The following is a 70,911-nucleotide window of genomic DNA, read 5'->3' on the forward strand; positions in this document are numbered from 1 at the left end:
AGCACTGTCGATTGGATCAAAATCAGTTGTGTTAAATGCAAGAGGGAGAAAGGACAGAAACATCATAGATCTCTCGCATCACACCCAGTTTGACTCCCCCAGCATTTGCCAGGTTTGTTCTTCTCCTTAGGAGTATGAAGACAACTTTAAGCTGTTTTATAAGGGGAGGGGAGTCCCTGTGGATATCTTACTTGCATTGAAGGTAGAGCTTTTGCTCAGTGACAGGTGGGGAGTGGTGGTGGGTGCCGGTAAATGTGGTTCGTTTCTCATTTAATGCGACCCTACTTAATCTGCACTTCCCAAAATGACATGCAAGGTGAAACAGCTATCCTTCAAATGTGGTACTTCTCTGAATTTTGCGATGCAGTTCTCGGACCAAATCGTACCTAGAAAAATGCATCCGTTAGGAGAAAGTGTGCCTGAAAAATGCATGAAACTAACATGCAAGAATGCATTATGTTCAGGACAATGCCTGCAAAGAGTGTGCACATTAGTCAATATTGTACACAGAAATGTGTACAGTGGGAGAAATTTGCGCAAAAATGCTGATGTGCTTTCAAGAGGACTTTAAATATATAAAAAAAGCTCTAACCTGATGTGGAAATGGGAAAATTGGTGCAGAAATGTAGCGGATTGGAAGGCATCTAAAGGGGAAGGGCTGTGGCTCTGGAAAGCTGTGGCCAGTCTTAAACTGAGAGGAAATGAAATTGACAGAGTTGTCCATCTCTAGCAGTAGAGCCTAGCTAAGTGATGGAACTCGCCCCCAGAGGAGGCACAGATGGCCACCAACTTGGAGGGCTTTAAAGGAGGATTAGGCGCAGAGTGGTAAGCAGCAGTAATGCAGCCAAAAGCTCTGCTCACGGTCGGAGTTCGATTCCAACGGAAGGAGGAAGTCGAATCTACGGTAAAAGGGGTCGAGGTCCACTCAGCCTTCCATCCATCCGTGGCCGGTAAAATGAGTACCTGGCATATGCTGGGGGGTAAAGAAAGGCCAGGGAAGGAACTGGCAATCCCACCCCATATATACGGTCTTCCTAGCAAACGGTCGCAAGACGTCACCCTAAGAGTCGGAAACGACTCGCACTATAAGTGCGGGGACACCTTTACCTTTACCTTTAGGCAAATTCATGGAGGAGAAGGCTGTTAGTGGCTACCAGCCACGATGGTTATGCTCTGCCTCCACAATCAGAGGCTATATGCTTCTTAATACCTGCTCCTGGGAACCACGGGAGGGTTCATTCAGAACCTTCTTGCAGGCTTCCTGCTGGGGCATCTGGTTGGCCACTGTGAGAACAGGATGCTGGACTAGATGGGCCACTGGCCTGATCCAGCAAGGCTTTTCTTATGTTCTTAGACCAGATGCAAAAGGTCCCGAGTTTAGCTTCTGGAGCCAGTGTGGAGTAGTAGTGAGAGTGTCGGACTTGGACCTGGGTGTCCAGGGTTCAAATCCCCACTCAGCCATGAAGCTCATTGGGTGACCTTGGCCCAGTCACTATCTTTCAGCCTAACCTACCACACAGGGTTGTTGTGTGATGATAATATGGGCAAAGGGGGAGAACCATATTTGTATGCCGCCTTGAGCTCCTTGGAGGAATGAATGTGGCATAGTAGTTAAGGTGTTGTACTATGACCTGGGAGACCAGGGTTTGAATCTCCACATAGCCATTAAGCTCACTGGATGACCTTCCAGCCTCAGAGGAAGGCAATGGTGAACCACCTCTGAATACTGCTTCCCATGGAAACCCTATTCATAGGGTTGCCATAAGTTGGAATCGACTTGAAGGCAGTCCATCATCATCATTGAGCTCCTTGGAGGAAAGGTGGGATATAAATGTAATAATAAATACAATAAAATAAGTTTTCAATTTTAAAATGGATCTTGGCTAGCAGAAATGGGAAAGAGCCTCTAACTGTCCAAGAGTTGACCAGTGGCCTGATTCATGTTCAGATAATACATTATCAAATACTAGAAGCAAAGCTCAAAGTGGAGTGTTAAAGCTCCTGTCGATATCACCAGGAACTGGGCATGCCATCTCCCCTTATCGGATCACCTTCCCTCCGAATGGGTTGCTTGGATAACGCTTCTGAACATTTTCCAGCTCTGTCTCTCTCTTGCATCCAACTACCTCCTGCTCTCCCTGAGCCGCCATTTATGCGGCACAATGTGGTGCATGATCAGGAACTTGGAAGGGGAAAGGCTGCAAGCCCCCCCCCCTCCGGATCCTCACACGCTCATCATCAAAAGGTATCCGAGGGGGGGGTGGCGGCACAGAATTGACTGCACCTGATTAAATAGGCTCTTGTTTTTCCAAAGTGTATGCCTCCATTAATTTTTGGCATGTTGAAAAAGAGCAACAAGACTGTTGCTTTTGCAAGGGGAGTGGGGGATTAAAGCACCGCATGTGTCAAGACAGCAGAATCAGATTTGTGTATTTGTATCAGGTCATCAGACCATCACAGAAACAGAAATATAACAGTGTTAAAGTAAGCTAAGGTTACATCAATGGAAGTTAGGTCAGACCCTCTTAAAGGGCCGTAGCGTAGTGACAGAGCACTGGCTTTGCATGCAGAAGGTCTCAGGTTCAATCCCTGGCATCTCCAGGTGGGATTGGGAGAGGTCCGTGCCTGAAATCCTGGAGAGCTGCTGCCAGTCAGTGTAGACAACATTGAGCTAGGTGGACCAATGATATGACTCCGGGTAAGGCAGCCTCCCATGTTCCTGTCTGTCTACAACATATACTTGGAGTGCTGAATTTCCCTGGGAGGTTGACAGCACGCCCCTTTCAAAATGGAAAGACAGTTCCTCCTTTAACAAATGTTGAAATGAAATGTTAAGCCTAAATAAAATGAATGTGTGCAAATCCAAATGAAATTATGTCAAACTTAAATGAATAAAAGTGTACAACAAACTTAACACTCTGAACTTTCCCTGACAAGACACAGCATTCCCTCTTAAGAATATTCTCCTCTCACCAGGACAGCAGAATCTGGAAAAAAAAAATGTGTGTGTGAACGTATGTGATCTCTTACGTTACAGCGTTCTGCACCTTCCCCTGGAAGCATTTTTTAAACATGATGTAATGGAATATCTGAGCCTCTCTCACATCTATGCACAAACAAGTGGGCTCTGCAACAAAATGCTGCAGCATATCCTCTCCTCACAGGAGCATTCTTGTTCACAGTTTGCCCCCCCCCCCAGATATTGTGATTGTTGTTGTTATTCTTGGGAGACAAATATATTAACATAGCAGCAATAATGGAAAAACGTGCATCAGAAAGATAAATAACTACGGATTGTTTCCAACAAAGTCATCTCATTTGTGCAATGACTTCTGCTCGTGCAACAGAACTTCCATCCCTCTCTTCTCCCCCCCCAATGCCCCGAAATCTGTTCTGGGTTTCCCCCCAATACTCCAGAGAAGACTTGGGAGGGTGCGGGCGATGCAGAAGGAGAGGGAGAGGACATTCCATTGCACAAGCTAAAGTCCTGGTGCAAACAGGACAACTTAGTTGGATGCAGCCCTAAATAAATAACCGAAATGTACACTGACACACCTCTGAGTAGGATATATAAATCACTTCAACTGACTTTTCACAGTGCTCCTAATAATGTATGTGGATTTGCATTTTCTTGCACTTTGTTACACTGCTATGTAAGGAAACCACTCTGATTTTCAATTATAAAGACTGTAAGTCTGTCTTCCTGCCCTGACTCTATAGTCATATTTGTCAATTTCACCATAATCCTATTAGTCAATTTCATCATAATCCTCCAGATGCTGCTAGACTACAGCTTCCATCATTCCTGGCCATTGGCCATGTTGACTGGGGCTGATGGGAGTTGTGGTCCAACAACATCTGGAGGCACACCGGTTGGAAAAGGCTGCTCTGGAGACTGTCCCTACTATAAGCTTTAAGGGGCTCAAGCCGGCCCAGTTTTTTCTCCACCCCATTTTTCCAGAACGAATGCTCAATATTCTATGGCTTCTTGACATCACAGAGCACCCTTAGTCATCACTGATTTTTTTGGGGGAGGACAGATTGCCTGCTTATTAAAATTCAAACAGCATTTTGCAATTCTGCATACCTCTTGTTTCACAGCATCCTCGTTTTGGATGCCGGCACAGGGCAACTGAGTTCAGTATTAGAAGTAGTGACGGCTAGTGGCTCCATGTCAGTGGAGCACCATGCTGAAGCACCAGACCTGACATGAAGCCACCAGCCACCACTGATTAGAAGGAGTGATGTGTAGCCACTTGACCACTTCCATCTGCAGAACTTTTAAAAGTGCCACATAATTGCAAGGAATCATTCCTCCAGTGTGGCAGCACTTACTCTTTGGAACTCCCTGCCCATTGATATTAGGCAGGCATTTTCACTGTATTGTTTTCCGTGCCTGCTGAAAACATGGCTTCATCAAGCTTATTATCCAGGCGTGTGATTTTAACGTGCTGTTTTAACATGTCATTTGATTGCATGTAGTTGTTTGAAAATAGCCAGTTTTATTTATATTTTTTATTTTAAAAAATTGCATGCAAGGCACATGCTCTACCATCGAGCTACATCCCTCGCCCGCTCCCCATGTATGTCTTATATTGACAGAAGGAAAGCCATTTTTTCATACATGGCAGCTAACTTAGTCAGAGAGCCATTCTGGTGTAATGGTTAGATTGTGGAACCTGGGAGACCAGGGTTCAAATCCCAGCTTGACCATTAAGCTCTTCGGGTGACCTTCGGCCACTCAGGGTCTCTCAGTTTAAGTACATCACAGGGTTGTTGTGAGGATAAAACCATGTGGGGGAGAACCATGTTTGTGTGCCATGTTGAGCTTCTTTGAGGAAAGGTGGGATATAAATGTAATCATAATAATCGTCGTCTTCATTGTCAAGGCTGCCTGTCTGGAATCAAGCTGGGAAACAGGCCGGCACCTTCCTTCAGACAGGTGGTTGGGCTCAGTCTGTGCATCATTGATGAGGCGCTTCAACTGAGAGCCCAGGTTAGAGTCAACAGCTTTATAGGACCAGGTGGGATCCGATTGGCCCTTTGTGTCACCTGATCCCTGCCGAGCTGCTAGCTCAGACACCTCTCTGTGGCCACCACAAGCAACAATGTTGTGGGCTAATAACTTGGGGAGGGGGTCTTATTCTAAGATTGTGCTGGTCTCTCACCCTCTCATGGCTATGTGAGTGCTTTCTGGTCGTGGGAGTATTCTCCAGGCACCCCACAGCACTTCTAACTACTAGTAATGAATACTATGTGATGTTTGTCTGGCTGTTTGATCCCTGCAGGATTTAGGAACACAGGTGGTATGCCATCAGTCCTATCATTACTCTATTATTTATTTATCTGTATAACTAATTAAGTATATTAGACTTAATGTAATTAAATGTTCTGAATGTTGGGGATCAGTCCTATTCCCCTCAGAGAGCTACAATTCCCAGAGTTCTCTGGGAAGAGGGATTGGGTGTTCAACCACTCTGGGAATTGTCGCTCTGTGTGGGGAATAGGAGTGTCTCCTAACAACTCTCAGCACCCCTTAACATAGAGAATGAGATATATTTCTGGGTAAACATGTACAGGACTGCCTTCCGGAACCTGGCATCCTGAAGTTGTTTTAGACTACAACTTTAGACTTGAAGGCAGTCCATTTCCATTCTCAGGGAATTTGAGAGGGGTTTGTAAAATTATTAATCCCATGGAAGTAGATTTGGGAACTGACAAAAGGAAAGTCTTCAGACAGTGTAAAATTATCTTACAGAATTATGCAACGTATTAATTTGCTGCCCACAGAGCATTCTGTTTTATCTTTGCTCCAGGTAGGAATTTGATATCATCAAACTTGCGAATGGCCAATGAGTTAGGGTCAGATAATACTTTATATGAGGAATTTTTAATTCTCCCATGGAACTAGGGGGAATTTATTTATTTATATCCTGCCATTCCTCCCAGTAGGAGCTCAGAGCGTCAAAACACTTTAAAACATCATAAAAACAGACTTGAAAATATATTAAAACAAAACATCTTTAAAAACATTTTTAAAAAAAGCTTTAAAACATCTTCAAAGTGCCATTGCAACTCTGCATTCCGTTCTTTTCGTTTTCTGATTTTTCTCCCTCTTCCTAGCTGATCCTTTCTGGAGTTTGTCTGCTACAAAGAAACTCAGGGTTGCCTTCTTCATCCCATTGAAATGAATGGACCTATGTTTTGTTGTTGTTGTATGACTTCAAGTCGACTACGACTTATGGCAACCCTATGAATCCTTTTGGATATATTCATAGGGTTTTCATGGTAAGAGGTATTCAGAGGTGGTTGACCACTGCCTTCCTCTAAGCCGACAGCACCCGGTATTCCCCAGCAGTCTCCCATCCAAGTGCTAACCAGCCCTGACCCTGCTTAGCTTTCAAGATCTGATGAGATCGGGCGTGTTCAGGGCAGTAAGGCCGTAGTGGACCTAAGTTAATCGCGTCCAATTCATTTCAGTGGCTCTGGCCCTGAGCATGACTTAACGCTGGATGCAACCCTAAGTGACTTGTGCCGCTGGGCCTGTGTGTCATGTCTCTGGTTTTCAAAGAAAGGGGAGGTGGTTGTGAACCAACACTCCACGGCTTGCAGATGTTAAAAATGCAGTCTGACATCACCTTGAAAGGCTCAGCCAGCCTGGCTTATGCCAGCCTGGCAGGCGGCGCCGGCCGTATTTTGCTCTGTCGGCCTAGCCGTGGCACAGCGTGCTAAATTAAAACCCTGCTTCTCCCTGCCAGCACCACCGCCGGCTTGGTCTCCTGCCATCAGCCCTGCCAATCCTTTACCCTGCTGTCAGCTGCTGGGCCTGACGCGGAGGTGCACAGTCAAAAATGTTCAGCGGAGTTAATTATCTGCATTTAAAATTGGACCGGTAAGATTTCCGGAGGCATCTCACGCTGGGCAGCGCAGAAGTCCCCCCAAAAAGCAAAAACAAAAACAAGCCCACTCAATGGGCGAGAGCTGGAGGTGTCACCGTAGCTAGGGAATTTGGCCAGCTGACTCAGCAGTCTGCAGGGTTTTTACACGATAAACCAGAGAGTGCCGAGGAAGAATACGGGGTCTCTTGTGCGCTGCTGCGCTCAATTTAGCTGAGGAGGCCAGGGCTTGAGCTTTTTTCTTTCTTTCTCATAAATGGAAGCACCTCTCCTGTCTCGTGCATTTCCACATCAACTGGCCCAACAGAATTTTAAATATAAGAGAGGAATCGCTGAAATTCGGGAAGGGCTGAGTGGCGGATTGTTGGCTTTGCACGCAGAAGGTTGCAGCCTCAACCCCTAGCATCTCCAGATAGGACTGGGAGAGAGACAGACAATCTTGTTGCATAAAATCATGATCGCAAACTGCGCCAGTAAAGCAATAAATCAGCGGCCTGCCTGGTAAAATTGCATCAATTAAAAGCCACATGGAGTGGATACATCTTCAGAGAATCCTAGGAAGCTGTGTTATGCTGAGTCAGACCCATTGGTTCATCTAGCTCAGTATTGTCTACACTGACTGGCAGCAGCTCTGGAGGATTTCAGTCTGGAAGTCTCTCCTACTTCTACCTGGAGATGTTGGGGATTGAACTTGGGACCTTCTGCATGCAAAGCAGATGTCCCTACACTAAGCGACAGCCATTCCCCTTCGAAACCTTTTTGTTTTACAAACACTGAGGCTGATGGGACAATCTGTACATCCCTATTGATCTCTTATTGTCCTCCCAGGTTAGAGGAGATAACAGCTCTCAAGAAATCATCAGGCCGCCTGATGCCTTTTTTAAACCCGGCATTTAAATCGTGGGCTTTGACCACCACCCTGGAGCAGGCTGTGCACAGCGCTTGATCCTCAGATGCAAGTTTCTCGCCGTGAGAGCCTAGGAGATGTGAGGTTCTGGCTCGATGTGGGAGCTGCAAATGAGATCAGGGTTTGGCTGTCAGTGTATCTATTTAGTGAGTCAAATACTGGCAACATATACTCTGGCTAATAGCATTGTGCCGCCTAAGATGGCCAAATTCATTTATTAGTACAGAGGGATGTGTGTGTGTGTACCTTCACGTGCGCTTTCATGTTGACTCATGAGCCTGAAATGAAGCCCCACAGAGAGAAACCACTTCTGTAAGTTGGAATCTACTAGAACATCGCCGAATGATTTGCAGTAGATCAAGAGTGTTGTATTGTAAATTGATTGATCGATTGATTGATTGATTTCTATCCTGCCCTTCCTCCCAGCAGGAGCCCAGGGTGGCTTTGGGATTCCTCATTAGAAGCGATTCATAAATGGAATAAATAATAATGGGAACACGGAAAGCTTCCCTATACTGAGTCAGACCATTGGTCTATCCAGCTCAGTACTGACCAGCAGCGGCTTTCCAGGCTGTCAGGCAGGGAGTCTCTCCAAGCCCTACCTGGAGATGCCAGGGTTTGAGCCTGGAGCCTTCTGCACGCAAAGCAGATGCTCTGCCACTGAGCTATGGCCCCTCCCTGTTATTATTAAATGTTTATATATAATCTGTAAATATTAATGCATTAACACTGTATTATTATATTATTATACTGTATTATTCTTCTTCTTAACAACAACAACAACAATTGTTGTAGTTGTTGTATGCCTTCAAGTCGATTACGACTTATGGCGACCCTATGAATCTCTGTTGGATATATTTGTAGGGTTTTCATGGTAAGAGGTCTTCTGAGGTGGTTGACCATTGCCTTCCTCTAAGCCTACGGCACCTGGTATTCCCCGGCGGTCTCCCATCCAAGTACTAACTGGGCCTGACCGTGCTTAATAATAATAATATATTTGATCATAATAGATGAGCAAGGCTTGTGCCTTCTAGTTTATCAATAACAGGAGAAAAGGGTTCCTTTCCCCATCATTAGCCTGTTAGAATTCCTGTTCTGTTTCATTTGTCAACAAAGCAGATAGTGATACCTCTCCCCCTTTCCATTACGCCAGAATACGAAATTCATGAAGGCTTCAAGATTTAGGTGCTTTAGGGACCCGCTTTGCTTCTGTACCTCTCACTGCCCGCAACGATTTTCTAACTTTTCTAACCATCATCCTGTTATTTCTTCTGTTTTGTCAACGATGACTGAATTTCGCTAAGAAGATGTTTTATTGCCTTGTCTTATTTTCTCCATGAACTCTCTGGTATATTGTTAGGGGTTACGAGTTTTCTTTAGTTTGTTCCCTCAGCTTTTCATATCATAATTTGAAAAACTCATTTAGAAACTACTTTAAAATTGGGGTGTGTGCGGGGAGAGAACTCCTGATCTATAAGAACTTAAATGCAGATTCCTACTTTGTATAGGCAGGCCATCCCAGAAATTGAGGGTTGGGAAGGACCTTGAAGATCATGTAGTCCAGGAATAGGGAACCTGTGGCCCTCCAAATGTTGTTGGACTCCAGTTCCCATTAGCACCCAGCCGGAGACTTCAACTTCTAGAGGGCCACAGCGTCCCTATTCTCTGTTCTAAGCATTCCACCACACTGACTAATATTCTAAAGCTTGCTGATATGCATTTGGATCTTAAAGCACTGCCACCAAATTCAGACTGCATTGTCACAGAGCCAGGGTGGTGTCGTGAGTTAGAGTGTCGGACTGGGACCTTGGGGTCCCCGGGTTCAAATCCCCACTCAACCCTGAAGCTCGCTGGGCTACCTTGGGCCAATGGTTGCCTCTTAGTCTAACCTGCTTCGCTGGGTTGTTGTGAGGATCAAACGGAAAGGAGGAAGAGCCCCCTTCAAGCTCTTTGGAGGACAGCTGGGAAATAAATGTAATGTAATAATGAATTTTAAACAAACGCTTTTGTCTCTTTTTTGCACCAATCCTTTCACAGGCTGAACGAAGGAAGATCCGGGTCCTTGGGAAGTTTCCCGTTCCTGCAGGATTGCAGTCCTTGAGCAGCAGATGCGGAAAGTGAGGCGGAAGAGAGAGGCTGCCGGGCGGTCCAGTGGTGAAATCAGCACGCGTGTGTGTGAAACACGCTTTTGTACAGAAGAAGAAGATGCTGAAGAAGAAGAAGAAGAAGAAGAAGAAGAATGTAACCCTTCCGTGTACAAACACGGGCTCTCCCTGCATGCCTTGTACAGCAGAGGTCTGGGTGGTGTGTGAGTCGCTGGCTTTAGTGATCTCTGTCCTTCGTGGCTGCTTTAAGGCTGTGGGATCCTGTGGCTGCCTGTTTTCCAGCGGCAGAGTGGCGTCCCCTGAGTTTGGCATAACCAGGAGCCGCTCTGGCCCGCTGCCGGGCACCTGCCTGTCCATTGGGATGTGGCTTTGACCAGCCCCTGCAGAGATGCAGCCTGCGTGGGTGTATATTCTATATCTGTATCTCTCTACATATGGGTGGGAGGGGTGTACATACCTCTGTCTTAAGGTCTAGGCAGGAGGGGCAAAATAAGACTTCTCTATACCTTTAGTGTACTGGTGCTACCGATTAAGGTTTTCCTGGGGCGAAGGTGCACGCGTGGTGCTCCGTTGCTGTCAACTTTAAAGCAAGCAAACGGTCTTAACGCGTGGAACCGGGAGATGTGTGTTTTTGGGTTATTCATATTTATAGGGAAGGAAGGAGCGGGGGGGGGGTTTCTCTCCCTTTGTTTTTTCCATCCTTCCTGCCAGTTTGATAGCTTTAAACGAGCCTCACCTGCCCGCTCTGCGACGTGCGGATTTTCAAAGGTGCTGTTTGAGGATCACTTACTATGAAGTAGTTTACCGTTTCATACTCTTTAGAGCGCTCGGAGCCCCTCCAGATGTCTTTTTTTGAATTGTGGTTTCATGACAATTTTGTGCTCATGATGATGTCGGGGCGCTTATCCGTGATCCTGTTTTCCCATACTGATTGTGTCTGCAAAATCCCATCAGCGCATGCCCAGTGCTGACAACCTGTAAGGTATTTCATGCCATCAGCGATCAAGTTTATTTTGGGGGGGGTGTCTCACTTTTGGTGCATTATAGTGCAAGACTAAGGCGATAACAGTGGGGAAGCATTGCAGGCCAACGAATAAAGCAGAATGATGTATGGATGATCCAGTATAAATCCACCACTAGTGAGCCATGGTTGTGTCAATGACGGGTTGCGGAATACAACAGCAAAACAACACAAGTATGGAGGGGCCTTAAGTAGGATTTGCAATTTAGTGGTTAATTAATTACTTTTTCTGCTCACACACATACACACATCCTCTCGTTCAGTGCATGCTTAGGGGTAGAGGGCCTCCCCTTTTGTAACGGTCAGAACAGAAACCTGGTAGAGATAAGACACAACTACACTATACAGTTAAAGCGCTTCTATACCGCTTTCACAGTCTGGCTTCTCACAAAGAATCCTGGGAATTGTATTTTGCGAAGGGTCCTGGGAATGGCAGCTCTTCTGAGGAGTCTCTTAACAGCGCTCAGCACCCTTAACAAACTACAGTTCCCAGGATTCTTGGGTGGAAGCCATGACTGTTAAAGCGGTATAAAAGTGCTTTAAATGTCTGGTGCGGCCTTTTGGGTTGAATGAATGCAAAGGTGATTTTTTTTCTTTACAGTAAGTAGGTGATTGCTGTTCGCCCTTGGTGTTGACTTTCACCTTGTGTCAAAGTGACCGGCACGAAGGGGAAGAAATCACTGTTTTTGAGGGTTAAAAAATCAAATAAAATCACAGCAATTCTGTGTGTAGATCATGCAGCGGGTACGGTTTAACCAAGGTAATCGTTATTAAAAGAGAGAGAGAGAGATGCCTCTATTTTCTGCACAAACGGGGTTGGCTTGCTCTTTTCGTTCCCTTAGAAGCCATTCTCTACGTGCTTAAGGGTGATGCAGCCGTTGAGAAACACAAAAGTTAAGGTGGTAAATTTGGGATAAGGGAGAAATTTGATTCAGGTGGCGTTTAAAAGCGAACCTACCTGATCCACACATTCCAAAACGCTACACGACCTGAAACACATCCAACCTTCGAAATTTGCACTTCTAATTTTGCAAGGCAGTTCTCCAGCCAAGCAGTATGTACAAAAACATATATTTGAGCAAAACGTCCCATAAAAATGCATATATTAGTGAAAGTAACATACAAAGATGCATTCTTGGAGGGGAAAGAGTTGCAATTCCCAGAGTGGTTTAACAATCAATTTCTCTTCCCAGGGAACTCTGGGACTTGTACCTCTGGGAGGGGAATAGGAGTCTCCTAATAACTCTCAGCACTACAGTTCCCAGGATTCTTTGGGGGAAGCCATGACTGCTTAAAGTGGTATGATACTACTTTAAACGTGCAGTGTAGATGGGGCCTAAGTGTGGGGGAATATGAATGGCAGCCATAAGACCAGTAATGCCCTGCACAGACACATACACCGACCCAGCTAGCCAAAATAACAGCAATGCTATCTAGAGCTTCTCTAGAGTGCAATCTCTAGAACGCATTTCTCTAGATTCACTAGACTGCAATTCCCTAGATTGGCTTGAACAGTTTCTCTGCAATTAACCAATACTGTGCACATTATGGAATTACAGGAAAGCAACAGAAGGCAAAGACAGCAGTAGAATACCAGAACCAACAATTATAATTCCTTTTTATTAGAGCACACATATTTGTGTGCGGGTGGCGGGGAGGAAGAAATGCTTTTACGCCTTTCTCCTGGCTTCTTGGAGGCATCTGTCTGTCTGCAAACAGAATGCTGAGCTAGGCAGACTTTTGGCCTGATCCAGCAGGGCTCCTCTGGGTATCTGGCCTCTTCCAGGGGCCACGGGCCAGTGGTGGGCAGGGCAAGAGGGGAAAGTGGGAGGAGCAATGAATGCAAATTTCCTCTTTATAGAGTAGCCTAGTTTCTACACACACATACAATCAATCAACCAACAGAGGGGAGCCAGAGGCATCATCAGAGTTCTGGACACATGCCAGGGTCAACGTGGGGCTTGTGAGGGACATGGCCTGGGGAGGGGGCATATGGCAGGGAAGGAGGCAAGGGAGAGTCTTGAGGGCCATGTAGAAGGATTTAGAGGGCCACATTCATCCCTTCCCCCCAGGGTCTGAGGTTCCCACCTCTGATGTAGAGCATACTGTCACACTTTGGCCAAGGGGCTGTTGTTGTTGTGGCCATGGAACTTACGACAGGCCCATATGGAAAACGTGTATCCTCCATGTATTGATTGATCACCTCGTAACTCGCATACGAATGGGTGAAACGTCTCCCGCTGTGCACACATCACCTTTGAGAGGATGACTGGTGGCAGGGAACCGCTACCTGTTCCATCCCATAGACTCCCTAACAACTGGCTGAAGGCAAACCACAACATTAGTTTCAGATGTGCCTAAGGTGTCACTTGATGTTGTAGTATCCAACATTCTCTGTCTGCAAGCGCAAGGGCTCGTGGGCTGGCGGAGGGGTGAGTTTTAATGCTGGGCACCAGAGGAAACTAATGCAACAATCGTGCACTAGCAATTGTGCAGCAGATGGCACAATCTCTTGTGCAGCAGTGACCAGCAATCCGTATATGCATTCTTTTGTGCAACAACATTCCACGGGTGCAAAACATTTTGCCAGCGGAGCACGCATGCCGCTAATTGACTTAAATGTAGTGCTACAGCCCAGTGGGCGTGAGGATGAACCACTGTTATGCACACAAAAGTGAGAGAACCCTTTGTTGCTTTAGCTCAGTCCACTCAGGAAATTACAGGATTTATCAGACTGGATATTTCACTGTTGGGATAAAATGACAGAAAGGATTCCTTTCTCATTGAGAGCATGCCTGTAACCTGATGTGGTCTTGCACTCATGCCCCATTTGCAGGCTTCCCATTGGAGCATCTGGTTGGCCACTGTGAGAGCAGGATGCTGGACTCTGTGGGCCCTTGTATTTTCAGCAGGTGAGGAAGAGTTAAACACCCCTTCTGACCCACTGATTGTCCCCTGCAAATAGCTTTTACTCCCCCCTTAGCAATGCATGGGAATGTATAGTCGCCCCCCTCTCCTGCCCCCAGATGTAAAATGTAAGCAGTTCAGAGAGCAAAGTCAGATGCTGAAATCCTGGGATTTTGTCAGATTCACGGCAATCGTTTTGTGCAGCGCAGAAGGCAGGGGCACTGCTACATTTGCTGCATCCATCTCCATGACAGCCAAGAAACTTCTAAAAGAACAGTCTTCATTCACCATATACAAATGTTGTGGTTTGCCTACTGATGTATAGTTGTCGATGCCTTACATTTTCTAGGATGGCCAATTTTCGTGCGCGCCTCTGTTTTGGGGAAGAGGGGTGCATTTTTTTTAAAAAAAAGCAAAACAAAAAATCCACCAGCTACCTTTCCAGTTGGTATTTGCAAAAGGGCTCCTGTTGTCTGCCTCGCCCACCCTGTTTTGGGGCAGGTGGGTCCATTTTGTACTGAGCAGCACAACTCCCCCAGTCCTCACGTCCCCCACCCCCCCTTACCGGCAGCAGCCAAGATGAGAGATGCAGGGCGATGACTGGGGAATGTTCTCTAACCAAAGGAAGGGAGCCCTTATTGTGAGTTGCCACTGCTGCTGCCGGCACCATGTGCTAAGGCAAACAGAGAAGATTATGAGATCATAGTCTGCCCACAGCGCTGCATAATGTGCTTTGGAGGGAAGATCTTATTAATTTTTAAAGCAACATTTGAAGGCACATGCAATGCGCCCACACCTCCCATGTAGCAGGACATAAGGTTGTTTTTTTAAAAAAAGAAAAGACAGAATCAAATGGCCTTTGGTATGATGTCATTCTTCAATTTCTTGCCTAGTGCTTTTCGGTGGCTAGGTTCTTAAGCTGATAATAAGCTTATGTCTCCTAAGAATGATATTCCCTCTCTCTCACACACACGGTTACTCTGTTACTCACCTCACTTCCGTGAGCAAGGAGACATCTAGAGGCGGCACTACAAGAGGTTAGTTTTCGTTGAATGAGAGACAACGCTGGAGACTTCATGGTGGGATAGGGTGGGAGATGCCTATCTGAGCATCTCCAGGTAGGATAGGAAAGGAGTCTAAAGCAGTGGTAGCTACGGAGGAGATCTCCAGATGTTGCTGAAGTACAACTCCCATCATTCCTGACCTTTGGTATGACCACATAGACTACCCTGGTTTAAAGCCATGGGGAGATGCTGCTGGCCAGTGTAGACAATACTGAATGACATGGACCAGAGGTCTAAGTCGGTGTAAGGCAGCTTCCTGCGTTCTTAACTCTGATGAGTATTCCATTCCAAGGCTGGAGCGAGATTCCCAGCTATCGAGGAAGACATGATGCCCGATGGCTGGAGGAAATGTTTGCTGAGAACTTATGTTTTCAAAGTAACAAACTCCAGAAGAGTAGCTGTGCCAGACGGTTACGGCAAACCCACGTGGCAAGTACAGGCCACTTTGCCAGATGACAAATGTATTTGACAGGAGCGTCTGCCCTGCTGAATCATAACACTCCTCGTGGCGCCACATGTTCGTAGATTTCCAAAGATAAGAAATTGCAGCTTGTGATTAGATCAAAGCTACCATCTATTTTCCTCCCTCGTTTATACATGAATGTAAATGTAACAGTAGAGGAGAGGGTCAGCCGTGATCCACACCAACAATGAAACAAGAATTGTTTAAATTCAAGGGCCCAAATGCTAATTCTCAAGGAACTTGCTCAGAGATTAGTTTCTTTGTTCATTGTACGGCATCAATATCCTTCCTCTTTGTACATGGAACTCAGAGCAGTATACCTAATTCTCCTTCCCCCACCTCCATTTCCCCCTGCCTCCATTTTGTCCTCACAACAACCCTGTGAGGTAGATTGGTCTCAGATATTATTTATCAATGCATGAGGACATGAACCCCGGGCTTCCACGTGCTAGTGCCACACTAATGCTAGTGACCACTACACCACACTGGCTCCAAGTATGCCAGGGAATCAGTCTGATAGCCCAGTGCCTCAACCCTTCCCTGCCCCCCACAGCTGCTTCTTGCCAGGTATCATTCCCACAGTATTCGTTCACTGGCACGCCTCCTTTGGCTGCAGCGTTATGATGGGCTGCAATGTTAACAGATCGCATTACTCGATCCTGCAAGCTGCTCCACAGATTGCATTTTCAATACTGCTTGAGCGGCAACATTTTTAACACTTGGAAAAGGCGGCCGCCCACCTGTAAATGGTCACTCCCAATGATCCCACAGGAGAGTTTGTTTGCATGTGTTTCCTGCACATGGGGAAGGACTGTCGCTTGGGGGCAGAGCATCTGCCTTGCATACAAAAGGCCCCCCCAGGTTCAATCCCTGGCATCTCCAGGTGGGGCTGGGAGAGGCTCCCCGTCTGAAACCCTAGCGAGCTGCTGCCAACCAGTGTAGACAATACTGAGCTAGATGGAACACTGCTCTGACTTGGTATAAGGCTGCTTCCTGTGTCAATCCTCCTGCCATCTTGTGAGGAAAAAGAGGCCCTGCTTCCTTTACTATTTTCATATGTGACCTGTACGTTGGTCGCAAGAAATGGGGCCTTTGCAGAGGTGGCCCCAAAGCTCTGGAACAAACTACCTTTGGAATGGAGGAAATGCTCCTCTTTGGCTTGGCTTTCAGCGAGGCTGTCAAAAAGGAGAAGGTCTATAGCTCAGTGACAGAACCTATCCTTTGTACGCAGGTGTTTGCATTTTTACTCCTTGGTGTTTTTGGTTAAAAAGATCAGGTAGCAGGTGATGGGAAAGCTCTCAGTGAGAGAGCTGTGTCCCATCAGAGTAGTCAATACTGGGCTAGATAGACAAATTGCCTGACTTTGTATAAGGCAGCCTTCCTTGGCTCCTTTTTTTCCAGCAGGCCTTTGGGATTTTGCCCTACAACAGGGAGAGGGAACCTTTGCTCCCCCCAATGACGCTGGACTACAGCTCCCATCATCCCTGCTCCCTGGCCATTTTGATTGGGGCTGATGGGATTTGGAGGTCAACCACATCTGGAAGGACAAAGGTACCCTACCCCTGCCCTGGAGTGACTATTTCAACTGCCCAATTACTTTCTGGTTTTTTTTAATTCCGTTTTTTATTGCTTTCATATTGCAAGCCAGGGTGGGGGATCTTTCTCAGCCCAAGGGGCACATTCCCTTTCTGGCATCCTTCTGAGGGCCACATGCCAGTGATGCTAATGGGCAGAGGCAAAAATGGGCAGAGCCACGAATGTAAATTTAAGTTCTGTGTAGTTGGATAGTTCCTCCAAACACCATGCTCTGTCCTCCATCCGGAGAAACAAGAGGCATTATCAGAGTTTAAGGGTGCTTTTCAGCAGTGCAAATTCACTTTGGGGGGAGCAGGGGGAAGCCAGGCCAGTGAGGGGTGTGGCCTGGGGAGAGGGGGTGTGGCCCCAGGGAAAGTTCTGAGGGTCAGATAAAGCGGCCTGGAGGGCTGCATTTGTGGCCCTCTGGGCCTGAGGTTCCCCACTCCTCTTGTAAATGTCTTGAGTACTTGCTAGAAAAGTAAGATATAATTATTTCAAATAAGTAATCGTGGAGGGAGTTATGGTTAACAGATGCATGTAGAGAGCGTAAACCACCATATTCAGAATCAGATGTGGTGATCTAAACACAAGTTTTGTATCATTTTGTGCACAGAGTTGGCTTCCGTGGAAGAAATCAGAAATATAGCGTTGATGTACTGTATAACCGGTTCGCAAAAAGCCAGGGTTGTGCCATGGCTCTCGATTCTTACCCAGCAACGCTGAGGTGAGGAAATCACTACATGATCTCGCCAAGACAACCCATGGTTCTTTGGGCTGAAACTGCAAGCGTGAAGCATTGGTTCTCCTCGTGACCTGTTCAGTTCTACCCCACGTGGCGCTGCCTTGCAATACTCCCCTCTGGGCACACGACAGATTTTTATTTTATTTATTTATAAAGAATTATAAACCACTTCATTAAAAAAACTCTTAAGTGGTGTACATAAAATAGTATGAAGTAATTATTAATAGTACACAGATAAAATCAGCAAAACATAAAATTAAAAACAAGGATATATAGCTAAATGATGTATCTTGCTGAAATAAAGTTTTTAGCAGCGCCCACGACAGTATAGCAAGGGTGCCTGCCAAATGTCAATAGGCAGGGAGTTCCAAAGCACAGGCGCCTTGCCACACTAAAAGATCAGCTCCTCACAGTTGTGGAACAAACATTAATAAGTCACTTCTTAGCTTTCATTTTCAGCTTGATGTGGCTCTCTCACCCTTTTGTAAAAGGAATTTCCTATGCTGGAGACTTTGTACATATTTATATTGACTTTATTAAAAAAAAAGATTCAAGTTGTCACAGTGTGTGCATGTTGACCTTTCTTCAAAATATTCAAGATCTATCACTGCACTCGTTTTCCTCCCAACAGATTGCCCCAGTGCAACTGAGGCGATCCATGTGTGCGATGAGCACATGTCCATGAGCATAGCACTTGCTAGGTGATGAAAAGGGGGTGAAAGTCCGACGCACATCAAGTGTGGATGCTGTCTGTCTGCTCTGCGTTACTGGAAGTGGGGTGGGTTGTGTTGTACTGGGGATCCTTACCTCTTGCACCACCAGCAGACTATCTGCTGAACTCTGTTCTTCAGGGCGACCACCAGACAACCTGAGCATTCTGTCAGCTGACTGACAGGCCACTCCTTGACCACCCGTAAACCAACCAGCCTGAGCATTCTGTCAGCTGACCTCCAAGGGCTACCTATAGCCCAGATCTCAATGTTTGCCCCGCAGTTAAGGTGCTGGACTGCGACCTGGAAGACCAGGGTTCGAATCCCCACAGAGCCATGAAGCGCACTGGGTGACCTTGGCCCAGTCACTGCCTCTCAGCCTCATGAAAACCCTATTCATAGGGTCGCCGTAAGTCGGAATCGACTTGAAGGCAGTAGATTTACATTTACCCCGTAAATTACTGCTTTCTGGAATCTTTTTGCCTACCTATATTTTATTCCCTCTCTGGCTGCCTTGATCATCTCTTGCTCCATTGGAACTTTACTGTCATATCCTAGTCCTGAAATAAAAGTTTTTTTTAGCAATCCTATTGTTTTGCAGAGATTTGTCCCAGGAAGGCTTCAGTGGCAAAGCAGAGGGAAGAGAGAAAAGGAGGCAGAAACCGAAAGAAATAAGTTGTGGAGGGGAAATATATTCATTTCATCCAAGACTTGTGTCCTTCTTACCAGGCTCAAGGTACAAAATCGATTCCTGCCCATTTTGGACCTCACGCTTGCTTATGGCCCACAGATTTATTTATTATTTGGAAGGTTTACAAACGGCCTAATCAAAGACCGCTCTAAGCGGCGTACAAATAAAATTGTAGACATAATGGCAAAAATCCACAAAACTATTAAAAGCAAATATAAAATAATTTTCATTAAAAACAGATAAAATCAGTAAAACTTTTAAAGAAATTGATAAAGCTAAGTAGATCCTACTCGGAGTAGACCCATTGAAATACATGGATTTCTTAGTCATGTCTATCAATTTCAGTAGGCCAAATGTTGGATATAACCCTACGTCTGGGTAGGCTTCCTGAATTTTTTTTTAAAAGTTTTTAGCAGGCATCTAAATATAGTGAGGGTGCCTGCCTAATCATCAATAGGCAGGGAGTTCCAAAGTGTAGGTAGCTGTCACACTATAAGACCCTTCTCATAAATGCAGAATGAATCATAGAATAGTAGAGCTGGAAGGGACCTATAAGGCCATCGAATCCAACCCCCAGAATCCAGCTCAAAGCATCCCTGACAGGTGGCTGTCCATCCGCCTCTTGAATGCCTCCAGTGTTGGGAGAGCCCACCACCTCCCTATGTCATTGGTTTCATTGTCGTACTCCTCTAAGAGTTAGGTTTTTCCTGTTGTTCAGCCAAAATCTGGCTTCCTGTAACTTGAGCCCATTATTCCGCATCCTGCACTCTGGGACGATTGAGAAGAAATCCTGGCCCTCCTCTGTGGGACAACCTTTCAAGTGCTTGAAGAGTGCTATCCTATCTCCCCTCACTCTTCTCTTCTCAAGGCTAAACATGCCCAGTTCTTTCAGTCTCACCTCACAGGAACTTGCCAAAGTGCCACAAATTGAAGTGATCTAATAGGCACATAAGGAGCAATATGATCCCTTAGATCAGGAATGGGGAACCTGCAGCCCTCCAGATGTTGCTGGACTCCCAACGTCCATCAGCCCCAGCCGGCATGGCCAATGGCCAGGGATGATGGGAAATTTGCATCCCTGCGCGGGACTGACAACTGTCTCCCACACCCCCATCTCTGGATCCTGACCACCTGGCGCCTAACCCTTGTTGAGGTGTGACAATGATTTTCTGTGGGATGAGTGTTCTAGCACATATGCAAGGATGTGGAAACGTGCCCACGTGCAACTGGTGATGCACAAATACCTTGTCCAGTGTAACTAGAGCTGGATCAGGGCCCTCTGGTCCAGAGGACATTAGCAACACTACCTTGTCGCAGGACTAAGTTGAGCTGCCCAACACAGATTCACTTTTAACATAGGTCCACACTTCAAACAAATGGTTGCCATTGGTAAGCTTTATTCTAAACACAATATTTTAAGTGATTACACTACTACAGTTTTCTGGGGGGAGGAGGGTTGCACAAGATGAGGCAGAGCGAAAGAAAAAGGGTGTGAGCAAATAACAGACAACAGCTATGTTTGGACAATCATTCCAAGGCTTCGTAAGCCATGAACTAGTGCAGTGTAGTGGATTATTTATTTATTATTTGATTTATATCCCGCCCTTCCTCCCAGCAGGAGCCCAGGATTAGAGTGTCGGACTAGGCTCTGGGAGACCAGGGTTCAAATCCCACTCAGCCATGAAGCCCGCTGGGTGAGCTTGGGCCGGTCACTGTCTCGCAGCCTAACCTACCTCACAGGGTTGTTGTGAGAGTAATATGGGCAGAGGGGAAAGTACATGCACCATCTTGAGGTCCTTGGAGGAAAGAAGGGATATAAATGTAAATCATCATAATCATTGGTTGATGAAACTCTGGATGAGTGCCAGAGTCTGGGGAAGTCTGACTTAATGTCGGTGAACAAAACAGGAAATGAAGCACACAAGACAAGCCCTTTTGGATCAGGCCAACCAGATGCCTTTGGGAAGCCCAAAAGGAAGACCTGAGCTCTTCACTTTGCAATGCCCGGCGACTGGCCTTCAGAGTCTCCCTGCTTCCAACAGTGAAGGTAGAACATAGCCACCGTGGCTAGTAGCCATTGGTAGCCTCATCCTCCTTGAGTTTGCCCAACCCCCTTTTAAAGCCTTCCAAGTTGGTGGCCGTTACTACCTCTTACGGGAGTGAATTACATCCATGGGCTGTGTGAAGAAGACCTTCCTTCAAGCTAGAGTCCCCGGTGTCTCCTGAACCGGGGAACTGGTTTGCTAACCGACCTTAAGCCAGAGTTCCTCAGTTCAGACGTAATGACGAGCTCTGGATTAATGCAAGCCAGGATCTTCACACAAGCCAAGAACTTCTGGTGCGTCACGGGAGGGGGACACAGGAATGGGAGGAGCAGGCAGCCTTGGGGAATCGTCCAAATGTAGCCGATATGGTAACATGTGGTAAAGGAATGTGGTAAGTTGCTAGGCTAGGGGACAATGATGCACACACACACAAGCACGTGAATACAAAGTTCCATTTGTGCTGCAATCCACACGTGGAGTTGGTTGCAAGCCAGCACGTCCCCAGTCAATGGAGTGAGCTCCATTTAATGAGAGTTAGTAGATGAGAGATCTCTGGGAGCTCCATGCAAGCGCTGGATAAATTAAATAAGCACAGATCATGGTGCAAGAAGTAAATCAAGGACAGGGAAACTGTGACCCTCCAAATATTGTCAGGCTGTAACTCCCACCGTATAAGAACATCAGAAGTGGCCTACTGGATCAGGCCAGTGGCCCATCTAGTCCAGCATCCTGTTCTCACAGTGGCCAACCAGGCGCCTCTGGAAACCCCACAAGCAGGACCAGAGCGCAAGAGGGCTCTCCTCTCCTGCAGTTTCTAGCAGCTGGGGCTGACGGGCGTTGGAAGCCAACAACATCCGGAGGGCAACCAGGTTGACCAAGTAAACAAAACTCCGGTATACAATACTGTTTTTCTTAGATGAACGCACAACATTTAACACGGAGGTGACATGAACAGCGCCGGTGTGCAGGCTGAAGGTTGTTTGCGGGCAGCCTCCCTGCAAACTCATGGAAAATCGGCTCGCCTGGAACACGTGCAGAAGTAAACACAGATTTTTCTAAGATCCAAACGACAGCCCTGCTGGGTCAGACCAAAGGCCCATCCAATTCAGCATCCCTTTTCCAAGAATGGCCTCTAGAAATCCCATCAGCAGGGCACTAAGACAATAGCCCTTGCAGCTTCCCAGTATTGTTTCTCCTCGGTAGTAGGCTGCCTGTGAACATGGAGGCTCCATTGAGTCATCAGGGCCGGTAGGCATTGATAGGCTGATCCTATGTGAAATTTGTCCAATCCTTTTTTTTTTTTTAAGTTGTCTTCAGTTAGTGGCGATCACCACAGCCTGTGATAACAAATGCCGAGTGTGAATTACAGCCTGTGTGAAGACGTTTTTCCTTTTGGTCTCCCAAAACCTGAGAGAGACGGAAAGAAGGTGTTTGGTGCCTCCGCAAGGACCACAGGAAGGTGCGTCATACTGAGTCAGAGCCATTGGTCCAGCTACTTCAGTACTGTCTACTCTGTTCGGCAGAGGCTCTCCATGGTTCTTTCCTAGCCGTACCTGGAGATGCCAGGGTTGAAACCTGAGACCTCTTGCCTGCAAAGGATGCACTCAGCATCCAGAGCAAATGCAAGAGACTTGCCCACTGGATCCACCCCTCGTCTTCAAACACTCCTAGGTAAATGGGAAGTTGCCTTATACTGAGTCAGAACACCTACCTCAGTACTAGCACTGAGCTATGCCCCTCCTTCCTAGGAGGCAAGATTCTAGTCCTCATAATTCTAAATAAAGAACGGAATAGGAGTGCCTTATACCATGTCAGTGTAAGTGGTCACATCTAACTCAGCACCTCCTACACTGAGCAGCTGCTAGTCAGACGGAGAAGGCCCTTCCTTATCTCTAGGGGCCGAACCAGGGACCTTCGGCATGAAAAACAGAAGCTCTACTACTAAGCTAACGCCCTTCCCATTAAATAATAATAAAGAAGATGATTCTAGTCCTCACGGTTCTAACTAAAGGGCCGAATTAAATAGAAGGCTGGCCTTATACCAAATCAGGGCATTGGCTCCACCTAGCTCAGTAATGTCTACACTGAGTGGCAGCAGCCCTCCAGGGTTTCAGACGGAGAAGGTTCTTCCCCAGTGCAACCTGTCGAGACGCCGGGAATCGAACTGGCACCTTTCTGCACGCAAAGCTGATGCTCTGCCACGGAGCTACGGCCCTCCCCTTAAGGACCCGGCTGGCTCTGAGTAAAAGAGGCAGAAACGGAGGCCAAAGCGACGAAAAGAGAAGCTTCTCCGCAGCTTCCGACAGCTCCGGACAGAAGATTCAAAGCTCCAGCTGGAGACAGGACTGCGTTTGTGGGGCTGGGGGGTGCAATGACTTCAAAGAAGTATCCAAGCCAATACTCCTCCTCCTCCTCTTCCCCCCCCACCACGCACACACACACAAAGACATCACTGCAGCCATCGGATTTAATACACCTGGAAGTGAGCAGAGGTGGTTCCGTCCTTCCAACACCGCAGGGTTTCCACGGCCACAGCGCGGCAGAGCGGGCAGGACTTCTCCCGGTCAAACCAAAGGCAGAGGCACTCTTCGCAAAAGACATGCTGTACAGGCGAAAGGAACCCACGCAAGGCTTGGTATAAGCTGTGTGTCTGAACAACTACAAAACAGTGCAAAGCCCCCCCCCCTTTCCCCAACTTAGAAGAACACGGTGTCGCATCATCCTGTACCAAGGCCGTTGTAGAACGGTGTTTTATACCATGTCAGAGCAGTGGTCCCTCTAGCACTGACTGGCAGCGGCTCTCCAGGGTGTCAGAGAGGGGACACCCCCAGCCTATCTATCTGGAGCAGCCGGGGATTGAACCAGGGTCTTCTGCATGCAAACCAGATGCTCTGCCGCGGAGCGTTGACCCCTGGGCCTTACATCGGAGGCTGTCACCTTTAGTCAGACCACTGACCACCTCTAGGTCAGTATTGTCTACACTGACTGGCAGTGGCTCTCAAGAGTGTCAGAGAGGGGACGCGCCCAGCCCCACTTAGTGATTTTGCGGATTCAACCTGGGACATTCTTCATGCAAAGCAGATATTCCGCCACTGAGCTATTAGTCTTTCTCCGGCTTCTGAGATTGCAACCAATCTGCTGTCTGTCAGCTTTACAACGTCATCTCCACAACCATAAAGGCCAGTAATTTGGTTTAATTTTTTTTAAAAAGCCACATTTCTCAGCAGGACCAGTGCTAGGTTTAATGGGACCCTTTGCAAATTGTCCTCTGTGGGCCCTTTCTTACATCAGCCCCCCACCCGCTCAGCTGATTTACCCGGTTTCAGGCAGCTGCAAGCCACCATTCTAAATTCACCACAATATTCAGGGGCCCCTCCAGACTCATGAGGTTTTTTTGTGGGTGTATTCTGCAACAAGTCACTGACGCAATAAGAGTGCATTAGTGGTGGATTTATACTAGATGATCCACACATCATTCTGCTTTATTAGTTGTTTGGCAGTGCTTCCCCAACGTTACCACATTATTGCCACCCGAGGGGGGGCACTCCTGAGCTGTAGCGCAGCAAAAATAAAATAAATCTGGACCGTTTGTGGTATGAAAAGCAGCAGGAAGTTACAGGACATGCACCGCTTGGAAATGAAACATTAGGCTTGCCCTGAAACTTTTGCAGGTGCAAACGGTATTGGAAGCGGGATTGCATATAACCGTCCAGAAACTATCACGAGCAGAAATAATTGTGAAGGCTCAATAAAAAGGATATCTGGAGGGTCCCGCAGAGTGCCTGATGTGGCCTCGCTCTGTAGCATTGTGGCAACTGTTAAAAATGGTGGCTCGGAACAGCCCACTGCTCAGGCCCCAAGAAGACACGAGTGGGCCCCGGCAGCTGCCCAAGGTTTCCGATGGCTGGCGCCAGTCCAAATTCTAAGGATGCTGAATTCTCTACCCCAGCCCTAATGCTTACACCCAGAGCTGACTTAGCTGTCTGGGTAAATGAAGCAATGCTTGTCCAGAGTGCCCTGTACCAAAACCATCAGTGAGAATTACCTGGCATAAGAGGACGAGAGGCTCCCTGAACTCAGCCTGGCAGATGGCACAGATGTCGCCCGCCTCGCTGCACTGCTGATTGGTCGCACGGACCCCGTAGCTCTGGCAAAAGGATCAAAGGGAGGGGCGCCCAGTTACAACAATGGAATTTGCCGCAGTCAGACGTGGGTGACAGTCACCGAGGGCCTTGTTCCCTTCTGGGCAAACTTTGGGGGGCCACATGGCAGTGGTGAGAGGGACCAGAGGCAAAAGAGGCCAGAGCAGCCAATGTAAGATCTGCCTTTGTACAGGAGGCTAGTTTCTCCACACACCCGCTCTGGCTTCCGTCTAGGGAAGCAAGAGGCTTTATTAGAGCTGAAGAACACATTCCAGCGAGGCCAAAACTCTCAGGGCGTGGAGCAGGGCCAGTGAGGAGTGTGGCTTGAAGACAGTTCCAAGGGCCATTTAGAGAGGCCTGGGAGGCTGCATTTGGCCCTCAGGCCTGCATTTGACGGCCCCCAAGCACTATATTAAAACCCTGGTTGAAACCATTTCATTCCCAGCTTCATGCAAAGAACCATTTTCAGTTATTTCCAGGGATGCATTCGCTTAGCTGGACTCTGAAGTTCAAATCTTGTCCAACCTGTGCAACGTTAGCAAATCCCCCTGGGCCTTGCAGAACCCACAGAGAACCTCGCCAATCTCTCTCTGCTCCGAGAGAAGGCCTCCCTTCCAACTGTTGAAACACCCAATCACTGTCATTATCAGAAAGCAGAGCAGCTGCCTGCCTACCTGAGGGGTGCAAAGGACCTTCAGGGCCTTCCTCACACTTCCCACGCGACCACAGATGTCAAAAGACTGGAACGAAAGATGCAGAAATTCATTGGAGGAGCAGCGCGCTGTGGCTGCGCTTCAAGGACGGGAACATTGTTTTCTTTGAATTGTGATACAAAGCTTCATCTGTCGAATTTCAACCTGTGGGGCGGCTGAAAAAAAACTCCACAGGCAACTAGGCTTTTGAATCAACTTGTAGACAAAAACTGGAGAAAGGTGTTTAAACAAAATCCTTCTACATAAGGTGGAAATGGGGGGCCTGTAGCCATCCAGATGTTTGGGGGCAGTCCCAGCCACCAGGGCCAACCACATATGGAGGGCGACAGGCTCCTCATCCTTCACTTACTACCTCGATTTTAAAAATTAACACAGACCCCACACCTGCTCTGCTTTGGAGGAGGCCAAGGGGTAAGTCTGAATCAGAGCTTGGAAAAGTTACTTTTTTGAACTACATCTCCCATCAGCCCCAGCCAGCACCATGCTGGCTGGGGCTGATGGGAGTTGTAGTTCAAAAAAGTAACTTTTCCAAGCTCTGGTCTGAATATGTTAGTTTTAGACCGTACAAAACGCACACACACTCGGTTGAGGTCGTTGGCCTCCCATGAAGCTAAACTCTGGAAGATTCAGGACAGAGGACTTCTTCACAGAGCGCACAATCCTGTTTACTCAGGCATTGGATGGCCAATGGAGACTGTTCCTGGCAACCCAGAGATCACCGGATGAAAGGATGTTTTTAACTGCACCTGTGTTTTTTGCAGTGCTTGTAACTGTTTTTAGAATGCTTTTCTTTTTGTTGTTAAAAGTGTTTGTTGACGTGTTTGCCACCCTGGGCTCCTTTGGGTGGAAGGCAAGATATAAACTCAATAAATAACAGCGATGATTATGATGAAGCAGAAGAATTTGCGCCCACAAGAGGCAGTGACAGCTCCCAACTTGGATGGCTTTAAAATGGGATTAGGCGCATTCATGGAGGTCAAGGCTATCAATGGCTGCTCGCCACAACGGTCATGTTCTACATTCAGTGTCGGAGGCAGCATGCTTCCGAATACCAGTCGCTGGGGGCCGCATGTGGGGAGTGTTGAATTCAGGTCCTGCTTGTGGACTTCCCAGGGGCATCTGGCTGGCCACTGTGAGAACAGGATCCTGGACTAGATGGGCCCTTTGTTTATTTTATTTATTTGTTAGATTTATATCCCGCTGTTCCTCCCAGCAGGAGCCCGATGTCTCTCCTGATGCGGTTTGAAAGCCACACTCATCCTAGCTGCAGGGGTATTCTGCACCTACAGAGGAAGATCTTAATATATATAATTTGCAAGCAAATTGTCAAACTAACCAGGAAGTTCTTCAATTAATAACAATGTCCTGTTTCGTCCAAACTGAGAAACTACAGTTCGCAGCTTTGAAATACGGTATCAGGCTTTGTTCCAAAGTTGTTCAAAACACAGTTTCCCAGTTCAGATGAAAAAAGAAACTGAACACCGTCGAAGACTTCCTAGTTTTTTTGCTGACGCACACAAAGAAAGGATGGTTAAAAACGTTTGTCCCTATCATGGCTGCTAAGGTATGATAGTCTGAATGCAAGGCACACCCTGGGCTTGGCAAACATCAACGTTTGAAAGGAAAACCAGCTGTGGGGAAAATGTTGCAGTGCAGCGGTGGGGAGACTTTTCCAGGCCGAGGGCCGCATTCCATCTTAGGCAACCTTTCAAGGGCCAGATGCCTGTGGGGGTGGGGCCAGAGGTGAAAATGAAAATTAAATGGACTGCCTTCAAGTCGATTCCGACTTATGGGTGACCCTATGAATAGGGTTTTCATGGTGAGCAGTATTCACAGGTGGTTTACCATTGCCTTCCTCTGAGGCTGAGAGGCAGTGACTGGCCCAAGATCACCCAGTGAGGTTCATGGCTGTGTGGGGATTCAAACCCTGGTCTCCCAGGTCATAGTCCAACACCTTAAAAGCAGGCAAAGCAACAAATGTAAATTCCTTTTGGAGTCATCCTTTTAGTGCGGCAGCAGCTGCACTTTGGAACTCCCAGCCTCTTGACATTAGGCAGGCGCCAACACTGTACTCGTTTAGATGCCGGCTGAAAACTTTTCTGTTTCGGCAGGCTTATCCAGATGCAAGGTTTGGTTGCATCTGTTCTGAAATGTGTCTTAGATGTTTTATTGTGTTTTATCATTTTTAGATGTTTCTGACAGTTTCAAAATGTTTTCAATGTGTTTTTATTTCACTTTTACTGCTGTTGCTTTTTTAATCGCAGGAGCATTTGCTGCCCTGGGCTCATGTGGCAGGAAGGGGGGTGGGATATAAATAAATAAATTAAATACACAAATACATTTTACCTTTGTACAGTGGACTGAATTCTACACACACACACTCCACTCTCCTCCATCTGGGCAAGAAAGAGGCATGATCAGAGTTCAAGGAGCCAGGCAAAAACATTCAAAGAGGGCCCGTGAGGAGTGTGGCCTGGGGACAGGAGATGCACCCTGGGGAGAGTTCCAAGGGCCACACAGAGAGGCCCAGAGGGCCGCATTCCCCACCCTTGCTGAATGGGGAATCTCCAGCTGACAACTTACTTTGCAGAGGCTATACATGATGAGGAGACTCCCCCCCAGAAAATAGCTGCTGGACGGATCGTCCCCCATGATGTATTTGTACCACAGCTGGATGGGGACGAGGGATCGAAACAGCTGGCTCACTTCTTCAATGACCAGGTAGAACTTCCCCTGCAAGACACAAAAGGAAAAGCATCGAAGGGCACTCCCAGGCGGGATTCAATCACAGGCCGGCAAATTGAGGTTGCGCATCTAGGAGAACAAAACCCCTTCCCCCCAAAGATTGGACTTTTCGCGATCAGAAACAGGGAAGGGTGAGGCAGCGGCACCTCCTCTCCCCGCAACCAAATCAGGACGAATGCTCATCAAGCAACCAATCTCTCACCTCCCTGCAAACAAATCCGGACGAGTGCTTGTTAAACAAGTTGTCCGGAAGCGCCCGTAAGACACTTTGGTTACCAAGGAGGCAAAGAGAAGCGAGGAGCTCTAGGGAGAGGCTACAATCCTGTGTGCGTTTACCAGCGAGTAACCCCCACCTTCACCCAAATGAATACTTTGCCACAGGACAGGGGTGGGGAGCTTTCTTCAGCCCAAAGGGCCACATTCCCTTCTGGCCAGCCTCCAAGGGGCCACATGACAGCGAAGGGCAGGGCCGCAAAAGCAGGCGGAATACTTCATGTGAGTTTTACCTCTGTACCAGTCAGTTTCTACAGACACTCAGAGTTCAAGGACGCATGCCACCCAGGGCTGTGGAGTCGGTACGTCAAACCTTCGACTCCGACTCCTCTATTTTTCTACTGTCCGACTCCGACTCTACCCAAAATTGCTTCCAACTCCATAGCAATGGAAAGGGCTGTAAATGTCTTTTTAAATTGGAAGCTCTCATAGGAGCATTTTTATCGCTGCCTGAATATGCGCTGATCTTGGCATCACAGCATTTGTCATCATCTGGGTCCTGTGTCATACACTCACACGCAAAATGTTTTCCATCTTGAGTTACGGTGAAATGCTCAACTACAGCTGACTTCATGGGAAGCTTCTTTGGCATTTTGAATTTATATTTTTAAAAATGTGTCAATCAAAATTTATTTTGAAGCCAGAGTCGGAGTCAGTACATTTCTACCAACTCCGACTCCACCCAAAATTGCTTCCGACTCCGACTCCACGACTCCGACTCCACAGCCCTGATGCCACCCGGGGGGAAACAACTCAAGGAGAGTGCAAAGGAGGGCTGGCCAGGGGTGTGGCCTCGGGTGAGTCCCAAGGACCAGAAAGCGAGGCTTAGAGGGCTGCACTGATCCCTCAGGCCTGAGGTTCTTCATCCCTGCCACAGAGGATTTTTTTTTAAAAAAAATCCCTGCACATAAATCTCCAGCATGGCACGCTACATTTTTAAAAATGTCTATAGCAAAGGGTTCAATTGTGTGAGCCACTCACCCATCCCTACAGGAACCTTTAGTGCTTCAAAGCTACAAACAGGTGTGCCTCTCGTCTGATGTGTCCGAGGACCAGGTTCAAAGAATCTTGTATTGGGGAATGAGAGAGCTGTGTGGTTCTGGGTGGGGGGTGAGTGGCTCTTGAGCTGGTGTTGGTCTACTTGGCATTGTGTCCTACCCCTCACACAAGAGCAGGCTCTTTGCAAAACACGATCAGGATCCTCTCCTATGCATCTGCCCCTTCCCTACAAAGCCATGCTCAGCTTCACAGAGCCAACCGCCGCAGGGCCTGCAAAGCAATTTAGATCAGTGTTTACCTCCTGGCTGACTGCCCTCCTGGGGCCGGGAGGACGGCTTGAAAATACAGTCATCGCATCTGTCGTCCCCAAGAGAGGCTGCGCCTCTTACCTTTCTCTCAGCCTGCCCCAACCCAGAGCCCTCCAGATGCTCTGGATGGCAATTCCCACCAGCCCAGGTTGCAGGGGAAGGCTGTTCTACCTCGTGCATCAGCTCAAAGCCCGCCTCGCATCGCAGCAGCCACAGCATAAACAAGCAGGCGGCTTAGACAAAGCCAGACTCTCGGTACATCTGGCTCCGTGTTGTCCACACTGACTGGCAGCAGCTCCCCTGGGTTTCAGACAAGGGTCCCTACCGAGAGATGCCATCGGGGATTGAACCGGGGACCTTCTGCATGCCAAGCAGATGCTCTGCCACTGAGCAACAGCCCTTCCCCCTTTAAAGAGGGCAACCCCGTATGACAGTGGAGAGGAACCTGCTGTGCTCCAGGTGCTGTTGGGACTTCAGCTCTTGCCAGCCCCAGCCAGCATGGCCAATGGTGAGCGATGAATGCCCTCCAAAGACAGCTGGACTCATTTCATGCCTGATGACTGGCCATGCCGGCAGGGACTGATGGCAGCCCCAAGTTTAGTCCCCGGCATCTCCAGGTGGGGTTGGAAGAGGTCCGTGCCTGGAACCCTGGATAGCTGCTGCCAGTCAGTGCAGGCAATGCTGCGCTCGATGGACCCATGGCCTGACTCCATGTAAGGCAGCTTCCTATGTTTTTTATCAGTGTGAACAGGGGGCTTCACACCCTGCCGCATCAGCACCGGAGAACGTGACTCTATGCCACCCTTCCTCCAAGGAGCTCACGGTGGTGTACAAACATGGTCCTCCCCCTTCTGATTTTATCCTCACAGCAACCCTGTAAGCTAGGCTGAAAGACAGGGACTGCCCCAAGGTTACCCAGTGAGAGCTTCATGGCTGAGCAGGGATTTGAACCCAGATCTCCCGGGTCCCGGTCTGGCCCTCTAACCACTACACCCCACAAAATCCTACCAGAAGGATTTTGCCCCATTCCTCAAAAGTGGGCTGCTGGTAGAAGAGAAGTCTGTTTACACTGCAGGCTTTCATGCATTCTCCAACATTGCTTCCTCGCTGCCAGCAAGGAGCCGGCCGGGACCGTAGGGACTGAGCCCATTAGGGTCCTAGAGGAGAACAGCAGGCACTGCCTGCTCCCCCCACCCACCCCCCTCGGGGTCCCCCAGGATGAGATCACTCTGCAAGCTGTCCTCTCTCTCGCGTGCGCACGAGGAACAAATTGAAGCCTTTGGAGAGCTGCAGCATTTGCATGAGCTCATATCCCTCGGGATGCAGAGTAAGGTCACGCCAGCCACTTACTCAAGGACCCGGGCTCTCCTCCTCCTTCTCCAAATCCCGGGGGGGGGGGGGGAGCTAACTGAGCAAATCTGTAATGGCAACAATCTGAGATCCCCAGTTTAATAGATTAGCAGGGAGGCTCCAGAGCAAACGCATGGTTCGTTGCCGGGAGTCTGGTAAGGACGAGGCCGTCGCTGGCTTTTCAAGGCGGGCCGCTTGAAATCCTCCTCACTGGCAAAAGCAAGCAAGGACTCACAGGCCTTACAGAGTCATCTTTCCCCCGGCTACTTCTTCCTGAAGCATCTCGCGCCCAGTCCTGCCAGCTCAGGCTCTACTGCACCTACTGCTACGGACTCCCCCAGCCAGCCCAGAGGATCCAGGGCTGCAAACTGGGTTTGGAAGACTTGGGTTCGAATCCTGGACGACAGCCACAGATCGCCTTAGGCCATCTTGTTGTGTCTGAAAAACTGGACAAGTACATAGGAGATTGAGAAGCTGCCTTATACGGAGTCAGGCCAATGGTCTGTCAAGGTCAGGAATGCCCACACTGACTGGCAGCTGCTCTCCGGAGTCCCAAGCAGAGTGCTCTCCTAGCCCTACCCAGAGATGCTGGGGACCGAACTGGGACCTTCTGCATCCATAGCAGATGCTCTCCCCACTCAGCCACAACCCTTCTTTTAGCACATAGGAATCTGTCTCATACAGACCATTGGCCTATCCAGCTCAGTATTGTCTGCACTGACTGGCAGCAGCTTTCCAGGATTCATTCCCAGCCCTACTTTATTTTTTATTTAAAATATTTCTTTCCTGCCCTTCTACCCTATCACAGGGCACTCAGGGTGGCTTGCAATAAAATCACACACGTGCATAATAAAATTGTACACAATAAAAAACACAAAAACACTGAAGTAAATTAAAATACATACAATTAAAATTGCATAAAATACAATATATGTGTGTATATAGGTATGTATACCTGGAGAAGCCATTGGGGATTGAACCGGGGACGTTCTGCCTGCAAAGCAGATGTCCTGCCACTGAGCTATGACCCTTTTCCCATTCTGGCCTATAGCAAGAAGGTCTGCAGTGCACAATCATCTCCAGTAAAGATCTCACAAGCAGCATTGCCCATTCCCCAGAATTAGCATGCCTGTAAATGCACGCATAACATACAGATTCGCGGGCGTTTGTGCACACTGGTGCATAAGCAGATCGAGTCACAAACACGTCCATCCCTGCATTAAAGCTTTGGACAAAAAAAGCCTTTCACAGTAGAGAAGATTCTGCCCTTTGTGTTGCAACATGCTTATTCGGCCATGGAACTTGGATCTATGAGGCAGAGCAGTGGTTAAGCAGCAGAGCATCTGCCTTGCATGCAGAAGGTCCCAGGTTCAAGTCAACCCCCAATGGCATCTCCAGATAGGGCTGAGAAAGGGCCTTCTCTGAATCCCTGGAGAGCCTCTGCCAATCAGGGTAGGCAAGACTGAGCTTGACGGACCGAGGTGAACAGTGAGAACAGGATGCTGGACTAGATGGGCCACTGGCCTGATCCAGCAGGCTCTTCTTATGTTCTTATGTTCTTATGAGGTTCTGACTCTGTATAACACAGCTTCTCTATGTTCCTAAACTTGGGAGATGGAGAATAAGCATCGATTGGGAAATATACAAAATCCCACCGATCAATTCACCATCTCGACCAGCATTTGGAAACAGAGCATGTAGCCCAAGCAGTTCATGAAGCAGAGCAGTGCCATTGGGGCAGGACATTAGGGAGGAAGTCCAGGGCCCCAATTAGCAGAACGAAGGGGCGGGTCCAAAAATGCATAATGATTGGCTTGCCACATTTTGAAGCAAGTGAAATAATACACATCATCATCTGAAGAGAGGGCCCCCAATAAAAGTATCTGGTCTAGAGCAGAGGGTGGGGAATTTCAGGCCCGGGGCTGAATACAGCCCTCCAGACCTCTCTGTCTGGCCCTCGGAGCTCTCCCCACGCCATACACCTTTTCCCCAGGCCATGCTCCTCAAGAGCCCTGCTTCACACTCTCCTTGAGTGTTTTTGCCTAGCCGGAACGCATCCTTGAACTCCAATAACGCCCCTCAGCTTGTCTAGATGTATTGAGAGGGGTGCGTGAGTACAAGCAGACTACTGCACAAATGGCTCCGCCCTCTCTTGCGTCTGGCCCCGCCCACCACTGGCATGAGCTCCCCGGAAGGTTGCCCCAGAGGGAATGCAGCGCTTAGGCTGAAAAAAGCTTCCGTGCCCCTGCTCCAGGGTCTAAAAAGTACCCAAAGGCACCATTGATGAAACTCCTGTTTACAGTCTCCACCGAGTATCAGCAGGTAAAAGGCGCTTGACACCTTGTGTGAAGGACTCTTCCTTCCTCCTCCCACCTCCCCGGGCATGCTTTTCAGGACCGCCGTTTGTTGGAACCTGAAAAGCCCAAAGGATGCCAGACAAACCGAGCTAGAGAGCTGTCGAACAGCTGTGCCCTCCCTTTCCCTCAAGAGGGAACTCGGCTACACCTCTGGTGTGCTGGACGCCCTCCATTAACAGCAAAACAACAAGCGGCTACCGTTTGGTTCAATAGAAAACGAATTAAAGAAAATTAAAACGGCCACAGACATGTGGCTCCTGGAGGTGCCCATTGTCATCCGCACGCTAAATGGCAGATTCTCATTTACGCCGCTAAGGAGCAACAGCTTGAAGGGCGTGGAGATTTTTATTATCATTTTTTTTTTTTAAAAAGGCAGGCAACAGGGATACTCATGATAGAAATTTGGGAAACAGCAGGTGCTGCCTCCCCCTCCTCCCCCTCCCCTTCACCTCCCCAGCCCTGGTGTACTCAAGACTCTGCACATAAAGCACATAAAGTAGATAAAGTTTTTCTCCCTCTCTCAGAACACCAGATCTCAGGGACATCCAGTGAAGCTGAATGTTGGAAGATTCAGGGCAGACAAAGGAAAGGGCTCCTGCTCACAGCGCAGGGTTAAACTCTGGAATTGGCTCCCACAAGAGGCAGTGACGGCCACTAATGTGGATGGCTTTCAAAGAGGATCAGACAAACACACAGAGCATCAGGGTACTAAGGGCTACTAGCCGCGATGGCTGCGCTCCCCCTCCGCTGTTGGAGGCGGTATGCCTGTGACTGTCAGCTGCTGGAAATCGCAAGCCAGGGAGAGCACTGTTGTGCTTGGTTCCTGCTGGTGGGCTTCCCATAGGGATCTAGCTCAGTGGGAGAGCACCTGCGTGGCATGCCAAAGGCTCCAGGCTCCATCCCCCGCATCGCCACACAGGGCTGGGAAAAGATTCCCTGTGTGAAAGCCTGGAGAGCCGCTGCCAGTCTGTGTTGACAATACTGAGCAAGACAGACCAAAGACCCAATCAGGTATATGTGCTCTTCCGCTCAGGTCCTGTTGGCGTGCTTCCCGTAGGGGCACCTGCTGGGCTGGACTCGATGGGCCATTGGCCTGGCCCAGCAGTTAGGCTCTTCTTAGATTCTTAATCATCTTTGCTAAATTTTATTTATTTATTGCATTTATACCCCGCCTTTCTTCTCATGATAGAAACCCAAGGCGGCTTCCAGATGGTTCCCAGGAGGTCTCCCATCCAGACACTGACCAGACCTGACCCTGCTTAGCTTCAGCAGGGTGCTGGCCTCATGTGCCTTCAAACCATAGCCTGGGACTCACAGGGACTGTAAAGGTGGCTTCCGGGGTTACAAAATTCCTACCTAGAAAGCACGGTTATGTAGGAAAAAACTCACCAGATTATTGAGGCCAATTCTGTCCCCAAACATTGCCTGGAATGGAACAAAGTAATCAGCTTCAACCAAGAGTGTGCGCAGCTGCGCCTCTGCTTCCACCCCTCTCAATCACCTTGCCCCAAAATGGTGATCAAGCAATGGATGGCATGATAACCCTCTGGTTCCAGGGTGGATTTTTTTTCCCCCAGGCGTGGCCACACTACCACCTCTTTCAGAGCAACAGGGACCATGCCATCATGCAAGAAAGCTTTCACCACACCCTGGATCCACTCAGTCAACTCACCACAGCTGGCACAACCCAGCCAGGATGGGAAAAGGTGAAGAGAGCCTATGGTAGCCCACACACCTGCAAGCGTCTTGTCCATATCCACAGATGTCAAGAGCAGAAAATGGCCCCACAATTTCCCCCCCTAACTTGCACATTTTACAATCAAAGGGGGGGGAGATTTTATTTCACATAAGAAAAATACTAAAGGCATAAAAATAAAGAAATAATATAAAATACTACCAATAACAACGAACCACCATCAGCTTATATTACGGATACAGTGCATGCATCTTGAGTTAAGCGTGTAAGCCCTCCAAGTGTCCAAAAAGGTATCCACTTGAAATTCACGTCTACATAAAATACGTTCAAAGGTAGCCAGGGAAGTGAGGTCTTCAGTCTATTGTGTAACAGATAGTGGGTATTTAACTTTCCAGGCTCAAAGTATATAAGCATCCATAAGAGACACTGTATCAACAGCGGCATTCAGATCCCCACGGAGGCAGGCGATTTTATCCTTAAAGGGACATTGTCACAGCAGGTCTCCAAGGGCGCGAAGGTTGGGTGAACTGGCGTAGATGAAAGCAACCTTCATACCACCCGGAAAAGCTGTGCTGGGCGGATAGTCGAGGATGCAACAAAGGTGCCGAAGAAGGGATGGAGGCAGCTGCCTTATACCAATCTAGCTCAGTGTTGTCTACACTGACTGGCAGCAGCTCTCCAGGGTTTCAGGTGGGGTGTGTTCCCAGTCTCATCTGGAGATGCCAGTGCAAGGCAGATGCTGAACCACTGAGCTATGGCCCTTCCTCAAGAAGACAGCCTTCTTCACCGCCACGCCGTAGCATGATCGTTTGCTCTTGCGGGTGTTCGGACATGTTCACAGCAAGACTTGCACCACTTGTGCTCCAGCTGTCTCTGGACCTGTTTCATTGCCCAGAGCTCCCCAGTAAACCAGGCCACACACCACAGTACTGGGCGCAATTGTCTCCCAGGCCCACTCCGTCTCGCCACTTCATAGCAAAACTAGGGCCTCAGCTGAATTGTCGGCACTGACTGCTGGAAAACACCCCAAAGCATTCTGGAATCCTTTGGATTGTGTAAGTCTCCAGGGGCTAACCGTCTTAGAACGTGTAGGTGGTCTCCAGCAAACAGGCTGCTTCATGCACAACATTTTCCTTTGCCAAAAGGGAGTTAATCTAGGTGTAGGGGGGAAATTGTGCACTTTAGTGCAGGGATGAGGGAATGTATGGCCCTTGCTGATGTTGTCAGACTCCAGCTCCCATCAGCCACAGCCAGCATGGCCAATGGTCAGGGATGATGGAAACTGTAGCCTAGCGGCCTCAGTAAAGACCACAGAATCCCCATCGTTGCCATGACACATATGCTTTCCCCAACCCACCCTGGACATAGATTATCTCGATTTTGATGGAGCAAAGTATCATGTATGAAACAGCCAATTGCTTGGCACAACTCACGAGTTTTCAGTCTTGACTCAGCAACCATGGGGTCTAGAAGCTTGCCTCTTTGTAAAATAAAAATATACACAAAGCTCAGATTTTCAGGATGTCAAATTCAGTGCAGAACATCCAGGACTCGCTCTAAGGACATGTCCACAACGTAGCACCAACAGACTTCAGGAGGGCTCTATTTTCAAGGTCGGGGTGGGGCGGGGTGGGGGAGGAGAAGGGAAGACTGAGACTTGAGTTGATCAGTATCCCGAGAAAGAAAAGTTATTTCAGATTGAGGCATCTGTGCTGCGAGCCATTAGAGGGCCCCTGACAGATGCAATCTTACCAGCCTCCCGGTGTGGGTGAAAATACAGACGCAGTCTCTTTCTTCTCTGGGACAAGGATTAATGAGGACTTGGATAGCTCTTAGACAAGCAAGCAAAGGCTGCGAACCTCTCCCAGCTCTGCAATTTGTCTTCGGCTGACGATGTGCATCACTCGCATGTTGGGCGGCTTTTCATGCTGCTTGCTCCCCAAGCTGGATTATCCTGTGACCCAGCCCATTAATCTCCACAAATAAAAATAATAATTATCATCCGAGAGCGGGGTGGGTGGGTTCTTGGATGATCGCCAGAGATAAAATTAATATTCCTCCTAAGTACCCTTCGCGTCCAGGAACAAACCTTTCCAACCCAACCTACTCGCGCAAAACCCATTTAGAATCACTTTTTCCCAGCTTGAAATTTCAGCACCGGCTGAATAACGATAATAGCGTGCGCTTAATACAGAAGGTTCCCATCTGTCTCCATCTACAAAAGGGCTTGTGCACAAAGGGGGGAAATACAAGGTGAGTGGGTGATCCAGGGAAGAGGATGAGAAGAGCTTGCCCACACCATCGCCCCTGTTTTTTGACTGCTTAATTCCATTAGGAACAGAGGAAGCTGTCTTTTATTGAGAGACCACTGGCCCACCTAGCTCAGTACTGTGAGCACTGACTGGCAGCAACTCCACAGGGTTTCAGACAGGAGGTGTTCCCCGCCCTAACATGGAGATGCTGGGGATTGAACTTGGGCCTTTCAGCATGCAACAACATCTGGAAGGGAGTATGTTCCTCATCCCTGTGCTAGAATATGGACCATTCCTGTAGCTTGCAGGAAGCTGCATGGCCCAAACAGTCGCGGCAGCTAGAAGGTCCTTCTATAAAAGTCATCTGGAAAGAAAACGGCAGCCATTCCTGCATTGGGGGATAGCTTGACTACTGTGCATTCACCACTGGTAACCCCCAAATTAGACTACTGCAATGTGCTCTATGAGGGCCTTCCCTTCTGCTTGGTCCAGAAGCTGTAGTCTGTGCCGAATGCAGCAACCCGACCACGGAAGGGGGCTTTCCATCAACAACACATTAGACCTCTGCTTAAGGATCTGCGCTGGCTGCTTACACCAGGCCAAATCCAAGGTCTTACTGTTAGCACATACATTTTATTTTTATCGATTGATAAATATGTTTATATGCTACTATTTCATCGGAAAGTATCAAAGCAGTTCTCAAGTTGAAAAACAACAACCCGTACGATGAAAACATTAAAATACAATAAAAACAAAGGTCAAATAAACAAAAACAGTCTGAACAGCTTGGGAACAGCTTACATGAGGGTCCACTTTGCCCTGCATATACCTGCCTGATCTTTATGTTCAGCTAGAGAGGAGTTATTAGAGTGCCACATCTTGCTTCTACAAGGCAGAGGGTGTTTTAAGAGTCTCTGTGCCCAAGTTGTGGAACTCCTTGCCTAGTAACATCGAGCAAGCGCCATCGGTACCTAAGACCCAAGAGTCAGACCAAATCTAGTCTTTGCTGATTGCCTACATGCTTCAGGGTTTCAGATGGAGGACATTCCCAGCCCTACCCGGAGATGCCAGGGACTGAACTTGGGACCTTCTGCATGCAAAACAGACGCTCTACCACTACGAAACGGCTCCTCCCCGTAGTTTTTTTTCCAGGTGCCTGCTTAAGATTCTTCTGTTGGCAACGGTGTTTCCTGATTGATAGCTCAATCCACCAGTCATTGGGTATCACTGTCCAGATGCTGATTAAGTGTTTATATGCATAGGTTCACCACCTAGATACGTGGTTTACTGTGCGGTGTAACCACCTGTAAATAATGAAGGCATTATGCTTCTGAAAACCAGCTGCTGGAAACCAGAGGAGGGGCAGCTGGTTGGCCACTGTGAGAACAGGATGCTAGACTTGATGGGCCACTGGCCTGATCCTGCAACTGGGCTCTTCTGGTGTTCTGAAATATAGGGATGCATCCAGTGCTTTTTTAATTTGGGTAATAAATGAGGTGGTGGCACTCGTATCTTGATGAAAGTGCTGTCGGTGCCAGTACAAAATAGCTGCCATGGGCAACGAGCGAGAGCGAGCAAGCGAGGGGGGGGGGGAGTGCCATCACAAAAAAGGAACCGATTGTATCCAACGCTGCTCTTCTGCTTGTGCAACAGACTTCCACTTTGGCCACAGAACCTCTTTCTCCTCTCCCCTGCATTCCCCGCCTCTTCTGCTGCACCCCCAAAATCTGCTCCACAAGGCTGGGGGACCCCCCAGAGCAGATTTCGTGTGGGTGGATGGGGAAAGGAAAGGAACAGGAAGTCCCCTTGCCCAAGCAGAACCCTGCTTGTTCAGTGCTGGATTCAACCCAAATCATGGAATATGAATATAATATAATAACGTATCAGCCCTTTCTCGTCCCCTTCCTCTTTGCAACAAAGAAGTGCCCCTTGTGAGGAAGCTGTTTGGAACAAAAGAACGGGAGTCCGGGCTGATCTACAGGACCAGAGGAGTCCCTTTTCTCTCCCCTGTCCCGAGACTGACATTAAAAACATTAAAACAAAAAGTCTTAGGAACAGGAAGCTGTATCCCAACCAAGAACAGATTTTTTTGGTCTTACCTTCGATTTCACAGCAAGGATGATTTTTGGCAGAGCAACAACCAGGCACTTCAAAGCAATGGTGAGGTACTTGAGGACAAAGTCGGTGATCCCCACAATCCACATCAGATCAAAAAAATCCAGCTTCTCCAAGTTGGGTCTCAGGAAAATGAGGCTGGAAAAAAAAGGCAGGAGAGGAAGTTGCGAGTGTCGGCAAATGGCATGCCGTTGGCCAAACAAGTTGGGCAAAGGATGGGTACTCCTCCCAAGCAAAAGTGAACCAAGAAACCTGCCAAGTATGATCAATGACTCTTAATACTCCTTCCAAGAAAAGCAGCAAGTTCAAGGTAGACAGAAGGACCTTCCCTACCGGTTGTTAGAAATGTCTGGATGCGCAGACTATCAATGGCCATCAGTCACGGCATTTAGGAACACAGCTTCTGTGTTCAAAGGTGGTGTGCCTCCACCTGCTAGATCAACCTTTCCCAAGCTGGTGCACTCCAGATGTTTTGGACTACAACTCTCATTAGCCCCTGTAGAATGGGTGGACTGGGAAAGGCTGTGTTAGATCACTAAATTGTATTTACATAGGTGTACAGAAACTAGCTGTAAACCATAGTTTGAATTTGGCTTAACAAACCACAGTTAAGATTAACCACAGTATGCTGGGTTCAGGTTACACAACAAACTGCGGCCAACTGAAAATGGACACGAAAGCTTCCAAATTCCTTCTGGATGTCCTGGAGAAGGAAGGGGGAGCCTAGGTTTGTTCCTGCCATGTAAAACTATGGCTTATTGAGGTGTGTGAACACAGACACTGTAAAATGCAATAAAATGCAAAGCATATGCTAATATTTTGACTGCATACTTTCCAACAGATTCCAACAGACAATGGAAAAATAAAATACAAGCCTGAAAAAAAGAACTCAAGGTCGCAATCCTATATTCACCTGATTGGGACTTACTTATGATTAGCCATGTCTAGGATAGGTTCAACAGAAGGCGGCTAGTAAATTTTTCAATTATTAGGAAAAGGACAATGGAAGTAGGACTCTTGCATGTCTGTAACTTTTTTTTTTAGAGAAGTTATTGATAATCTTTTAATCACTTATAATTATAATGGCAGATATTTGTATGAGTAATATTTGCACCCATTTTTAAGCATACAATTTTTTAAATTGTACTGGTCTGGATTTTGAAAAAAAATAAGAACTGCTGGGGCTGCCACCCCTGCTTGCTTCGCTCTCCAACTCTGCCTACTGTCACCAAAGCCCATCCCCGTCTCCCCCACAGGTCGCCAGGGCCCTCCCCCTTTCTTCCTCCACCCTCACCTGCCGCTGCCACACAGACGGGCCACTTCCCAGGTAAGCCATCTTTCCTGCCACCCCCCACCTCCAACATCACACTGTGTGATATCATGATGGTGTGACGGCCTTACAGCTTACCTTTTTATTATTTCAGGAAGAAAGAAATGAAAGGCACATTCATGTCAATTTCAGATATGGGAAAAAACTGAAATCTTTAGAGTTGCAACTGAAAAATGTGAAACCTCATTCCCAGCTGCAGCACTGTAAGGCCTGGCTACGTTTCCACAATTGGCTGTTGCGGGACATTGTTTCATACTTGGTGGAAGCCTGGGAGGCTCTTTTGCTAAATAAATAAGTTTGTTAAGAACCAAAATCAAAATACTCACAATATGGGCACAGCATAATGGGTAAAATTAAATCCTAAAAACAAACAAAAAATCCAAAATGAGAGACTAAAAAAACAACAACTCTCAGATGAGAATAAAAGAAATAGATATTTTTAAACAACACTACCACATAACTGCATGCACAAATAAATAAGTTTAGGAAATTGAAAGAAAACCAAACAGAATAGCAACCTGAGCAAAGAGCAAGTCAACAAAAGATCCATGCTGATGTGTGTGCATGTGTGTATAGCAGTGTGGCAAATCCCCTGCTCTCATCTGAAGCCAAACATGTCTGCTCCTTACAAAACATGTTCACAGATTATCCAGGATCTCCCATCTCTCGATAGAAAATGCCTTCTTTACATCTCCGAGAGAATGTTACAAGGGGCTGCAGCTCAGTGGTAAAGCATCTGCCTTGCATGCAGAAAGCCTCAACTCGAGTCCTCAGCAGCAACTCCAGGTAGAGCTAGGAACGTTCCCCTGGAGAGCTGCTGCCAGTCAGTGTAGACAATATGGAGCTAGACAGACCAGTGATCTGACTTGGTATTAAGCAGCTCCCTATGCCCCTATGATTGTAAATGGATGCCATTTTAAACTCTTAGTGTGTTCTGTGCCAAGATATTAGGATTTAGAATGGCACTGAGTGAGATTTCCAGCTTCAGCAGGTGTACGTCAAAGCTGAGCTCGCTGCAGGTTAAAGAAACGTTGCACTGTCAACAGTTACTAGCTGAGCATCTTGCAAGATTAATTGACGAACATTATTCTTGGCAACGCCACCCAAACTGGCCATGGGTCACATCCGACCTCAACCAATGACAATTTAACAGGGTGGTCAATGGACCAGACTTCCAACGGTCTTCTTCTGCTCTTAGCAAAGCAGTGGCAGTTGGTGGCTCCGTGTCAGTGGGGCAGTGGAATCCGCTCCAAGTTTTAGTCAAGCTTTCAAGGAGCTGCCAGAGGTGCTGGACCTAGTGTGGCAATACATTTCAGCACCTCGGACAGCTCCTTGAAAGTCTGGATTAAACCCGGTGCGGATGCCACTGCCTCACTGAGATGAAGCTGCCACTGCAGCAAAGTCATGTGGAGAGACGGGACACCAGCCTAGTGGTGGTCAAAATTCTCAGATGAACGTAAGAAGAGCATGCTGGATCAGGTCAATGGCCTATCTAGCCCAACATCCTGTTCTCACAATGGCCAACCAGATGCCTTTGGGAAGCCCGCGAGCCAGACCCGAGCGCAACAGCACATATACTGAATAAGATCGTTGGTCCATCTTGCACAGTATTGTCTACATTGACTGGCAGTGGCTCTCCAGGACTTCACACAGGGCACCTTTTCCCAATCCTACCTGGAGATGCTGGGAATCAAACCTGAAACCTTCTGCATGCAAAGTGGATGCTCTGCCACTGAGCTACGGCCGTGCCTTTCACAGCAGAGACAAAACTATGAACAGAAAAAGCCTGGTAGCCTAAGACCAAAACTGTAACCTAGGCAAGAGCTTTCATAACCTGGCTCCTCACTGGGGTCCACGTTCCAGTTAGCATCGTATGGAGCAATGGCTACTAGCCATGATGGCTATGCTCTAACTCCATTGTCAGAGGCAATATGCTTCTGAATACCAGTTGCTAGAGACCACAGGAGGGGAGACTGCTCTTGCACTCAAGTCCTGCATGCAAGGCTTCCCACTGGGACATCTGGCTGGCCACTGTGAGAACAGGATGCTGGACTAAACGAGCCATTGGCCTGGTCCAGCCGGGCTCTTCTTAGGTTCTTAACGTAGCAAGATTGTACCCTTGCTTATCTCTCTCCAGGTTTTCTCCAGCGGAATGAGATCTCTCCACCACAAGTCATCTCCTGTCACACATGCAAGCAAAAACATGTTTCTTCCCCTTTAGCTGATCCCTCTCTTTTATTCTGAGGGTAACTGCCTGTTTCTCTCAGAAATCCAAGCTATTTATGTACCTGTTGTACAACTGCTGGGAACTGAAAGTGTAGAGCAAATACAAGGTGTTCCCTGCAAGGAAGGCCAGGATCCAGAACACCACCAGTACTGACCTCTTTTCCTGAGGAGAAAACAGAGAAGTGCATGACCCCAATATTTATCCTGATATTTCATCATCTCTGCAGCCATAAGAGCTAGAAGCTTGCTTAAAAAAAAAAAAGAAATCTAAGGCTGGTGAACCTGTTTGTCCCTGCATCTACTTCCTCCCCGTTATGAACTGTAGACTGTAAGCATCTTGGGGTAGGGCTCTATCCTCTCCAGTTCTACGGAAGTTCAAAACAAAACCCCCAATACTATTTTTTTTAAAAAAAAAATCATCACAGAAAAATAATCGGCAATATTTAGCAGATCCTTACATTACTGGTTCCCCAATACCTTCATATATTTTGAAGACCTGCCTGGTTTCAACCCATCTTAGGAAAGGAATTCCTTTTTAGCTCCTTAATGACTGACAGCTGCCTGGAGGTCTCCTTCCAATCTGTTCCACTCCCCACCCCCTCCAAAGTTACCCTTTAAGAATCAACCGTTCTGCACCCACCTTCAGGGATACTTGTTCTCGGAGAGTTGAGTTTGCATATGCAAACGCGCCTGCCATGCCAATACACAGAGCAATTCCTACAGACAGAGAAGAAAAAGAGGCCTGTAAATCTAGCACAGATATTGTTAAATGCCTATCAGCATCTTCGACAATTGGCCAGGCTGACCGGGGCTGATGGGTGTTGGGAGTCCAAAACAAGTGGACACCACATTGGCTAGCCCTGATCTAGCACAACAGCCAACAGCTGTCTCTGCCTGAGTTCACACACCTGGAACACTCCAACAATCCAAATCACCAGCCTCCATTTTGCACACCTATGAAATGGGACCCGTTAGTGATCTCTGTCATGTAGCCATTGTCAGGTCAGGATATAAGTGGCCCTAACCCATAAATGAAAGGAAAGAACAGAAGTTACTAACATGGTTGTGTATCTCTCAACTCCCTAGTTCCCAAGGGATGGGTGGAACTCCATTTATCCTTTTCACCCTGTTCCAGTGAAGCTGTTGTTTTCCTGAATTGGTGCTTGGAGGTGATAACGGGTTGGATGGCTAATAAAGCGAAGCTTAATCCGGACAAGATAGAAGTACTTTCCTGGTTAGGAAAGCAACCCATCTTTAAGACTTGGAGGGACTCGTAAACTTGAATATAAAATAAACTCAGCATTGGTTGATTGGTATCAGCCAGCACTGGTTGATTGATATCAGCTATGCCATTGACAAGATGAAAAGACTTGGCCCTAAATAACCTGCTCTCTGAACTTGGAGTAGTTAGATATGAAAACTATGGTTGGCTATGCCTGGTGAACATCAACCACTGAGAAATGCCATGATTTGGCCCTAAGTGAACCTGTTCTCTGACCTGGAGTGGTGAGATATGAAAACCCTGATTGGCTATGCCCACTGACCATCAGCCAAGCAGTTACAGAATAGAACCTGTAGCCCCAGAAGGCCAACTGGACCAAACTCCTGAAGATCCCTGGGCTTAAATCACAGGCTTGCTTATGAGCTGCCTCAGGGCATTCAGTGGACCCCAAACCCAGTGCCAGGTTAGATGGCGACAGTGCACCAGGCTGGATAGATCCATTAAGTTCTTATATTTGATCCGTCTTAAATTAAAGGGCTTACCGAGCTTATGCTGGAAACAGACTTTAGCCAAGAGAATCATGATAAATGGAAGTCCCTTCTGTAACCAGGAGATCACAGCTTTCAACTCCGAAAGGGCAGGGGCTGGGGTCCCTGGCTGATCCTCAGAGCCTTCTTCGCTATGTCCATGGTGGTCACCACCGGCCATGTGGAGTAGGGAGGATCCTCGTTGGTGGCTGTGATGGTAATGGTGGGGATGCTGTCGGTGGTGATACGGGCCTCCTTCCGTTCGGCTGGGGCCCTCCTCCCGCGGGGCAGGCATCTGAATAAACACCTCCCCACCTCCTGCCGAGGACCCCAGGACCAAACTTGATTGGAAAGGGGTGGCTGTGATTGTGCCTGATGGGATGCCCCCCAATCCAGAGAAAAGTTGCTGAGGAGAGGGTGCTTCTGTCTTGAGACCTTCAAAAACGCCACCTTCATCCACACTCGTCTCAGAAGTGATGGTTTGACTCCGGCTTCTGGTACACACGCACCCCAATAATAACAATAACAATGGTAACAGTAGTCATGGAACAAGAAATCAATGAATAAAGCATCTACCCCTTATTATCTAGCTCATCAGTTTACTTGCTTGGAGCCTGTCTCCACCTCACAGAGCTACAATTCCCAGAGTGGTTTAACAATGAATCCCTCTTCCCAGGGAACTCCAGCTCTGTGAGGGGAATAGGGAGTCACCCAAAAACACTCAGTGCCCCTGATAAACTACAGTGCCCAGGTTCCTTTAGAGAAAGCCATGACTGTTAAAAGTTGTATAATACCACATCAAATGTATAGTGCAGATGTGGCTTTAATTTGCAAATGGTTTCCAAATATTGCAAAATCACAGATAGGACATTTTTTAAAAAAATACTGTTGCCAAACTTGGTGGGTTTTCTCCCAGAAAGCATAAATCAGAATTATACTGGGGGCACGGGGATAAGGGCTGCCATAATGATAATATACCAGAAGAGCACTGATTTCATAACAAGCAGCTGTCTGTAAGCACCCTAAAATACAGAGGGTTGTATGCAATGCTAGTTCTACTCAGAGCAGACCCACTGAAGTCAGTGGACGTGACTAACGCAAGACCATTGATTTCAACAGGTCTCCTCTGAATAAGATACAAGTCATAATACTATTCATCAACAAAAACTTATTTCATTGGGTGCCAGCTCTGATGCAAGACAGATACCTAATAGGAAGAAAGTTTTTTCAAAGCACTTAAAAAAAATACCAGCAATATTCTGAAGCCACCAAGAGACACTTGGGACCTACGAAGTCCCTCCTGACCTTGGACCCTGCCCCAGAGTTCTCCAAGTTTAGAAACAGCATGGGCACTAAGGGAGGCGGCTTGGACCCTCCCCATAGAGTTCAGCAGCCTCGCTGAAGATCTCCCAAGTCATGCAAAGCCACTGGGGCGCTTGTCCCCCATCTGCTCAGAGATTTTTATAGATACTCTCCAAAGGCCATAGGCTCACACAAATACCAAGAAGGAATATAACGTTTAAGAAGAGAGTTTGCACAGGTATCTTGGCAATGGCTGGCAATTACTGGCCGGGCTACGTTCAAGAGTGCTTCTGCTGGTCTACAAAGCCCTATGCGGTTTGGAACCAGGATGCTTAAAAGATGGCCTCCTTCTCTGCCATACCCAAACGATCACTGCATTTTTCAGGAGAGGGCATCCTGCAGACGCCATCCTATCAGGAGGCCTGTTTGGCACAATGTCGGGATCAGGTCTTTAGTGTGGCCGAACCTCCTCTTTGGCACTCCCTCCTGTAGCTGAGCGGTAAAGAACGCAGAAAGCCTCAGGGTCAATCTCCGGCATCCCCAGGTAGGGCAAGAAGGAAACCCTCCCTGAGGCCACATTCACACCATACATTTATTCCACTATTATTCCACTTGAAGCAGGCATGGGTTTCCTCAAAGAATCCTGGGAAGGGTAGTTTGGGAAGGGTGCTATTTAGAGCCCACCCCCTTTCCCCTCACAGAGCTACAATTGCCAAGTTAGTTTAACAATGAATCCCTCTGTGAAGGGAATAGGAGTCTCCAAGCAACCGTCAGCACCCTTCACAAACTACACTTTCCAGGATTCTTCAGGGGAAGCCATGACTGTTTAAAGTGGAATGATAGTGGAATAAATGTATGGTGCAAATGTGACCCGAAATTCTGTAGAGCTGCTGCCAGTCAGTGTAGATAATACTGAGTTAGATGGACCAATGGTCTAACTGGGTACAAACCACCTTCCTAGGTTCAGACGGGCGCTGCCTCTACTGTATTTTCGACACCTGTTAAAAGACTTTCCTCTTTCAACAAGCCTTCCAAGTGGAGATTTTGTATTGGATTAGAAATTGATTTTATGCACATGTTGTTTAAAACGGCTCTTCTATTTATAATTGTTTTTTATATATGTAACTGTTTTACATGTGTCATTACAGTGTAAATCGCTTCAGGAAGCGACTCATAAATGAAATGAATACATAAATATGGCTTTATGTCCCACCCCTCAATTAATAGGACTATGTTTCTAATCGAATCCCCCGGGGCTCAGGAATAAGAAAAAAAAATCACAAACACCAACCTCTCCACACTCACCCCTAGGAACACCCAAAACATGTACAGAGCATCTGAAATACCTGGTAAGGTCCAACAGCCCAATGCTATAGGGCCCTCTAGGATACACTCCCCTAGGAGACAGCCAAGAAAGCCATAGCAGACCTATTTTTATATAGATCTATCTATCTATCTATAAACAGATATCTATATATAGATATCTATATAAATAGAAGTAGGCACAAATTTATGGTTACTTTTAACCTGAAACTGCTGGCTTTCCTTTGTGACATTGATGTTTTTTTACCTTGCTTCCACACCAGTTCAATAAAACCTCTTAAACTGGCAACCAGTTAAAAGCAGCACCAAAAAGAGTGTGTGTGATATATATATATATCAAAAAGCAGCCCACAATTAAAAGAAACACAAGAAAACTGCTCATCGACTTTTACAATTAACTGGGATGCAAAATTCTGTGAAATAAATAAATGACAACAAGGAAAGCAACACAGATACGCAATCTGTTTACTCCCTGCTCAGGGAACAAGTCCCCATCACCACACCGCAAGGATTCCATTTTTACCAGTCAGCTGAATGAGAAAACTGAGGTGTCCGTGAAAGCCCCCATAGCAGGTGTGGGGTGCCTTTGGCCCTCCCGATGTGGCTGAACTACAACTCCCATCGCTCCTGATCACTGGCCATGTTTGCTGCGGCTGACGGGAGCTGCAGTTCAGCCGCATCGGGAGGGCCAAAGGCTCCTCACACCTGTTCCATAAGCGCCACAACCAGGAAAGCTCCAGCACAACATTCTTCACAGTGGAAGCTCCCTCCATAGAACTTATGAGCCCATACGGGAACAGGCAGTCTGTAAGGCCTGTGGGCTTGGCCTGTAAAGCAGGGCTGGGGAACCTGTGCCCCACCCCAGATTCTGTTGGATTCCAACTTCCATCAGCCCCGGCCAGCATGGTCAACGGTCACAGATGCTGGGAATTGTAGTTCCCCATTCCTGCTCTAAGCAGTTTGGGTCCAGGATGTAAAGAAAGTCTGGTTTTACTAATAAAGATGGTTCTGTGGCGAGGAATTGTGGGGGCAGCATCTTGCCTGGATTAGGGCCTCTAGCAGGCCGTGAAACTGTCAGTTCTCACAGCTGAATCCAGTTAATTAAGCAGACAGTGAGAACACCTGCTGAGGAGCTTGAGGCTGGTACCTCAAGGCCACAGAACCAGGAAGGTCTGAGAAACTGTGCGCCCGTTAGGTGCAAAAGCTCTGGAAGGTTTCATCATTACGAAGCCCTCTGACTGGCAAATTAATTCCTGGCTGCTGCCATGCTTTTTCTCATAAAAGGAGGGTTACTGGCTCACGGTGTTGGCTTGATGCTAATGCTCAAGGCTCAAGGCTTGATGCCGTTGCCTGATGTTGGGGATCCATCTTCCTAATGCTGTCCAGGCCACACATCTTTGGGGAGATGTGGAACCATGAAGTTCTTCTGCCCTGTCTTCCTATACAGTAGGGCCCCACTCATACAGCGGGTTACGTTCTGGACCCCCACTGAAAAGCAAAAACTGTTGAAAAGCAGAACTCATTGAATAGAATGGTGCGCGATGCCCGAAAATCGCTGTAAAAGCGTAACAAGCACCATATGAGTGGGGTTTTAGTCTAATTGCGTCTAATTGAGACCGCTGCATTAGTGAAGCGCCGTAAAGCGGGGCCCTACTGTAGTTTATCAGTATAGAATAGGTTAGACAGATTTGTTACTTTTGTCCTGTGATTGAACCCTCTGGGTTTTTTTTAATTCTATCTAACCTTCTAGCTATTTGGCTTAAGGAATTAATTTGCTGCTACATTTTTGCACTTATAATTTAATTTAATAAAGACTACTTCTTGTTTACCAGTGTGTGTTGGTTGCAGGGCAATTCTGGTTCTGAATCCAGCGCCTTTGCCACTGAGCCACAAGCTACCGTATAATTGGGTATTTTTGCCTGGCTCTTGTCCTTTGGAATCCTTGGCAGGTCTCTATTCTGGTACTTTGGATTTCCCCTTGGCCCAAAGTGGAAGACCTGGTTAAGGGGTGGTGGCAGTCTACGTACCTTACAGGGTTGGTGTTTGGCATAACTCAACCCTGGTAAGGGAGGCACGGGTTGTGCCTGGCCGTGTTCAATTGCCCTGGACTTGGAGGTTGACCCTGGCAGTTCTTTACAACAGGATACCTAAAGGACAGCCTTCTCTCATATAAACCTATGCGTCATTTGAGAACCTGTGGCCCTCCAGATGCTGTTGGACTCCAATTCCCATCAGCACCAGCCAAGAGGCCAATGTGCAAGGATGCTGGGAACTGTAGTCCAACAATTTCTGGACAGCCACAGGTCCCTCGTGAGTTCTTAAATACAAGGATGCCTTAGATTTAAAATCGACGCACCTTTCAGGAGGAAGGCTGTCAGTGATGCTGCTGTGCCGTCTCTGCATTTTCCTTAACACTTTAAAACACAACACACTCAACATTAACGTGGCAGATCAATGGTGCCAGTGAGGAACTCGCGGCAAGGGTTGAAGGATGTCCTGGAGCACAGACCCCCATCCACTCAGTGACACAGCGCATAAATTTCTCCTGGGAAGGGCGCGCTAAAACTGTGCCATGCACAAGGCAAAGATAGGAAAGCAAATGTCTGAAGCGGCACGATGAACGCCTTAGGAGCATCCAGCAGAAGTAGTTCTCCAAGAAAGAGCTAGATCTTCCTCTCTGTTCAGGGGCCACGTTAAAAGCAGACGATCACACAAAGTTTACGATGCAGGGAAGGGAAGAGGTCTGTGGGTTAAGTGATGGAGAGATGGTGGCTGCAACTGGAGCGTCAGCCCTGTCTTCTCCAAGATGTTGCAATCCTGAGAGATTTTGCAAGTGCAAAAGAAACGATAAGAAAAAGAGAAGGGGCGAGGGAATCAGAAAACAAACAGGGTTCTCATTGCGCAGCACATTTCTGGCCATGTCACTTGAACTTCCACTTGAACCACCTCCTTCCCCACAGACCCAATGGGGTGTTAAGACTGACAGAGGGAGCCCTCTTGGTAGTGCCACCATCCTCAGAAGTTTGGGGTGCGGAGTGATTCAGGACAGCATTCTCTGTGGCAGCCCCTAAGCTGTGACACCTTCACTATTTCGCTTTCATTGTATGCTTAAGGCACACTTTTTTGCCCTGGCCATATTTACCTTGGACTCCTTTGGAAGGAAGAACGGCATAGAAACTGAATATTATTATTATTTATTAGATTTCTATCCCGCCCTTTCTCCCAGTAGGAGCCCAGGGTGGCAAGAAAGGGAATAAATAAACAAACAATGAATATACAAACCCAGCCTCTTCTCTCAAGTGTAATTTGTTTAAACTGTCTTTGGCTCTGCACAGACCATCCATTTAAAGCATCTCCCCCTCCAAGAATCCTAGGAACTATAGTTTGTTAAAGGTGCAGGGAACTGTAGCTCTGCCAGGGGTAAACTACAATTCCCAAGATTCTTTTTTTGGGGGGGTGCTTTAAATATATGGTGTGCACACAGCCCACAACGCCGTATTTTTAAATTGAGGTAACCTCCTCCTAAGACCTCAGGTTGAAGGAAGGATAAGCAATCTAATGATGATGATGATGATGATGCTCCTAGCAGTCAACACTGGGTTTGTACAGCGTGGCTGTTTGCATCCGTGCACGGGAGGAAACGCGACCGGTCTTGGGGGACCAGCCTCGCCCTTCGCCCCCATTCCTTACTCCTGGATTTTTATTTTCAATTCTCCAACCAGGAAGGGGCGAATTGCTTCGTGCTTCCAGATACACGGAAAGCGATCATGAACGAATTGCAGACACACACAAATCCCAATCCCTCCGCGTGATGCTCATTACCTGATCCCCGGACTGCAGGAGACTCGCCCCTCCCACTTTGCTCCGCTTTCTCCCCCCCCTCCCGGCTGTCCCCAAGCACGTGACTTCCGACTCCACCTCCCTCCCTCTCTCCTCCCTCTCTCCCTGCCTCCGGAGCGTTCTCGACTGGCCACAAAGTAACCCTCTCGCTTCCTTTGCAGGTCGTAATGGGAAGAGGCGATAGAGGAAGGCTGGTGTTGGAAGGGCTGAAAGGCCTTTTTCTCCCACCTCCTTAATCCGGATCCCTCAATGCGGATCCCCTCCCCTTCCTTTAATCCGGATCGACCGGCGGGAGGGGAAGCAAGGAAAGAGTTACTTGGGCTACTCAGAAGCCGCGGTGCGGAGACTCCAACTCGCTCTGAAGTGACCCTCGGCCTCTTCTCCCCGCCCTGGGCATGCCCCCTCCAATTGCCCCGGCCTAGGATGGAGCGGGGGTCTCCCCGGCTCCCCTTAGCCCAGCCGCCCCAGACCCCCGGGTGGGCTAGCCAGGCCAAAGGAAGGCCCGCTCCGCCAGTTCTTCTTCCGGGCCGGCGCCCGAACCGCCTTGGTCCTTCCCCATGGTGCAGCTGCTAGCCCTGGTGTGGCGGAGGCTGCTTCGGAAGCGATGGGTCCTGGGGGTCGTCTTCGGGCTCTCCCTCATCTATTTCATCAGCAGCACCTTCAAGCAGGTCAGTCGAGACCCTTGCCCGCTCGCCCGCCCCTTGCAATCTTCTATTTTGGCTGGTTTCCTGGCTTCCAAGCAGTTGGTTTCCTTAACATGTTCCGGGCTGCTCCACCCACGTCGGAAGCAGGCTTTTATACCGAATCGGAGCATTGGTCCATCTAGCTCAGTACTGTCTACACTGGCTGGCAGCAGCAACCAGGGTTTGGGACGGGATTCTCTCCCCGGTGCCAGCCCGAGCTGGAGACGTCCGGTATTGAACCTGGGCCCTTCTGTATGCTCTGAGCGGCGGACCTTCGCAAAAGAGTTCAAAGCAGTCTCTTCCTGGCCTTTCTTATATGTTTTAGATATTCCAAAGCATTTATAAACCACTCAATAGTTGTAAAATCTTGTTTTATCTTCACAACAACCCTGTGAGGTAGGTTTCACTAAGAAATGATGGCTTTTAGGAGTGGATGAGACAAATCCGTGCCGGATTTTTTATTTTAGATGTTTGCAAGATGTGTGAATTTTATTGTTTTAACATTTTGGTGTTTGTTTCCCTGGGCTCCCTCAGGAGGAATGGCAGGATCGAAATTTAATAATAATAATAATAATAATAATAATAATAATAATAAATAGTTATCAATGGCTACTAGCCACGATAGCTGTGTTCCTCTGAATGCAGGCCACTGGGAATAGCAAGGGGGATTGCGCTCAGGTTTACTTGCAGGATTCTCTTTGGTGCATCTGGTTGGCCACTGTGAGAACAAGACGCTGGACTAGATGGGCTACTGGCCTCATCCAGCAGGGCTCGTCACATATCCTGTATGCCACTCAGTGAGCTTCATGACTGAGGGATGATTGGCATTTGGGACACTCACCTGACACTCTGACACAGGGCAACGGACAACCTGTGTCCTTCCAAAGGCTAGTTGGACTCCAACTCCCATCAGCACAGCCAGTAGTCAGGAATGATGGGAGTTGTAGTCCAGACGTAGTCAATGTGGTCCTCTTCCAATGTTGGTTGAACTGCAACTCCCATCCTTCCTGACCATTGGCCATGCTGGCCAGGGCTGGTGGAAGTTGTAGTCCAAAGCATCTGGAGGGCACTACATTGGCTACCCTGTCCCATGTTGCCGGGAGGGAGGCACAGGTTCCCCATTCCTCCTCTGACATTTATGGGCCCAGGCTGTATCCCAGAATTCATTGCTGGGAGTTTGTAGCGATTAACTCTCTTTTTTTTTTAAAAAAAGCACTGGGGCTTAATCTTTCAGCTTGTAACCAGTGTGCCCCCCCCATCCTAAGCATGTATACGTTGACTGAGGGTACTTGCTGCAAAACACTCTGCCCTTGACTGAGGGTACTCACTGCAAAAGAAAAATGCTCTGCCTGTGTTTAGAGGACTCTATTATCTAAATGTTTACTGCATCTGGTTTTGGAGCTCTGCCAAGTTTGGGGCGGAGTCCCTGGCTCATGTTTGGCGACTGTATTGTTTTCATTTAAAGCTGCCTTGGAACATAGGAATCTGCCTTCTGCTAAGCTAGGGCATAGCTAGCTTAGTATTGCCTACACTGGCTGGCAGTGGCTCTCCAGGGTTTCAGGCAGGGTTCTCTCCCAGCCCTACTTGGAGATGCCGGGGATTGAACCTGGGACCTTCTGCATTCAGCATAGATGTTCTACCCCTGAGCTACGCAGTGGTCTCCCTATTGTCAGCAGTCAGCTCTGAGCCCTGCCTCAGTTCCCTGTCTGGTGCTCCTGCAGTCTCCCACTCCCATGTCCAGGCTACTGCTAAATTCAGGGGTCAGCACAATGCTCTTGGAATCCACTTTAGGCAATATACAGATGCAACAGCGTGTGAGTTCTGTGTGTTTTGTTGTTGTACACGTCAGGATTTTGAAATGATGCATGTAGAGGCGTGAGCGACACACCCCACATGAAAAAATATAGTACAGTAATACTTCAGTTAACAAATCCTCCAGCAAAGAATCTTCTTTTAATAAAGTCTTTTCTGGGTGGTGGTGGTGGGCGCATATTTTGACATAGTCAGAATGTGGCTCCTTGTCAACTGGATTGCGACATCTGCAGGCAGCTCTCTCATGCGTGGCTGGAATAGCGCTGCTTGCCAGGTGGCACAGGCGCTTCCGCAGTAAACAGTGCTTCAGGTGCCCTGGAAGCACTGTTTACTGCAGACGCATCTGCTCGAGTGCAGGGGAGGATGGCACAGAGAGAGAGAGATCAAGCGCAGGGTGGTGGTGGTTGCCCCTTATTTGCCTCCTTGAGCGTATGGAGAGGAGAACTGTGCTCAAAGGTTTAGATTGCTATGGCAAGATGCTACATGATAAAAGAAAAAAAGCAAGGTAAGCATCTCTAGGTGGATTTTGGAAAAAGCCTTCAGGTACTCTGTATGCAAGGCTTACCTGGCCTGGTTCTTTCATTTCAGGCATGTGTATTTTAGTTTTGAATAAAATGTTTGCTGAAATGTGTTAAACTGCTCTTTTTTTATGTGGTGTAGGAACCTATCCCTATTCTTCCCATGTCATTCCTACCTCTGGTACCAAAGTTTCTGTCAAAGAAGTGATCTCCAGGAACGCAGCTACTTCTTGAACTTACAGTACATGAAATGGCCTTCCTAATCTTCTCCCCCATTGCTGGTTCAGTGGGATCGGGCGAACAGGACTTTTGCTTGTGTCCCATGCTGCCCTGTTTTCATTTCAGGAAGAGCGAGCCATTCGAGATCGGAACCTCCTCCAAGTGCAAGATGAAGACCACCCGATTGCGTGGAAGGTGCAGTTCAACTCCGGGAATGTTAGTCAGCTGAATAACCAGTGCCGGAACTCAGTCCAGGGAAAGCTGCTGATCACGGATGAGTTGGGTGAGGCTCCCTTCCAGGGCCAGCATGGTGTCGTGGTTAGTGATGATTAGGGCCACATCCGCACCCTTCATGTATTCTACCATTTTAAACAGTCATGGCTTCCCCCGCAAGAAATCCTGGTAAACAGTATTTTCTGAAGGGTGCTGAGAGTTGTTAAGGAAACTCCTATGCCCCTCACAGAGCCACAGTTGCCAGAGTGGCTTAACAATCAATCTCTCTTCTCAGGAAACATCCTCATGACCTGGCTACCAAAATCATGTTTGGGGAAAAGAAATGTTGATAGCCACTGTGGTATAGTCCGTTAATGAATGTTGGACTAGGAGCACGAAGACATGGGTTCAAATCCCCGCTTGGCCACAGAAGCTTTTTGGCTCACCTTGGGCTGGTCACTATGTCTTGGCCTAGCCTACCTTGCAGAGCTGTTGAGAGTGAAAAGGGGAATGGGGAGAACCATGTGTTCCTTCCCAAGCTCCTTAGAGGAAGAGCACAATAGGTTAGGCCGTGAATAGCCCATGTGGTGCCCTCCAGATGCCGCTGGGCTCTATTTTGGTACTGTCGTAGGCTGAGAGAGATAGACTTGGTTCACCTGTAATGCTGAACCGTGGTTGGTGAAACCTTAGTTTATTTGATGGCTTAAACATGGTTTATGAACCGCAGACTGATGATGTTTGTAAGCCATAGTTTGTTGTTGGTTTATAAACCTTGGTGAATGTTAACCATGGTTTACCATTATGGGTGAGCCCAACCAGTGTCTTTGTCCACAGGGTTTTGTGGCTGAGTGGGGATTGGAAGTTGGGTCTCCTCAGTCCTGCTCTGCCACTCTTAACTGCTACACCGCCATAGCTCAGTGGCAGAGCCTCTGCTTTGCGTGCAGAAATTCCCCAGTTCGGTCCCCAGCATCTGCAGGTAGGCCTGGGAACGTTCCCCTGTGAAACCCTGGAGAGTGCCCATCAATATAGACAGCACTGAGTTAGATGGACCAGTGGTCTGACTCAGTAAAAGGCAGCTTCTTGTGTTCTGGCCCAGGCTGTGGTCTGAAGGCACGCAAGGCCAGCTCCCTGCTGAAGCTAAGCAGGGTCAGGTCTGGTCAGTGCCTGGATGGGAGACTGCCTGGGAACCATATGGAAGCCGCCTTGGGTTTCACAAAAAGAAAGGTGAGGTACAAATGAAATAAATAAATAAATGTTCTGTGCTTTGCCCTAGTAGGTATTAGTTCTCCCCGCCTGCTGAGTCCAAAGGCCTCAGACTCTTAGAAATAAGAACCTGAACTGAGGCGATGGTTGTTAAACGAAGAGGTTGATTGTAGCATATTTTCCTTGCTCGCAGTTCCATCCAGACTGGTGTTCTTTCTTCCAGAATTCTCTGGGATGGAGTAGTCTATGCCTAGCTGAGAGCATTCTGGAATCCCCGTCTGGTTTAAGGACTGGATCTGCCATTGACGTTATACCACCCACCCCATTTCTAACCATCCAAGAACCCGAGTGATTTCTCTGCCCTCTACTGCTCTTCTGTTAAGTCTCTGGTGGGTTTTGTTGTTAGGTTACATCTGCAAAAGAAAAGACTTGCTGGCGAATGGCTGCTGCAACATCAAGGCCCCCAGCACAAAGCTATACAGCTGCGACAGCTGCCTGCCCAGCGGATGCTGCAGCATATACGAGGCCTGTGTCTCCTGCTGCTTACAGCCCAACAAGGTAAGGAGGATTCCATATGAACAAGTGGCAACTGCAACAAAATGTTGCAGTGTATCCTCTCCTCCTAACAAAGAGTGTTTCTCTTATGGGGCTAGCCAGCCAGCTATGCCCTCTCCTGGGATACTCTTATGGGGCTGAAGCAGATCGTTCCACTCCCCTTACCATTCTGTTTTTCAACACATGCTCAATATTCTCAATATAACAGATGCAGATACCATCTTATCAGGAGGTCCGTTCTGTACAACAGAGGAAACTGACCTTTAGTGTGGCGGCAACTACCCTGTGGAATTCCCTCCCCTTAAATGTTAGACAGGTGCCATCTCTGTTATCTTTTGGGCGCCTATTGAAGACCTTTCTCTTTCAACAAGCCTTTTAAGTTAAGTCTTACCCCAGTCTGCATCTGTGTTGGAATTGCTTTTTAATATGTTTTTAAACCCTTTTTTAAAAAAGATGTCTTGAAAGCTTTTTTTAAAAAATGTTTTTAAAGAAGATTTGTTTTAATGTATTTTAAAGTCTCTTTTTTATGATGTTTTAAAGTGTTTTTAGTGCTTTTGTTTGCCGCCCTGGGCTCCTGCTGGGAGGAAGGGCGGGATATAAATCAAATAATAAATAAATAAATAAATAAATAAATTCTGTGGCTCCTGGAGACCACAGAGTACGTTGCCAGGAGTGGGGGGCACCTTTTAAATTTTATATTTCGGGGTTTATCAGACCATGCAAGGAGACCTGTTGGCAAGGCAGCACAGAATTTACCATTAGAAGGAGTGCAAAAACAGCATTGCTAAATAATGAGTAAGGAAACAAACATTTGGCATGATACTGCCTCTTACCTTAATCAGGTTTGTATGTACTTTTGTAGGGCTGCAATCCTTAGGCAATTAATGGGCAATAGACTGATGGATTTTAAAAGTTTGATCAATTATAAAGTTGTCCAATTTTTCAGGCAACAATTATTTATTTTTAAAAAAATTCAAATACTTGCATACGCTGTGGCCGCTTTCCCACAAAGCACTAAGCCAAACTGTGTGGTCTGGTTTGACCATAATGTGCATGAGTTGTTATGCCCGCAGCTTGAGCACTCTCACTTTGCACTATGAGGAAGGGCTGTAGCTCATTGGCAGAGCATCTGCTTTGCATGCAAAAGGTTCAGTCCCTGGCATCTCCAGGTAGAGATGGGAAAAGAGCCCTGTCTGAAAGCAATGCTCAGCAGGACGGATTGATGGTCTGATTAAGTATAAGGCAGCTTCCTATGTACTGCTGTGGTTGTGTTGTGGAGAATAACGTCTCTGAGTTTAGCAGTTATAAGTCTTTATTAACCAATGCGTTGGGGATATTCCAACAGGCCGTCGTTGGACTGAGGAACTCCCCGAGAAAAAGTTAACACGCACATTTATACATGTTTGCAAGCCTTAGACTAGAGCATGCGCAGAAAGCATTGTTCTTCTGGAGAATTACAGAAAGCTACAGAACATCATCTTATTCTGTTATCGCCCTTCACCGCCCCCATTCCTCCAGCAGTTGGCAGTTTCCCTCCTCCCTGCCATGAGACTTTCTCTCTGTGCAGATGACGATTTCTAAGAAAGGGCCTTGAAAAGGATCTGGGGCCTAGTTTTCCTTTTTCCTTTAAGTTGGCTAACACAAGTTTTACGTTGATCATGCATAATTCTAAATTATTTCTAAATCCACATCAGTTGGCTAAGTTAGTTTCAGAAAATCTGGGCTCCTACTGGGAGGAAGGGCAGGATATAAATAAAATAAAATTAATATATAAAACTCATTAAGATCCAGAAAGTATTTATGCAGACAATTACAAGCATAATCCCTACATAGTTGCAAAGGCTGCCTTGGAGTGACTATGAATAAAAGGGAGGCTGCACCACTAGCCCTTCAAGACACAGAAAAGGGTTGGAGAAGTGAAAGTGCAAGCGCTGATAGAAATACAGCAAGCAGGGGAAGGGCCGTAGCTCAATGGTAGAACATCTGCCTTGCAGGCAGAAGGTCCCGGGGTCAATCCCTGGCATCTCCAGATAGGGCTGAGAATGCCCCCTGCCTGAAACCCTAAAGAGGCGCTGCCGATCAGTGTAGACCAGCCTTCCCCAACTAGTGGGCCACCAGATGTTGTTGGACCACAATTCCCATCTTTCCTGACCATTGGCAAAGCTGGCTGAGGCTGATGGGAGTTGTGGTCCAACAACATCTGGTGGCCCACTAGTTGGGAAAGGCTGGTGTAGACAATACTGAGTTGATGGGCCAATAGGCAACTTCCTATGTTCTAGTTAGCATGGATCCTTCTTGATGTAATATTTTAAATAAATGCTATATTATTTATACTTACAATTTTCCATTAAGGAACACACTTCACAGCTGCTTTATCCTGAATCAGACTGTTGGGCTGTTTAGCCCAATATCGTGTACTCTGACTGGCAGCAGCTCTCCAGTGGTCCTCTGTGTGTTGTTGGCCTGCAACTCACATCAGCCCCAGCTGGCATGGCCAGCAGTCAGGGATGATGGGAGTTGGGATCTGCACTCTAAATTTTGCTGAACTACTACAGGTTCCCCATGCCTGGTCTAGACTTGTGAGCATCATAGCTGAGCAGGAATTTAAACCTCCTAGCCTGACACCCTAATTGTGTTGACAGTCATTTTCCCCTGCTTAAATGTCATCGGTTTTCAGCCTGGATCTCCACTCTTAAGAGCATTTGGTTTTTTTAAAAATAATAATGTTTAGTTCACCCTTCAAAAAGTTTGCAATCCCTCCCAGTTTGTGTCATCAGCAAAAACGTGTTTCAGTGTGAACTTCAGTGGTTCAAAATGCTTGCGTGTTGTCAATAAGGGATGTGCCTATGTGCCCCTTCTCCACCAGCACACCTCTCCTCCCTTTGTAACCATCCTGTTTTCTTTTTCCTACTTCTCTTCCCTACCCTCCAACCCAGCAACAGCTCCTGGAGCATTTTCTAAACCGAGCAGCAGTAGCCTTCCGGAACCTCTTCATGGCCGTGGAAGATCACTTTGAGTTGTGCCTGGCCAAGTGCAGGACCTCATCGCAGGTAAGGGTAGAGGTCTGTGGAGCCGACTGAGGAGGAGATCCTTATCTCCCCTTCCCAATGGGCCAAGACTGACAGATAAGGGCTGCCCGCCTGTCAGTCACCTGACATCACAACGATATCAAGTTACCCTTTTTTTGCCTGCACAATTTGAAATCAGCCGGCTGAACATTCCCCATCACTATCCTAGACCTTGTCTCCCGCATATTAGCCCCAGCACTCCTGTAACTGCAAGACTTGAGGAGGGGTCGACTCCAGAAGTCTGTTGCAATACAACTTAAATCGTTTTCCTGGTGGGTGGTTTGCATCCAGCTAGCTTGTCTGATGATGACGATATTTAATTTGTATACTGCTTGCATGCCAAAAAGGCTTCTATGCGGTTTACAAGTATAAAATCTGTTATAAAATCCATATGTAATGAAAACACACTATAAAACAGTTCCATCAAAGCATTTAAAACATCCATAATTAAAACATAATGAAGCAAGCTAGTTCAAAAGCATAACAAAGCAGTTTTTAAAATCCAATTAAAACAATTATCAGGAAGTTCAAGTTCAGGGGAATGCTTGTCTCAGCACTTTTCCTTTGCTAGGGAGGTGGGAGTGAACGTAGCCTGACATGGTCTAAGGCAGCTTCCTATTGGTCTCTCTAGCTCAGTAATGCCCATTTTGTCTGCCAGCGGACCAGAGAGAGGTCTTCCCCATCAGAGCTGTCTGATCCTTCAAACTGGAAATGCCAGGGGTTGAACATGGGACTCCACACATGCAAAGTGCCTGTGCTCGCCCATTCAGGGAATGTCCCTCACCACAGCTCCCCTGCAGATCAGCGTGTCTGTGCGTGCTTGGTTTTTTTCCCCCTAAAGAGATCTTCCCTCTGTCTCCCCTTGCCCAGAGTGTCCAGCATGAGAACACCTACCGCAACCCCATTGCGAAATATTGCTATGGCGAGTATCCCCCAGATCTCCTGCCTGTGTGAAAGCAGTGAAGAAACCGGTGGTGATGAGAGACTAGAGGCACTAACGAGATGGAAAAATGGCGCTGCGTGGATGCTTCGACATAGACCTGCTTTCATGCTGCGGCGTCCAACTTCAGCCTTGCAAAAAAGAGCCTCTCTGCACTCGTAAGCCTGCTGCCTTCTCCCTGCAGGCGGAAGGTGAGGGGAGAATGATGGAGATCTTCCACTGACTGGCGCCCAAGAACTGTGTTCAGGCACTGCATCGTGGGGCCAGTTAGTCATGCCCCATTTGGAGATACATACATAATAGATATACTTAACATCTATATACTTATCTCTGTGTAGCCCATGGACCTTTGTCTTTCTTTTTTGCGGGGGGCCTGATGAACGAACGCAGCTGTGAAGAGAGATGGCGATCCCTTAATTGGGAGAAGAATGACTGGCTCCTTCTGGGGGAAGGCTTCTCCTGTATCCTTGATGCAAACTGTACTTTGTAAATATGTATTATTTATTGGGGTAATATGGCTCAAAATGTATTGGAGGTTCCAGAACCTAGTGCCAAGAGGGAGTCCGTGTTAGTCTAAGATGGGATACAGGAAATGCATTCAAATTTTCCCCAGACTTTTCTTTGCAAGGGCTCAAATCTTTGCAATGATTAGCCTGTTGCTTGCTAGCAGAGCGCATGACAGGGGTATTGCCAGGCTTGCTGGCTTTGCAAGGTTTTGGAGCCTGCTGCTGAACAGAGCAGAGGTTTTCTCTGCAAATTAGGAGTGGGGAGCCTCCAGCCCGTGGGCCTACTTAGGCCCAGCAGACCTCCCCATTTGATGGTTTCAGCCAAGCCATGCCCACCTGACATTAACTCGACATCCCATAAAGCTGCGGCTGGCACGAAAGGGGATTTGCAGGCACTGCCGATCAGCTGAACAGTGAAACTTGCAAAACTGTGCTTGTGGCTTTGCAAGGATGATTGTTTTTTGCCCATACAACATTGTGATGTCAGGCGACTGTCATTTGGGCAGCCCCCTCCCACCTGTCAAATTTGGCCCACAATGTGCGGGTGAGTGGAAATGCTGCGATTAGATGATTGTGGGTTGTACATGGGGGAAGAAATGCATGCTGAAAAATCTGGTCTGTAAATGCATTCAGTACGTAGAGAGGAGGTCCTTGGAGGCAGTGAATGACCTAAGATCCTTGCTGTTCCAGGTGTCAACAGGAGGTTGGTAGGCAATTATCCATGTTTTGTCATGCAGCCAGTTTCCTCTACAGTGACATCATCGGCTAGCCTTAGAATGAACTGCCTGGGTAGAGTTGCCTAGAGGTCCTAAGCTTAGCTAATGAGATCTCTCTGACCACAGAATGCTTTTATCTTGTACTGATCATGGAATACTCTCATCTCAGATTTTTCCATCTCCAGTATGGAACAAAAGTCTAAATACACTCCTTCACAAACTGAACTCATTTTTGTCTTGTGTAATGGATCATGAAGCATATAAAAAAGAGCCCTTTTTCTCCTTTCTGGTTGCTGGCGGGGACACCAGTGGTGGGCTTTCTCAATAAGGAGGGTTGCTTCTAGTCTGTCCTAGGAAGGTGGGGTTGCCATGGTGCCATTCAGATGTTAAGGACACCAACTCCCATCAGCCCCAGCCAATATGGCTGTGATCTTGAACCTGATCCTAGGAACTGTAGCTTGTTAAGAATGGTTCAACAGTGAATCCCTCTTCTCTGGGAATTGTAGTTCTGTGAGAACAGGGGGTCTCCTAACAACTCTCAGCACCCTTAACAAACTACACTTCCCAGGATGCTTTGGGGAAGCCTTGACCATTTTAAGTGGTCTCCTAGTGCTTTATATGTATAGTGACAAAGTGGCCCACGGTGTGGGGCCATCCAGTGAAGCCAAATCTACAGTTTGGAATGTGAACGGGAAATCGATTGACAAGTGTGGGATGAACAAATGACTAAATGGGAAGACATGCAAACACCGCACAAGCAAATCAGGATGGATGTTCATTGTCCTATAATTGCCCCATAAACAAACCAGAATTAATGCTCAATAAATATTGGACATAGTCTAACCACAGGTAAGCTTTCTGCAATGGACTGCAATAGCAGAGGAAAAGAAGCTGTTTGTCTCCTCAGACTCTAGTCAGACTGCTTTGTCTGAAGATATGTTCCAAGGATTTGAGTTTGTGGGCAGATGAGAAGATGCTCTGGGGCGTTGCTTCTCTGAGTTCTGTTTTGTTACCCTTTGACCCATCAAGATGAGAGTCATTTGGCAGCCACTTAATCAAATGGCGATGTTGATTTCTCTGTTCACCCAGCTGGGATGACACCTTCTGCAGGCCGTCACGACGGCTAACAAATTGCTCTCCAGAATCCCATTTTTCTCCTAGTGGCAGGATCTGCTTCAGGAAAGGGAGATGGAAATGAATGTGTTGTTTCATAACAAAGGGGATGTCAATCTAGGTTGTCGCTGCTCTAGAGGATTGAGCAGCTGTGAGTATTACACATAAACTCTGATTGTGGTATCAGATGGATTTCTGGTCACACAATTTGTTGTTTATCTGAAATATTTATATACCACGTTTCAACATTAAGGGATGTATCCACTGTTAGTCCTACTCACAGTAGCCCCACTGAAATTAATGGACATGAATAACTTACATATATTAATTTCAGTAGAGTGAATGTTAGTTGGCGACAACCCTCTATTAAATTTATATCCCACCTTTCTTTCAAAAAGTTCCAAGTGGCCTACGTGATTCTCCTCACTGCCCTGGGCTCCTGCTGGGAGGAAGGGCAGGATATAAATCAAATAAAAAATAAATTTTATCCTTACAGTGACCCTGTAGGTTAGGCTAAGAGACAGTAACCAGCCCAGGGTCACCTAATGAACTCCAAGCCCATGTGGGGATTTGAACCCCGGTCTCCCAGGCCCCAAGCCCAACATTCTAACCACCCCCCTGCACTAGCTCTCAGAGGGCTTAAGTTAGTCATGTCTGTGGGTTTACTCTGAGTAGGGCTAGTATTGAATACTGTTCTGAAAGTAGTATCGTTAATTAAAATGTGGATTACAAACTTATTTCAGTGAAGTTGCTTACAGCCTGGTGAAAGCACTTGAGGGTGCAGAGCAGGGCTGGTAAAAGGTGTGGGCTAAGGAGAGTCTTGAGGGCCATGTAGAGGCCTGGAGGGCCACATAGAGAGGCCTGGAGGGCCACATAGGGAGGCCTGGAGGGCCACATTTGGCCTCTGGGCCTGAAGTTCCCCACTGCTGGATGAGAAGAAGGCCCTTCCAGGTATTCAAAAAGAGGAGACACAAGCTGCAGCAGTCCTTTAAAACCAAATGAGTTTAAAAACCTAATTACATGCCTTGAAGGGGGAGATGTATGCAGGCTGCCTTTGCGTTTCCTTCTCTCGCCCTCTCCTTGCTGCCTGACTCCCCCTCCCCCAAATCCAGGGCTGCCTCCACCCGATTCGCTGTTGACAGATTCACCCATTCTGATGTGAGTGCCACTGGTGACGTTGGCCAAAACTGCACCATCCATGCATAAGAGGGTATCAACAGGCTCGGAAGAACCTCAAGCTTTGCAGAAGTATAAGAAATAGGACAAATAGCCCCAAAGAGGAGGAGAAACCTCAAAAACAACCCAGTGAGGGCTCATACTAAGCCATGGAATCCTGATTCCCTGATGGGGGAGGGAATGGAACGGGGGGCTGTAATCCTGAACAGACAACACTGCACTCTCCAGCATTTTGTTTCGAGTCCTACTCATTTAATGGTTCCCATCAACTTGTCCAACACTGTTTTAAAGCCATGTAAGCCCATGGTCACAACCACATTGTTGGGAGCAAATTTCATAAACTAATGAAGTGATTTCACTGTCACAAATGGAGGATCCTTCCAGAAAGCCCCCAGGCAGAGCATGGGGATCCCAAGTGGGAGTTTGGGGATTATCCCACTATTGGCTGTGGCACAGTTAATGATGAAGAGACACCGTTCACCATTTTGTGCTGTTTATGCAAGGGATTTGAGATGAAAGGTTAAGCAACCAGAGATACCATGGAGACGGAAATATTTAGTGGAAAGCCTCAGTGGTGCACCGTTTTACAAAGTAAAAACAATGGAAATTAAATAGAGTTTGGGATGTTATGAGGATGAATGTCTCCATTGATAAATAAGCTGCTGACAGACAGGCAGCAGCAGATAGATTGCTGAGTTTTCCTTCTTGCATTCTTCATGTGGCATTTAACTAGCAAATGATGGATGTGCCAGAATTTCCCCTTAACTGTTGGTGTGAGGAAAGTGAGTCTGCCTGATTGGGCTGCTCATAAACCATTGTGGTGGGGGAAAACTGTTTTGTCCAAAGATGCGTTCCAAGGATTTGAGTTTGTGGGCTGTCACATGTTGCTCAGTGAAGAAAAAGAAAGCGCAGGTTAACCATACATAGAGGATATTATGGGTGGTCCAATGCTAGTCCTACTCTGAGTAAAACTTAGTTGGCTATAATCCTATGACTATTTTCCACCACAGACACATGGATCAATTGCTGTTCTAGATTTCTACATTCTGTTCCCATTTCCATACATAGTCTGATTAGATTTACATCATTTACATTTAGCTCTTGCATGCTGAGTGAACAAAACTTACAATAAGAATTTGAGGAATGCAATCGCAAAGCAGGAGGTGGTTATCAAGCACGGAACATGGAAATCTTGATGAGCCTTGCCTAAACTGCTGCCGACTCGATGCTTTGGACTATAACCTCCATCATCCCTGACCATGGGGAAGGCTGGTCTAGATCAGGCATGGGCAATGTTTGGTCCTCTGGGTGTTGCTGAACGACAACTCCCACCAGCCCCAGTAAGCATGGCCAATGGCCAGGAATGATGGGATTGGTAGCTCAGCAACATCTGGAGGGCCGAAGCCTAATCTAGATGCTTTTATCTTATCTGAGCTGGTGGTATATAAATACTTTTATAAATAAATAAACAGCCTGATTTGCAACACAGAGGCCACAGTAGGGTTTAAGGCCACCAGGGTGTAGTTATTTGCAATGATTACTGAGCGCCAGACCAGGCCTTACTGGTCATTTAGCAAATCCAGACAGCTCTCTCAGAAGGTTCACATTTTCCCAGATCTAAAGAATCTGAATGTAAAATCTGGATATTTCCATTGGGTAGTCAAAGAGCAGGGAGGGGAAACTTAAAAGCCTCCAGATGTTTTTGGACTACTGCTCCCATCATCCCTGACCACTGCCCATGCTAGCTGGAAAGTGTAGTCTAACATCAGCTGGAGGGCTGCATGTTCCTCATCCCTACTAGAGAGTATTGGCAAAATATTGAGTTCAGGCACATTTCATTAAGATTAGAGTGCCATTATAACATTACCAGGGTGAGGAATAAATCCAGCATGTAATCCATTTGCAGCAGAAACAATATGAGTTAAGTTTGAAAAGGCAACAACATAGTTTTTCTGGCTCCGGTTTATAAAGTACGACTCTATGCAGTTGTGGATTCCAGTTGTTGCATGCTTCCCTGAAAGAAGCCAGTCCGAGTCATGTTATTTAGGTAGTAAAGGGCTCCCAGCGAGAGAATTAACATAGCTGATAATAAGCAGGGTGTGGAACAAGATTCTACTTGTCTTGCTAGACACCATGGTTTTTTGTTTTAATATACTCTTCTGTTCCAAGCTATTTGCAATTTTTTCTGATGGGAAAAATCTCCAGCTGCTGACTTTTCCATTTCAATGTCTTCACTGGGGTTGGGTTGGGGGGTTGGTCAACTGTTAATTTCAAAAATGTGAGGCACAAGGTGTTACACTTGCTAGGATCAAGCACTTTCTACACTGAAAACTCTACTGCAGGGGTCACCAACATGGTACCCGTGGGTGCAATGGCACCTTTGAGGTCTTCTCCTGGGGCCCACAAAGCCTCAGGGCACCTCCACTCACTGCCCTCTTAGTCACGAGATAGTGAGGGGTGGTTACTTTTTTTCCCCTTGAAAAATGCAGAGGTGAAGGAGGAAAGAAAAATAACCCTCTTTTCCACCTCTTTTTTCAGCTCCATGTGTTTTCAAGGCTCAGTTTAATTCTACTGGATTCAAAAGCAATGTGTCCATGCACACACTTTATCTTCCTCTGTCCTTCGAGGAGGGGGGAGAGAAGTGACACCAGAAGGGTTGGTACCTATGGCACTCGCTCAAAAATTGAAATGTGGCCATGGGCCTGTAACAGTTAGAGACCCCTGCTCTGCCTCTTCATCTGAGATATCCAGAGTGGGCTGTAGCTATTCAGAAATGGGAAAAATGTTCTTTGCATATGGTCAGAAGCACACTATTAATATCTAAAATCCTTCCCCAATCCCAGCTGTTTGGCTGCTGCCTTTGTGCTTCTGCTGCCTTAATGTGTTTGTGGTAACTACAAGGGATAGACATCATCTTCCGGAAACTGGATGAGATATGGACAGAGCTTGGAAAAGTTACTTTTTTGAACTACAACTCCCATCAGCCCCAGCCAGCATGGCCACTGGATTGGGCTGATGGGAGTTGTAGTTCAAAAAAGTAACTTTTCCAAGCTCTGGATATGGACACACTTGCCACTACCTTGACAATAAACAAACACGTGCAATGGTAATGGGATACTAAAATGGATTAAGAATTCACACACCTACAATGACCAATCAAGGAAGCTCCTGTTCTGGATTACCCTGACAACAAAAAACCCAGGCTAAAGTATTGACAACTGCCTCTAGAGAAGGCACAGGAGCAGCATTAATGCACATATAAAAAAATTTGGGAATCTGATTCCTATACCTCAAAGGGCTCTTGCCATCTCAAAATACAACTAAGTAGAGCAGATGTCTGGCTCTCTTATTTGGATGCAACATGACTTATACTCTCAGAGGCTGTTTCCCCCTCAGCTGCAATCCTATGACACACATTTCCCTGGAGTTGACTTAGGGTGGGATCTAGTGACGACAGATGCGTTTTCCAGAGCATTTAGCAAAACAGAAGCTGCAATATTTTGCGCATTTACCTGGGACTGTGTCCCACTGAGCACAGTGGGACTTCTGATTAAACATGTATAAGGTTGCACTGTGAGGCAGTCTGTCTGTGTATCTATCCCTCTAATGCCTTTACACACCAGGCATTCAAGGTGGCTAACAACATAACAAATCAATACAATATAAAAACAATAATTAAAAAAGAAAGAAAGCCATGTAACAATAAATGAAAATGAAGAAAATCTGATTATTTTATTAGTGGGACCAGATAGGATACTGTACATATCAATCTGCTATTTGAAATCACACACACACACAAATGTGTGATGTGGCCTAGGTTTATTGAGTCCTTTTCTAGAACAGAATCATTCTGAGGGACTACGATTCTGTACAAAGAACTGTGGCTTGAGGACTTGCTGGAGGGCCTTCTCCAGAGCAGTATAGGAAGCGGCTCTATACTGAGCCAGACAATTAGTCCATCCAGCTTTGTGTAGTCTACACTGACTGGCAGCAGCTCTCTGGGGTTTCAGGCCGAAGTCCCTCCCAGTCCTATCTGGAGATGCCAGGGACTGAACCTGGGACCTTCTGCATGCAAAGCAGATGCTCTACTGATGAACTACAGCCCTTCCCATCTCATTCCTGGGATATCTGATATGAAAGGAAGCAGGGAAGGCAGAGACTTAACTGCTTTTTCCTGCCACTGGAACTTTTGCTGTATTGAGGAATATGATTAATCTTACATGCAAACTCACACATTGTTTTGTTTGTTGTTTGATAAATAAAGCTTCTGAAAAACAAAAAAACTCTCAAGCTTCTGCAAGAGCGTGGAATGAGTTGAGAGTGCCACAGATAAAAAATACACCTTTCAGTCAGTCATTTGGTCTCTGAAAGTGGCAGAGTAAATACCTTACAGAGGGCCAGGCTTTTTCATTAGTGGCACCAGTGTTGTGGAATGCCCTCCCTGTTGAAATAAAAGAGGCCCCATCTATATTGGCATTCTGCCATCTCTTGAAGACACACCTGTTTAGGCAAGCATTCCCTGAACTTGAACTCCTCGATCCAATTAACTGCTTTTTTAACTGTTTCATTGTAAAGCTTCTTAATAGGCTTTGTGTTATTTTATATTTTAAATATGGGTATTTTTTAATGTTTTGATGGAATAGTTTTATTGTGTATATTTAATTGTGTATGGATTTTATGATTGATTTTAGGCTTGTAAACCGTTTAGATGCTATTACAGCATATAAGTGGAATATAAATCAATTAAAAAATTTTTTAAATGCAGCACAAAATATCTAGGGGTGTTAAAAAGCATGTCTTTATTTTCATCTGAGAAATATTTGAGGCTATGGCAGAATAGGCTTTTGCAGAGGTAAAAGAGTAGAGCAGATGGAAAAAAACTTCCTGCAGTGTGCAACAATAGGAGGCCTCCATTTGTAATCCTTCGTGTAATTTAATGGAGTGTGTGTGCTACAAGTCCACAAAAGTGTTGCTGTTTCCATCAGTGAAATGTTGGGAGAGGCTGGAGTTATACAGTACTTGTTAATTTTTTATGGGTCAGTTATTGGAGTGCAATGAACTCTTACAGCCAGCAGATGTCACTACTGACATTACTGACAAAGCTGTATGTGAGAGCCAGGACAGAAAAGCACAGACCAATGGAAGGGGTGAATAACACAAGGCAGAAAGAACAATTTGTTCCAAAACATTTTGCTCTGTAATGGGGTCATCTATAAATTCTGGGATTTCCTGTTTTCTCAACAGCCAGCCTCAGACAGTGACTAGGGGGCTCTATCTGTAGCATGTCTCAAACATTCTCCTTGATCCAAACGTTGCCGTTTGCCCTTAAAAACTAACAGGAGATCTTATAACTCACACACACACCCCAATGCCACTTGTTTCAGAGCCAGGCCTTCATTTCCTCCAGGTTATGTAGTGAGATCATGGGATTTTTGTGGCTTTCCACAGCTGCTGCATGGAGTAAACGTGAAAAAGCAGCACTTCATCCCCAACAGCTTGAACATACATTCCTAGCATCTCTCGAGAGTTCATGTACTCTAGTGGGAGCTTGCAGCAGATTCAGGACTAGCAAATGATGCGCTGACACTTCCACCTCTCATTCACGCCACTATCACCGACAGAGATCCGGAATGCAGAGCTGCTACTTTTCACAAATGCCTTCACACCATATTCTGGGAGGATTGTACCAGCTGTGCTTTGTATTAGTCTCAGATTCAGTGTTTCCCATTTGTATAATGAACTAAAGATGTTAAGGCCCGGGGGGGTGGAGGAAATATTTTTTTAACCCCCCCCCCAGTTTTTCAGGAAAAGATAGATTTTCTTTTAAATTTTTCGAGGTTTTTCTTCCAGGCCTTCACATCTCTAAAACGGAGGGATGGTTTCTTATCAGCTATTGTAAATGTCGACCTCTCTTGCTGTCTTTCCCCTTCCTGGGAAGCAACAGTGAACCACCTGCCAGGAAGCTACTGTCACGGCTCCACCACACTTGGCAAGCTGCTTCTGATGCTTAACATTATAAGGGCTGTGTGCATGGGACTATGCTAACTAGCCATGCCCTTGATATTGCACATGTCAGTTGGCCTTGCAGCCTGGCGTAAGGTGTAAGCATCTGCAAGAGTGGATCCTTTGTTCATATAGATGTTATATGTGAAGGCTTCTACGCATGAAGGCTCCCTCTCTGCAGATGTTCATGCTGTTTTCTAGTCAGGAGCACAGCTACTCAATGTGGTCCAATCCTACACTAGGATAAGGTGTAAGTAAAACATCTGCCCAGGGCCAGCGTTTCATCAGTTTCACATGGGATCCAACTAAACTGTTGATCACTGCCTGTTATCAAAGGAAA

At 47.2% G+C, this 70,911-nt stretch overlaps 2 protein-coding genes and 1 pseudogene across 2 annotated transcripts; 1 reads left to right on the forward strand and 2 right to left on the reverse strand.

The window, feature by feature from the left end:
- Window positions 1-6,329: 6,329 nt before the first annotated feature.
- LOC133373551 (5S ribosomal RNA) lies at window positions 6,330-6,448 on the reverse strand (annotated as a pseudogene).
- A 13,999-nt stretch (window positions 6,449-20,447) lies between these two features.
- RNFT2 (ring finger protein, transmembrane 2) lies at window positions 20,448-51,196 on the reverse strand. Its single transcript, XM_061602422.1, has 9 exons — window positions 50,363-51,196; window positions 45,397-45,875; window positions 44,273-44,349; window positions 43,695-43,795; window positions 40,061-40,214; window positions 28,565-28,714; window positions 25,943-26,008; window positions 25,172-25,273; window positions 20,448-23,728 (listed from the first exon to the last, which is right to left on the reverse strand). Exons 1-9 carry the CDS (start codon window positions 50,443-50,445, stop codon window positions 23,594-23,596), a joined length of 1,347 nt encoding a protein of 448 aa, XP_061458406.1. The 5' UTR covers window positions 50,446-51,196; the 3' UTR covers window positions 20,448-23,593.
- Window positions 51,197-51,862: 666 nt separating this feature from the next.
- Window positions 51,863-62,504, forward strand: SPRING1 (SREBF pathway regulator in golgi 1). The gene is made up of 5 exons (XM_061602421.1): window positions 51,863-52,514; window positions 55,205-55,361; window positions 56,901-57,052; window positions 59,986-60,099; window positions 60,988-62,504. Exons 1-5 carry the CDS (start codon window positions 52,404-52,406, stop codon window positions 61,069-61,071), a joined length of 618 nt encoding a protein of 205 aa, XP_061458405.1. The 5' UTR covers window positions 51,863-52,403; the 3' UTR covers window positions 61,072-62,504.
- The last annotated feature ends 8,407 nt before the right edge of the window (window positions 62,505-70,911 follow it).

This window comes from Rhineura floridana, chromosome 19 (genome assembly GCF_030035675.1).
Source record: "Rhineura floridana isolate rRhiFlo1 chromosome 19, rRhiFlo1.hap2, whole genome shotgun sequence".
Taxonomy (NCBI): domain Eukaryota; kingdom Metazoa; phylum Chordata; class Lepidosauria; order Squamata; family Rhineuridae; genus Rhineura; species Rhineura floridana.

Excerpts from the sequence above, each read along its gene's own strand:
- RNFT2 (XM_061602422.1), bottom strand. The coding sequence starts at position 50,445 with ATGTTGAGTGTGTTGTGTTTTAAAGTGTTAAGGAAAATGCAGAGACGG. Across the intron at positions 45,876-50,362 it reads GACAGCCTTCCTCCTGAAAG|AAGCCGGAGTCAAACCATCA; the intron begins GTGCGTCGATTT and ends CGTGTGTACCAG. Across the intron at positions 44,350-45,396 it reads CTGTTTCCAGCATAAGCTCG|GAATTGCTCTGTGTATTGGC; the intron begins GTAAGCCCTTTA and ends CTCTGTCTGTAG.
- SPRING1 (XM_061602421.1), top strand. The coding sequence starts at position 52,404 with ATGGTGCAGCTGCTAGCCCTGGTGTGGCGGAGGCTGCTTCGGAAGCGA. Across the intron at positions 55,362-56,900 it reads GCTGATCACGGATGAGTTGG|GTTACATCTGCAAAAGAAAA; the intron begins GTGAGGCTCCCT and ends TTTTGTTGTTAG. Across the intron at positions 60,100-60,987 it reads AGTGCAGGACCTCATCGCAG|AGTGTCCAGCATGAGAACAC; the intron begins GTAAGGGTAGAG and ends CCCCTTGCCCAG.